Below are 72,089 nucleotides of genomic sequence, written 5' to 3' on the forward strand. Positions count from 1 at the left end.
CTTCCATAGTTGGGATAGCAACAATGTCTGCATTTTCCTCCTGTGAAAGCATACTAGGAATATGATCCAATATAGCCATTTCAGATTGAAAGTTCTGCATTGAATCCTGACTGAATTGCTTCTGATAAAAGGAGATGGCCTCATCAGCTATCTCATTAGCACTTTCTATCCAGTTACCATCAGCATTTTGAATCCTCCTAATCAGAGTTCTTTTCCTCCTACCATTGACAATATTGTGAAAAAATCTGGTGTTTCTATCCCCCTCAGCAAAGCAATCATAGCCAGACTTTTGTCTCCAAAACTCCTCTTCATAGTGCAAGTATCTCTTAAGTTCAGCTTGAGCTCTTTGTAACACCATTCTATTAACTTCAGTAGGAGACTCTTCAAACAACTGTTCTTTAATTCTCATAATGTCCTCTCTAATAGTCAACTGCTTGAATATGTCCCCAAACACTTGCCTGCTTCATGCTGATAAAACAGCTTTAATTTTCTTCACTTTCTTTTTAAAAGATAAGAATACCTCCTTTTCATCTTCTGCATGCCAATTCTGAGTTACAACTGCTTGGAAAGATTTATGATCTCCCTAAAACATCAGAAATTTGAAAGGCCTAATAAATTGTTGTTGTTGTTCATTACAGGATAACAACAAAGGAGCATGGTCAAAACCAGTCCTAGCAAGATGGTCCACTTCAATGAGACCATACCATTGCTGCATCAAATTATTATATAGCATTCTATCAAGCCTTTTGAAGATACACTGCCCATCAGATCTCCCATTCCACCAAGTGAAAGGGCTTCCTTTAAAACCTGCTTCAATTAGTTCACATGAGTTAATGCAAAATGCAAAGTCTTCATATTCAGTTGGCAATACTGGCAGTCCACTAATCTTCTCTACCTCATTCAAGATCACATTAAAATCACCCCTATCAGCCAAAGATCTACCATCCCATCAGCTAGAACATAAAGATTATTCCACAAAGCTAATCTTTCCATTGCATCACACTTTGCATAGATCATGATGAAAAACATGATCTTGTTCATCTGTTGGAAAGTAAGCTTACAGGAAATTTATTGAGAATCATCCCACACAATATCCACATCTATATCTGTATTAAAAAAAAAACTAGATCTTCCCAGAGGTATTATAAGAAGCATGCTCCATTTCTAACTTCCTTTTATATTGTTGAATATGTCTAGCATGTTGAAAAGGTTCCATCAGTGCTATAAGGCTAAATTTATGATGCCTATGCAACATCTGCACTCTATGAAAGGCTTTTTGAGTCTTTACTGATCTAATATTCCAGAATAATGTTTTCATCATAACTTATGATTACCATTTGCTGCTCTGTATGGAATAACTCTAAGTGGTTGCCCTTCAGAGTTACCATGTTTCTTCTTTGATGCTTAGAGTGAGATTTTGGAGATAATCTTGCTGCCACTCCTACATTATCTAAGGCTCGCGACCACAGACCTCGTATTCCTCAATATCACAAAAGCTTGCGAAAGCCTTTTCACCTGTTTCATAAATAACCTCAGACTTTATGATATTATGAGAGACAACATCATGCAGGTCTTTCATGGGAGATTTGATCTTAACAGCTGCCACAGGTAAAGGAACCTGAACAATAGCTTGTGAGTTGCTATCATTCACTTCTTCTATATCATTTGTGTGAACCTGTTCATCATCCTCTAATTTATTGACCTCCGTTCCTTCCACCAACTCACTAGACTTCTCAGTATATAGTCCTTTCTCACTATCCTCTTCTGCTATTGGTAGGATATTGTCTTCTATTTCAACCTGTATTGCAGCATGATTTGGTTCCTCTTCCTCAACCGTCTTTTCTCTAACAAAGGATTTATTCACCCACTCCTTTGTAGTCTCTCCAATTGCTTCTGTAGGCACATTATTCAATTTGTCTGTGTTATTCTTGGATACCTCAGTCTTCTCACTTGGCATGATAACATTTGGTTTAACAACACTAGTCTTCTCATTCAGCACTGCATTATCAATTGTCATGGGACTGCATTCCTCATCTCTATGAACTTGATCATTCACTTCTTCTACATTTGCTTTGTCTGCCATAACTGTATCAGCATCTTTTGATTTGTCTAGGACTTGTACAACTCTTGAAGGTGATCCATCATTATCCGTCTCCTGTTGCTCATCTTGGAGAGCATCAAACTTGTTGTGACTATTGACACTTTCCTTGACCTGATTCTGGTTAGTAAGCTCTCTTCCATCCTTGACTATATTCCAGTTTCCTGGATCACCTAGAATCCTTCCACTGGCTAGGATTCTTGCTCTTCATTTTCTAACTTTCTGATAATTCCATCTGTTTGATTGCTGCATCCCATGAGAATTAGGTTTCTTAATTACTTCCTTTCCTTTTCTACTAGATCAGCTTGTTTCTCCTTATGAATAACCATCTCTTTCCCTTTCTCCGTGTTGAAAACTGCATTGCCTTCCTCCTCTTGATATAATTCAGGATGCAAGTTCTAACATCCATCTTCATTGTGGCCTTATAGTTTACACTCACGATAATATTTTAGGAGATTGTCATACCTAATTTTCATTTTATCAATTCTGATCTCATGAGACACTTCATCCTCTATCTCTATGTTAACAAAATCAGGAAGTTCATCCAGCAAGTCAATCATCACCTTTACCCTAGTACAACTAGGTCTAGTACGATTCTCAGTAGCCTTGTCAACATGCAAAGGAGTACCAACAGCTGATGCAATTGAAAAAATAGCTTTCTTCACAAAGAAAGTGGGCATTAAATCAGGCAATGATATCCATGATATTACTTTAGAAGTTTCCTCATCTATTTTAAACTTTGTATCATAAATAAAAGGCCTCATCAAGTATGAATATCCACCTTTGGAGTTTAAATAGTATGAGGTTTTAGAACATAGATTAACAAGATCCTCCATGAGAGATAACCGAATCAATACATGTCTATGTATAAATAATCCAATCTCACAATTTCCTTTGATACCACACTGATCAGGAATAATCTTACGTAGTTCATCCATGTTTGGCCATCCATATGAAAATTTTCCTACCACAAAGATATTGAAGTCTTGTAGTTTCTCCATTTGTTTAACTTCATTTTGCATCCATCTTACCACTGGAATTCCATTCTTAATCACCACTTTCTTCATTGAAATGCTAGTAGTAGCCAGCAGTGGTCCATTATGTTCCTTAGTATTAGGGTTTTGCATGAGGTTTAACGTAGGAGGTTGGAAGAAATCTGTTTATTTTGCCTTGGGAGATTGCGTTTGTGTTATGGGTTGAGCATTGATTGTAGTAGGGTTGGAGGATGATTGGTCAACCACCAAAGGTGGCTGACTAGTGGCCATGGTGGCTATGTTGCCGGCGGCTAGGTAGTGTTAGGCTAGGGTTTACATGAAAAGTAAGGTTTTGCTAGATAGCTCTCCTCTAACCAAACAAGGTGTTCTCTAGCAAGTTTTTTGTTTCTTCTCTAGCAAGTTTTTTGTTTCTTCCTTTCTCTTTTCTTTAATATATAGCACTATTTCGCCTAAGCAAAGGTTAGGGCAAGAAAAGTGATACTCCAACTAAAAGATTATCCATTTCAATTTTCAACTCTGTGTGTATACATGTGTTGAGAATATAATCAAGTAAATAAACGTGTTTCTCTCTAACAATTTAGGCTTTTAGATGAGATGGTCACACACTTCAACATGTTATTAGAATATGTAGAGATTTTGGGTTCGAGTGTCTAACGACCCGTTTGGCCCTTATAGTGCTTGCGACCCATTTACCCTCGTTGATATTTTTTCGAGCCCTATTAGTATGATTTTGACCCGCCGGGGTGGGTGGTACGGTTACTAAGGTAGTCGGGCGAGTTTTATGATGATTTATGTGAAATAGAGCCTTAAAGTGAAAAAAACGGTTGATTGATAGTTGACTTTTAGGTAAACAGACCTTTTTTCAAATTCGTCTATTCCGAGAGGTCCGGATGGTTGATTATGACTTGGTGGGATATTCAGTTCGGTTCCTGAGGCACTCGGGAGCATTTTGGGTTACTGGTTAGAAAGTTGGTCTTTGGTCATTGGGTGTTGACCCGATCAAATAGACCTCCATTGGGAATTCCGAGACCATGAATGAGTCTGTAGCACATTTTTATGTATGGTTGCATGTTTGGTTTGTATCTGGGAGGTCTCAAGTGATTGTCGTATTTTGGGTTTGAGTTGGTCAAAAACTAATAACTTTCTGGCGTCTGGTGCCCACTGTAACGGCACCCTCTTCGCTGTAGCGAACCCACCTCGGCGAGGCCTGGTCCGTTATAGCGAGTTTGTGTGAATCGTAGCGAGGCCTCTATAGCGGACTCACGGTAGCGGGAGTAGAGCCGCTAGCACGGTTCCGCTGTAGCAGACACCCGATCGCTGCAGCGAACGACGTGGACCAGAACCTAGTCAAAACCATTCATTTCCTATCCCTACATTTATTGTTCCTAAGCATATTTGAGGTGATTTGAGGAGGTTTCAACTAAATTTCTCTTGAGGGTAAGTTCTCTGACCTAGATTTCATTCATTTACCTTCCTTCAGCATGAATCCATGATAGAAAATCTATAGAACTTAAGAAGGAAGTGGGTTTTAATGTTTACTTCATTATTTGAGTTTTAGTCTTTCAAAATGAGATTTGTTGATGGATTTGACGAATCTAAGCATGGAATATCATGAATTAGTAACCAATAGGCTTGAATCTTCCTTTAAAGTTGAAGAATTGGAAGATTGAAAGTTAAGGTTTATACCTAATTTGGGGCTTTTTGATTTGATGATGAAATTGACCTATTCTTGGGTTAATGTAGCAATTGGGGAGTGGAATTGAACTTCTAGAACATTGAGTTACCTATTCCATCTTTGAAATACCCGTTTTACCCTTATGGGCCCGTTTTCTCCCTTTTACTTAGCTATTTTTTATTCGAACGATAGTATAGAAATATAGGTATCGTTGTTTCTCATTTCTAACTTAGAATTAGATAATGGATATACTTTGATTACTCGGAAGCTATCCGGAAAGGCAAGGCTAAGGTTTGATTGTTCGTGGCTCCAGCTCGGCAGTCAGGGAGGTTACATCTTACCTTTTGGTTAGACTCCAGTTAGAGAAGCATATGTGGGAGTTAGTTATTGACGGAGAAAGCATATTAAGCCTTTGGGTATGAAGTTGGGATGGAAATTCCTAGGATTGGTATGGTTGACTGATTTGTGGGCTTGTTTCCTCTTGAGGTTTATTGGCTTGTTGTCATGCGTGTGTGATATTGGACTTATACTTAGTTACCATATTTTGATTATGATACGATTGTCTCTCACTTATCTTGACATTAACATAGATAGAGGAAAGGACTTGACTTGATATTGATATTGTGATATGTATCCATGTGTGGTACGATTGAGATTTGATTATGATTTACACTTGAGATTGATACATGCATATCAATCATACTCATTCTACATGATTCATTGACGTAACCTGTGATTGGATATTAATAATGATAAGAGGAAAAATTAACCATTCGAGACTTCTTATTATGGTGTTTGCTATTTGCATATTTCGTATGGCCTCTCTTGCATACATATTTGGTGTTACCTATGTGGTCCGAAGGGAAATTATTTCGGACGTGGCATTGTACAGAGTAGGGAATAAGTTCATATTGGTAATTGATTTGCGGATGTTGTTATCCTTATTCACCCTCATTATTATTGTTGAAATTGGCATTTATACATGCATTTCATCCTGCTTCTTTCATGATACACTGATATGAGCTGAGACTTGGTACTGATGATGATGATGAGAGAGATGAGAGGCGGATGCCGAGGTCTTTACTGAGATCCAGAGAGTGTCTGATGCCCTAGGTATTTCCCGGGATCGCGAGAGTAGCACATGAACTTCGCGGGTCCCCCATGGATCATGACTGTCAAGGCGTGGAACTGCCCGGAGCATGTGTGTATGGAGATTACATTGGCCATCGCATTGCATTGCATCGTATACGCATTCATATTACATCCGTTCATATCTCTGATTCTAGTTATTGTATCTGTTGTATTGCATGGTACGTTTTAGCCTTGATTCCTTGGTTGTTGATTTATTTGAGATGTTGCGTGCTTTTTCATCACTTACCTAGACACTTGATGGATTCGAGGGCTAGCAGTTCCGCCTAGGTTATGACTGTAGACTACTGAGATCTAGTGTGGTTCACATTATTGCAGGACTTATGTGGATGTGCTTAGTGGGTGCATTTGGACTGCTTATCTGCCTATCTTTCAGTTTCTTTCTTTTATATATGTTAGCTAATTGTTTTCAGCCTATGATACCTACCAGTACGTGTTGTTTGTATTGATACTACTCTCGCTACATCCTTTTCGGGGTGTAGAGTTGTTCCAGGTACTTGAGTGAGATTCAGTTAGCCTTCAGGGATCTCACGGAGTTCATCTAATCTTTTCTGTTAAATTTTCATTCTAAACAGAAGTTGTATTCAGGTTGTGGTGTAACTTTTATTCAAGTTGTATACTTAGAAGCTCTTGTACTATTTAGACCAAATTCCTTGGTTAGTTTATGTATTTCCGCAATTATTACTTTTATATGATATTTGAGACTTATTAGCATTTATATTATTCTTCCGCATTGATAGCTTGTATGTTGGGTAAGGGAAGGGTTCGCCCACCAGCGGGGAGTGTGTGGGTGCCCGCTCGACCCTCATTTTGGGTCGTGACAGAGTGTCACCGCTACCATCATTTTAAAAAAAAATCACATGTCTAAACTATGAAAAAGAATTAGCTTCGCCCGTGAGGGGGCGTGTAAATAATATAATTAAGTAAATAAAAATGTGCTATATTTAACCCATATAATTACCTAGAATTTTTTCAATTTGTCAATTTAACCATTAGATATTCGAAATTCACTGGGTCAAGACCTTACTTTGACAACATCCACTAAATATTTTATACTCTTAATTTATTTTTTCCGTACTTAAACTGCTACCTTCTTAATTTTATTTTTAACAATAAAATAAATAAAAATGATTGTTTTTTTTCAAGAATTAAATATTCAATTGATAAAATTAAGTATTCAATTCAATGGCGGGCTTGATTTGAATTGTCTTTAGGCAATAATCTCCCTCCCTCCCTCCCTCCCTCCAACATTATTTTCTTTCCTAGCTGCTTCGTGTCTTCTTCCCTTTCTCTTTTCTTTACTGTAGCACTTTTTCGTCTAAGCAAAGGGTAGGGTAGGGCAAGAAAAGTGATGTTAAGATTATCCATTTCAATTTTCTACTTAAATAGGTAAAAGAAACTTCTAAATGATACATATCATTACATGTATATGTTGAGAATATAATCAGGTAATAAACGTGTTTTTATCTAACAATTTAAGCTTTTAGATGAGAGGTTATGCACTTCAACATGTTATCCATGCATGTAGAAGTTATGGGTTCGAGTCTCACTGTTACCATAATTAAAAAAAATAATCACGTGTTTGGCATATGAAAAAGTATTATATCCATCCGCAAGGAGACGTGTTGAAAATATAATTAAGTAAATGAAATATGTGCTACATATAAGCAGTGACAGATACAAAATTTTTACTGGGTTAAAAAAATAAAAATGTAGTGCCTGAGATTTGAACTTGGAACCTCAAGGTGAATTTTGAACACCCGAAATCACTGAACCAACCCATTGTTTTTAGGGTATTCAAACTCTATATAAATACATTAAAATTAAAAAAAAAAATACCTCATATATGCGGTGTATCTTTTTGCCGATGAACACCCTCGTCGGGCCCTAGATCCTCGCCTGCATATAAGCCATATAGTTAATCAGAATTTTTGCATATAAGCCATATAGTTAGTCAGAATTTTCCATGGTTAGTCAGAATTTTTCCATTTTATCAGTAACTCGGATTGCACAGCATAGATTCATTAAAAAAATAAAATGATTCTCCATGAGAAGGTATTAAAGTAACTAAGCATGCGTGCGTGCCAAACTTTGATAAGATCCACTAGACATTTTATACTCTTAATTTATTTCTTCCGTACTTGAACACTTTCTTAATTTTAACGTACCTTTTGTAATAAGATAATATAAAAAATTATGTTTTCCTTATCTTATCCTTTTCTCATTTCCGTTATAATTTTGCTCCTTCCTCTCCAATTTACGTGGCGTGTTTTCTTTTAAATCGTCATAAAAAAATCACATATCTCTAAATTTAAAAAATTAATATAATTCTGAACTTACCATATTAATCTTAATAATTTTTTTTTTAATAGTCACTCAAATATTATACTCTCTCCGTCTCAGTCTACGTTAGGTGTCCAGATTATAAAGGTCAAAATACTTAATTTTGACTATAAATTTGGATTAAATTCTTTAATGTTTTTTTTTTTTTTTTTAAATTTGCACACTTGAAAACTACACAAAAGGCAATACAAGTCAACATAACTAATGATTTAAAATATTTAAAAAATTTGAAAAATTATTTGATCCCCCAAATAATAACACTTCACATAAAATGGGACAAAGGAAGCAGCATGTTTAAGACGATGCGTTTTAAAAATCTTCATTTTTACTTAAATTCCATATCGATTCAAACTATGTCACAAAAATTTGAACCGGGAGTATGTTCTTTTAGGATGACAATTTTCTAATGTTTAACAGTGGCATGGTAAGATTAGTAAATTCAAACAGCAGTACATGGTTGAAGACTTGAAGTGGCCATTTTTGACGGAAATGGCAGCCACGGACTTTTTTGCTTTACAGTACTCAAATTACTTAGTACTATAATTCTTTTCTCTACTTCTTTCAACCTTTGTTTTTAGAACGTGTTCAACTCAAAGAATTTGAATTAATTAATTTCTAAAATACAATCAGTTATGCTCTATGCTAGTATATAACTATACTAGTATACACTTGTCACCATAAGGAGTTTTTACAATAGTTCGGTTATTTTTATCTATTATAAAGGTAATTTATTTTATTTTTAAGATTATAAATTTCACATTTTGAGTTGTACCTATAGGCTAAAAATATCACTAACGGTTCACATAATTTAAAATTATAAAATTATGCTCTCTGTTTTTTTGTTTGTTTCCGTTACTTATTAATCTTGTGTTCTTTTGGAATAACAATTTTCTAATGTTTTAACTGTGAAATTGTAAGTAAATTCCAACAGCAGTACATTGTTGAAGACTTTAAGTCCAGGCAACCGCAGACTTGTTTTGCTTTCTAGAACTCAAAATCAGTTAATACTATTTTTTATTTTTCTTTTTCTTTCAAACTTCTTTTAGAACGTGTTCAAGTCAAATAATATTAATTAATTATTTTCTAAAATAGTACATTCAGTTCTTCTGCTCTTATACTAGTACAACTATATATATACACAAACCACCGAATTCAATATTAACCCAACCAAGTTCACTAATTCATCAGCCATCTCTTTCTTCTTACTCCTCATAATCTACATATAAATATTCAAAAAAGCCTTCAAGATGTTTCCAAGTTCAAAGATATTAAACCATATAGTTTATATTACTGCTCAATTAAAATGGGCATTGAATTATCTTCTCCTTCAATCTTTCTCTCATCCTAATTACAACATCACTTCTGATAAAAATTCAACTATAGTACCTCAAGAGCTTGGTGTTAGGAATTTTCACGAGCACGATTTAGGGTCTTCGGATTCATCAGTAGAATGTGCAGTTTGTTTGTGTAAAATAGAAGAAGGAGAAGAAGTTAGAGAATTGAGATGTGATCATTTGTTTCATAAGGTTTGTTTGGATAGGTGGATGGGTTGTGGACGTAAGACATGTCCATTGTGTAGAAATCAGCTGAAAAAACCAGCAGTTTTCTCTGAATTGCATCAAGAAGTGATAGTATTGGACTTGTTCTCTGGAAAATCAAGAAGAAATCGTTGCGAATGGTGGCTACGATAAATTATTATAGTTGGTTTTGCATGAAAAATATCTGGAGTTTTTGTTTAAAAAAATGGAACTTGGGTCTAACTCAATCCCGTCAAAAGCTAGTTCAAGACGTGAGGATTGACGTTGAAGCCATATTTAAGAGACCGCCCATTCTCTAAAGGACCGATGTGAGACTCTTCATAGTTTTTCATTAGTTGTTTATTTATATTGTAAATGAGAATTGTAACTTCTTTTGCAAAATATTCAGTATACAAATTGACGTACTTGATTGTTTAGAGTACCTTTACTGATGAGAATCTATATATTCGTTTTATTTCACTTGATGAGGAAGGCTAAATTTTCATTTTGTATTCACTATATCTACCATAATTGTTAGCAAGTCCTTTAATTTGTCATGACAATGCATGAACAAATTAAGATATTACCTTAATTGTTTGTTGATACCATGCACGGGACGTGATCGATCGGAAGGAAACAGGGCCTTCAACAACTTATTATCTCGAGTTTAAGTTATATATAATGGTAATGTAAAAAAAATTTATTGCTATGCCAATCGGTACAATTTAACCGTTTATAACAGATTATATATTACTCTGATCTAGTTTCCATGTTTTAATATTAGGCTTGATATTGGAAATCACTACTTGTTGCTCACTCACAGTATAAGTCAGTTCATGGAACATAAACTATAATAATTTTGTGGCAATTCACGTACTTGTTTAACAGCAACATCATGTGATAGAACTAGGATAATTAAGAAGCATTGATTAAACAAGGCTTATTTTCAGATTAGTTCAATAAAGATTTTATTGGGGATCTAAGCTCAATATGAAACTATATATTAACCTAGGATTATCTTTGTCTTTGTAATTTTATTTGCTACCTAACATTTTGTTCTGTGTTCTGGGTTATCGAGAGTGATGTTATCCTAAGTTTAAAAGTACCTCAAATTTGTTTTTGTAACTATATATCGTACATTTGTATAAACATCTAGAGTAATTTTTTTCCTTAAAACATTGGTTACTTTTCAATAATAAGCTGCTTTGGCTAACGGCACAAAGGGATTTACCCAGCACACAAGTTTTTACATAAGGCTCTCTGACTAGGGATGAAATGCTTAAAACAAAGAAAATGGAAAATGAAACAACATAGGAGTAAGATTCTTTTTTAATTTGCTACTGTCAACAATATTTTAACATAAGCTGCAGCCTTTGTTGTCCATACATTGGGCGCGGTATTAACCTTTGTTAAGGAGTTTTTCTTTTTTAATTTGAACAATGTGATAAAAATAAAATAGGCTCAATTTGCAATTGATATTATTTAAGTTTGTAGAAGTATGAACTAAAATAAGAAAATGGTAATTAATGAATCCCCAGATGAAGTCAAGTCCATGTACTGCAGTCCAAGAATAAATAAGAGTGTGTAGCAAAATTGACTACTGATCAGTTGGATGAGTGTAAGAATTCTTACGGGAAAGCCATACAATTGATTTTTTGTTTCTCCCCTGGTGTTCAGTATTCAATTTGAGATCTTAAAAAATTTAAATTTATTGTTGGGTTATATACCATTAACCATGCTTTTAGACATGGTATATTCTAACAATTGTCATGGTTAAAAATCTAAGTGGGAGATTGTTGGGATATATACTATTACCATGTGTTTGGATATAGTATTTATTATAGAACAATTATTTATTCATTGTTTAATTAAGAGTTAAATAGATCATGTACTAGTATGTGTGTCCTTTACTTATATAGTAGATGATTTAATGTATAAAGTTTAGCTTATACACGAAAAATTAAATCGTCGGTTCTTATAAGTATAAAATTTATGTTTACAATCTAAGATGAAAATTGGACAAAGACATCGGTATGATTGTAACACAAGATTAATATGATGTATCTTCATTATGGGAAAGGTACAGTTCCGTCTTCTTGTGCTAGTACATTTTGTATGTATTGAACGGATCAAGTAGAGATAAGTATTTTTGTACTGAATATATTAAATGTACTTATACTCTTAATCTTGATATAGTTATTATGATCAATGTGATTTGTTCATTATTTGATTTATTAAATGGTACGACTCAATTGCGGGTCTATGTATTCCTGGTAAATTGGATAATGGCAAGTTACATTTGTGAAATAATAATTAGTTGATAGAATCCATGTCTCGACTTTGAGATTGATGATACCCTTTTATGGATGCTTATAAGTCTCATGTGAAAACCCTGCAGGTGGATTTTGTATCCGTCACATGATGTAGGTTAAGCAGAAATATAAAGGATTCAATTAGTCAATGAATTAAATTGTCAGTAGTTTAATTTAATTGATTGGTATCTGTAATCTTAACATGGGGAGTTAAATAAGTTTTAATGTATGATTTCGAAATGGAACTGAGGAGTGCATTTACAATTTTTAAGTGGAATAATTTTTAATTTATTATGGTAGGATTAATTCAGATTTTTTGAATTAATTCCATAATAGGAAGCCTCATTAATTAAATTCTGTGGTCCCTGCTGTGCCCGAATAATAAAGAATTAAATGAAATATTATTTCTTGGTGGAAAATAAAGACCCAACTAGTTTTGAAAAAGGGTGAAAACCCTAAACCTGTAGTTATAAAATAGGGGTCTTATTCCATAAGGAGGCCAAGGGTTTTATAAGTTTCTACACTTTTTTCATAGAAATTCGCCCACAGGAATTTCGCAGATTCTGGTATTATTCGGGTTACACAGTAGAAGACCGTGGAACTGGAGGATGAACGCGTGGATGGTTTTTGCTCGTGCTTGAAGGCTAGATTCGAGGTTGCTTTACGCTTCAAGAGATAAGTATCAATTTTATGTTTGATTAATAGCTTGATTATGTGTTGTCTATATTACATGCAAGTTCAATCCTGGTTATTTGCTTCCGCTGGGTATGCCTGTATCCCATCATTTATGCCACGTAAAACCATTAAGCTGATATATAAATTGAAGTAGATCTCCACCATTCAAAACATTCATGTCCAATAGGTAATAACTTACATTTCTGAAACAATTCTTATTGTACATATAGAGATCTCAGTGATACTGTGACATACATATACACACACACACACATATATATATACACACACATACATATATATATATATATATATATATATATATATATATATATATATATATATATATATATATATATATATATATATATATATATATATTTTGACGGAGCGAGTATCATTGTGATAATGTGAATTGTATGTAACCTAATTAGTATGAATTGAGATGGAGAAAGAAGAAGATAGAGAGTAGATTATAGAGAGAGAAATATGTATACTTCTTATTCATTCAACTGATTGTATACATGGTATACATGAGTATATATACATAAAGTAAAGTAACTAACTAATCATAATCATAATTAACTAACTTAATGACACAGAGAAATTACCATCTACCCTTCTAGTTACATGCTTCCTATTTCATTCCTTCCACACTCCCCCTCAAGCTAGGTATGGGGTATGTCAAATATGTTCAAAAACCTAGCTTGGAACTTAGATATTCATGTTGAACCCTGGTAAGTCCTTTAGTCAATATGTCAGCAGGTTGTCCCAATGTAGGGATATATTTTGTTGCTACCATCCTTTGCATTATTTTTTCCCTTATAAAGTGGAAGTCTATTTCAATGTGCTTGGTCCTTTCATGATATACAGGATTTGCTGCAATCTGAATTGCTGCCTTACTATCACTGAAAATGTCAACTAGCTTCTTGTGATCAACTCCTAGTTCTTTAAATAATCCTAGCCTCCATACCGGCTCAGATAAGTTGATACAATGCTTCTGTACTCTGATTCCTATTTGAGCTCCTACAAATAGTTGTCTGTTTCTTTGACTTTCAAGTGACTAATGAATCTCCTAACTTGATTAAGTAAGCTATTACTCATCTTCTAGAGATAGGACATGACGCCCAATCTGCATCACAAAATGCAGTCAAGTCTGTGTTGCTTTTGCTTGACAAAAGAATTTCTTGGCATGGTTGCCTTTTCAAATATCTTACAATCCTTAAGGTAGCTTCCATATGAGACTGTTTAGGTTGTTGTAGAAATTGACTCAGAGTTTCAACACTGAATGAGACGTCTGGCCTGGTCATTGTTAAATATGGTAGTTTTCCAATAAGTCTTTCATATGCTCCTTGATCTGTGAGTGGATCATCTTGTGTAAGTTGTGGTTGTTTCTTTTTGATATGATCTCTGATTTGCTGTATGTGAATTACTGTCCATAGACTGTAAGTGTCACAGCCCAACCGGAGGGCCATGACGGGCACCCGGAACTAACCTACCGAGTACCCCCTAACATATTTTCATAACCACATCTAGGTGAGCCACATGGCTAACTCATAATTACCATGCGCCAAATAACACGAATTTCATCGGAAGTAGGCGCCTTTATATAAACATCACTAACTATGCCCATATATACACAAGCCGGCAAGGCTATCAAAATAATATACAAAATATGAGCCGACAAGGCTGAGGGATATCTAGCTATACACATCTGTCTACGAGCCTCTACGAAGAGTATGTAATATCATAAAGACGGGATAGGACCCTGCCATGCCCATATATGTACACAAAAAAATAATACCATCTACTGCAGCTCCGGATCAAAAGGAGCGAGCAAGCAGGAGTTGTCCTATCTGCCTAGAAAGATTCGATAAAGAAAATGTGAGTGGGCGCTGCTATGCAATCTTCTTGGAGCGACCCTATAGGTAGGTCGTCTCTCCTGTCTGCACACCTGTGGGCATGAACACATCGTCCACAAACAAAAGGACGTCAGTACGAACAATGTACTGAGTATGTAAGGCATGAATAGTAACATGATATAAGCATGAAGAATAACATAAGATAGAAGGGCCATTTATACCTCTTGAGACGTTCATCATACTTACTTAACCTTTCTCTAAAGAAAACATCCCATACATATAATGATACCATATCCGACCATATAGGTTCGGTGTCATCCATACCCGCCCATAGCAAGGCTCAACATTGTCCGTACCAAACTGTAGTGGTGTGTGCACAATAGATATCATACCCGGCCATATAAGCTCGGTGTCACATCATAGCTTTAAATATAAATATACATATAGGAATACATAAGTAAAAGCAACATCATCATCATCATCATCACTATATCTTTCCTTAGAAGATCAACTATTGTAGGGTGAGATCAATGATATCATGAGAGTGTCAAGAACTATGAGCTTTAGCACTTCTAGGAATAGAGCCATCATGGGAGACATTATGAATATCATATATAGGTTCACAACACAGAATCATGCCTTAAGAAAGAAGGGTTAGCCTTACATACCTTTACGTCTTCTTAACTACTTAACGTTCTCCTCCAAAGTCCAAAAAATCTACATTCAAGAGGATTCGTACCAAGGTTAGGTCTCAAAAACACTCTTAAGTTCAAACTAGTATAATTTGGGAGCTAGAGAAAATTGGGCAGCATTTCCCCTATTTCATCTACATCTACCAAATTCCAAAACAACTCCCAATTAACAATAACGTCATCCACAATGCCATAATTAAGAGACTTCATTCAAGTTATGCTCCATTCAACCCTAAAACTCATTTTCATAATCAACCCATAATGATAATTTCAACACAACTCCATATACACTTGTATACAACACTTCCTCATCATCATTATTACCATCCATAACCAGATTATACTCATAAAATGCCAAGAATTATAACTTAAGTTAATTTATAGCTCAAAGTACCCTTGAATTCATATTTGAACTCTTTTTCCATTTTATTCTTTCAACCCAAGTGTATAACAATCAAACAACCTTAGCAATATGCAATAGATGAAAAAACTTACCTTAATCACACAAGAGCAAGCGTTGGATCAAATTATTCCACTAGAGTGAAACCTCCAACTTCAACACCAAAGAAATTCTTGACTCTACAAACCCTAGTAGGATTTCTAGCACTTGAATCTCTTGATCCTCTTGGATTTGGCCTTGATTAGCATATGAAATTGGGAAGAGGGTTTGGAGAGCCTTAGGGTATGAAATGGGCAAATAATGAATCCAATTGGAGAAAAACGAAATATAAAGATCCACTTAAAATCCTGCGACATACTTTGACGGCCACTTTGACGGACCGTCAAACATCCTACGGTCTGTCAAATGGACCGTAAAATATGCCCAACCAGACAGACCTCTCTGTGGCCATTTCACGGTGGAGGCTCCACCATTTGAAGGGCCATCAAACATCCTATGGTCCGTCAAATGGGTCGTCAAAATGCCCTTCCGATAACTTGCTTTCTTTGATTCGTTTTAACCTCTAATCCTTCCAATACTTACTAAGCATAAACTCTTCACAAACATAATATGAACATGCTTAATGACATATAACCTCAAAGGTAATCCCATTCCAAGACTAGAATGACTAACGTACAACAAATCTTAACATACGGAACTACGAGGTGTAACATTCTTTCCCCCTTAGAAATATTCGTCCTCGAATGTTGCACTCATAGGAATTCTATAAAAATTTCGCCAGAGTTTCCCCTATAACTATACTATTATCATCCTACCATAACAACCCAAAATACACAATGGCCAGCAATAATGGCCACACACAACTGAGAAAATCGTCAAAAGGAAGCATTACGTACTTGAAGATAATGGTGGCACTATCTGAACCTCCTCTGAGGATGGAAAAAAATGTGGATACCTGAATTCTCTTTATTTTATCTTTATTATTGTTTCTCCATAGAACTTTAACTGAGGCTACATCCTTGGTTATGAGCCTCCGAACTTGTCTATCTAGAGTAGCAATGGGAACTTCTTCATAGGACAATTGCTTGGTGACCTGGACATCGTCCACAGGTACAATTCTAGAAGGGTATCCAATGCACTTATGAAGCATCGACACATGAAAAACTGGGTGGACTGATTCCAAGCCTGAAGGTAGATCCAACTCATAAGTCACCTAGCCTACCTTGCGTACAATCTTGTAAGGCACAATATACCGAGGACTAAACTTGCCCTTCTTTCCAAATCTCATCACACCTTTCATAAGTAACACCTTCAAGAATACCCAATCAGTAACTTGGAATTCCAACTCTCGTCGGCGATTATCTGCATAAGATTTCTGACAAATCTGAGCTGCTAATAATCGATCTACGAATAAGTTTGACCTTTTTCATGGCTTACTGGATCAAGTCTGGCCCTATTAACTTAGTTTCTCTCACTTCGAACCACCCAACTGGTAATCTACACATGCGCCCATATAAAGCCTCATACGGGACCATTTAGATGCTGAAATGATAACTATTGTTATAAGCGAATTCAATAAGCTCATCCCAACTACCTCCGAAGTCCAACACACATGCCCGTAACATATCCTCGAGAGTCTAAATGGTACGCTCAGCTTGTCCGTCAGTCTGCGGGTGAAATGTTGTGCTAAGGCTCACCTGAGTCCCCAAAACTCCTTGGAAAGACTTCTAGAAATTGGCTGTGAACTGGGTTCCCCTATCAAAAATAATAGATACTGGAACACCATGGAATCGTACTATCTCTTTGATATAAAACTTTGCATAATCCTCAGCAGCATATGTAGTTCTGACTAGTAGAAAATGAGCTAATTTCGTGAGTCTATCCACAATTACCATATAGAATCATACCTTCACTGAGAACGGGGCAAGCCTGCAATAAAGTCCATATTAATCACTTCCCATTTCCAAGTCGGGATTTTTATATCTTGCAACAATCCGTCGGGCTTTTGGTGCTCAATCTTTACTTGCTGACAGTTTGGACATTGAGCTACGAATTTTGCTATGTCTTTCTTCATTCCGTCCCACCAATATATGGATTTAAGATCATGATACATTTTCGTCGCTCCCGGATGAACGGAATAACGGGAACAATGGGCTTCTTCCAAAATCTGATGACGTAATCCTGCAACATCAGGAACACACAATCTGCCTCGACATCGGAGAACTCCATCTGCAGAAATCTCAAAGGATGACTTTTTCTTTTGAGGGAGTGTATTTCTGTAATGAACTAATATGGGATCCTCATACTGGTGTTCTTTCACCTCAACCACCAATGACGAAACAGCTAAATTCTGAATGGTAACTCCCATATTTCCCGAGTCCATTAATCGAACTCCTAGGCTAGCTAACTGCTGAAGCTCACGAGCTAACTCTCTTTTCTCTAGCTGAACATCATATAAGCTACCCATAGATCTATAGCTAAGAGCATCAGCTATGACGTTCGCCTTCCCTGGGTGATATAGGATGCTAACATCATAATCTTTCAACAGCTCCAACCATCGCCTTTGCCTTAAATTCAACTCTTTCTACTTGAAAATATAGTAGAGACTCTTGTGATCTGTATAAATATCAACATGAACACCATACAAATAATGCCTCCACATGTTCAATGCATGAATTACCGTAGCCAACTTTAGATCATGGGTTGGATAGTTTTTTTTCATGTTTTCTCAACTGCCTTGAAGTATAAGCAATCACCTTTTCATGCTGCATCAATACATAACCTAACTTGACGCCTGAAACATCGCAATAGACAACATAGCCTTCCGATCCTTCTGGAAGTATCAGAACTGGGGCCGAAGTCAATCTATTCTTCAGCTCTTGAAAACTGCATTCACAAGCATCCATCCATTGAAATTTAGTTGCTTTCTGAGTCACCTTTATTAGTGGTGCAGAAATGGAAGAGAAACCTTCTACAAATATTCAATAATAACCAGCCAAACCTAGAAAACTACGAACCTCCGTAGGCGTTCTAGGCCTTGGCCATGTCTTTACAGCTTCGATCTTCTGGGTATCCACCCGAATACCATCAGTTGAAATAATATGCCACAGGAAAGTCACAGAATTCAACAAGAACTCGCATTTTGAAAACTTTGCATAAAGCTCCCGAGCCTGAAGAACTCTAAGGACCGTACGTAAGTGATCTGCATACTCTGCCTCTGATCGTGAGTATACCAGAATATCATCGATAAATACAATAAAAAACAAGTCTAGGAAGACCTGAACACATTGTTCATCAAATCAATGAATACTGCCGGTGCATTAGTTAATCCAAACAACATTATCCGAAACTCGAAATGACCATATCTAGTTCTAAAGGCTGTCTTTGGAATTTCCTTCTCCTTAACTCTCACTTGATGATACCCGGATCTTAAATCTATTTTTGAGAACCATTTGGCACCCTGCAATTGATCAAATAAATCATCAATCCTTAGAAGTGGATATTTATTCTTGATGGTCACCTTATTCAGCTGTCTATAATCAATACACATTAGCAAGGAGCCATCTTTCTTCCTTACAAACAACAAAGGTGCTCCCCACATCGATGAACTAGGCCTACTAAAGCCTTTCTTAAGCAAGTCCTTCAATTGCTCCTTCAACTCTGCAGGAGCCATTCTATAAGGAGGGATAGATATGGGCTTAGTACCTGGTAGCACATCAATAGCGGGTAGCACATCAATAGCAAAATCAATCTCTTGCTCTGGTGGAAGGACTAGAAGCTCGTCCGGGAATACACCAGAAAACTCATTCACTACTGGAACAGATTGAAGAATTGGCAATTTTGCTTCTGTATCTTGGACCCGGACTAAATGATAAATATAACCTTTAGCGATCATCTTCCTTGCCTTGAGATAGAAAATAAACCTACCTCTCGGAGATGCTGTAATACCTTTCCACTCTAAAACTGGTTCCCCCGAAAATTGAAAACGAACCATTTTTGTTCTACAATCAAAATTGGCATAACAAGAAGCCAACAAATCCATACCCATAATGACATTAAAATCTACCATTTTCAGCTCATTTAGATCAACCATATTACAACGGTCACAAATCACAACCACACAATTTTTATACACCCGACTGGCTATCACTGGGTCACCGATGGGTATGGATACTTCAAAAGGCTTAATTGGCTCAGGTTTCACCCCAGTATGATCAGCAATATAAGGGGTAATATATGACAATGTAGAACCTGGATCAATCAATGCGTACACATCGTAAGAAGACACCAATAATATACCTATGACAACATCGGGGGAGGACTCTAGACCCTGCCGCCTAGCCAGTGTATTAATATAGTGCGGAGGACCACTCAGCGGGCGCTCCTCCTCTGCCTCTACCATGACTAGATGGTGTCTGTGAACCTTGCCCCGGAGGGCGTATCGATGATGAAGAACCAGCTGCTTACCCTGTGGACTGAACCGTACCCCTACCACCTCAAAATGGACACTCCCGCATGATATGGCTTGACTGGACGCAAGCATAATAAACATATGAACCTAATCAGCACTGTCCCCAATGTAGCTTCCCGCACTGAGTACATCAAGGTAAAGATGGTCTCATCTGGCCTGAATCACCCCTATGCTGAGAACCCGAAGCTCTGAAACTCTGACCCAGCCCAGAGCGAATAGGGCGATCAAACCTCTGGCCCACAAACCGTGGAGGTGCACTAGTCACCGTATGGCCTGAGTGCCTAGAATACTGCTGCCTCTGACCTGCTCTAAACTCACTAACAGGACCTGAGGATTTAGCCATCTTACTATAACCCTTATTATACTCACGTTCATTCCCCCTCTATTGATGCCGCTATTCCAAATTCTGGGCATGGGCCTGGATGTGAGAAATATCCATACCATCCTGGAGTGAAGCCGTCAAACACTCATCCATCAAATGCGGCCTTAAACCATTCACAAACTGGTGCACGCAATCTCCCAATCAGCTACCATGGCCGGAGCATACTGTTATATCCCGTATTTTTGCACATTCGGGAAACTTGGAAAAGATGGCGACTTGTAAGAATAAGGTTATATTTTGATATCATTGGGTGTGTATGATGTTACTTGTGGAAATATGGATGCGGAAACATCGGAGAAGGCCTAAGGGCAAAATTGGAATCTTGGAAATTTGTTTCGGGAATTTGCAAAAAAGATGATCCATAAGAATTGGGCTAGAAAAAAAAATAAGAAATTGAGGCCCAAGTGGTAAGGGTGGCCGGCCACATAGTGGCCCAAGCCCATGATTTTAGTAATTATCCATGTGCCAAATTAATGATAAAAGGAGGGTTATCTTCATTTTGGTTCAAGAAGTTTCAAGAAAAAAAAAAAAAAAAGAGTTGAGAGCAAGAAAGGCCAAGGGTTCGGCCAAGAGAAAAAAAAAAGGAAAAAAAAATTAGTTCATCAATCTTCAACCCAAAAATCCAAATCTTCTTGTATTTCTACTAATCTCAAGGTGCTCTTCAAAGTGGTATAATTAGTTTGGCAAGAAACTATCTTTGGTGGCAAGAAGAACTTGTTGGGAAAAGGTAAGAATTCTATGTTCTTTTTATGTTATGAAGGTTTGTCTATGTTATAGCATGTAGAAATGAATGAAAAGCATAAAAAGGGGTGTGTGGTGAATGAGGCCGTGTGGTGTGTGCAAGTGTGTGTGGCCGTGTGATGTTGGATTAGTGGGGGAAGATGAATTAAATTCGTTTAATATGTCAATTATGTTGTTGTGGCCTTTGTGATGTAAAGGAAGGTTTAATGAATTAAGTTAGCTTGAAAGTTGGGTGTATGTTGTAATGAGAAATTTATGTGATTTTTTATATAATTTTTATATAATGATGAAAGTAAGATCTTAGATGTGAATTGTGATTATGATTTATGAAATTGGAAGATGGAAAAATGTTATGAATATGCATATTGAAGATTAAGAGGTTTTGGATGAATTATGGTTTGATGGAAACCTTGTGTATTTTGAGAAATGATGAGAAATGTGCCTGAATTGTATTTGAACGGCCTTGAATTAGAGAATGAATATGAAAATGTCCATATTAGTTGAAAGTGTGAAGTTGGAGTCGAAGTTGATGCATTATGTAGAAGGAAAGACCCTTTGTGTTAATATGTGTTTTGTAACGATTATTGATATTCTTGGTATTGTTGATGTTGTTGTTGGGTTGGTTGTTGTCATTTAAGCCGAGTTTAATGCTCGGGGATGTTGGATTTATAGGGGAGATGCTGCCCAAATTTTTGTAGAAAAGTATAAGTTGAGATTCAAGTTCTAAAGGCTTGAAATTGCTAATTGGTAAACATGACCATTTGTAGATTTTGGAGCAAACGGGATTGGAGATTAAGCGAGCGTAGGACGTCCGTAAGGTATGTAACGCTCACCTATCTTTCATAAGGCATGTCCTAGACCCCCTAGGCCGAAAACGGAACCTCGGGACTAATTCTGCTCCCAGAAATCCGAGTTTGATTTTGGTCACTATTCATTCAGCGCGATTGAACTATGAACTTTATGTTTGATTAAAAAGAATGCCTAATCTTCGTAACTTTCGCAAATGAGTCCAAATTGCTCCGAAACTCCTATAGATAACTTTACGGAGCCTAATGTACGTAAATTATGTTCGCCGCCTCGAATCGACCGAGTGGAGCCCGCAAGTCCCGAGATTCTCCTATTTGATTTGTTTGGCTCGTTTTCGTTCGATATGAAAAAGAAGTGTTCGCTTATGACGTTGCGGTCCGTTTGAAATGTCCGATAATGATATTTGAAAGTTCGTTACTGATATTTGAAAGTTCGTTACTATGAATGATGCTAAATTTTTTTTGAAAATGATCTACGATGTATTTTTGAGAAAATTGATAAGTTAAAAGTCCGTAACTTTTGTATACTAATTCCGATGTACTCAATATTCGTTTGGAGCCTTCTAAGGCTACTGTATATCGTATATCTATATATGGAATTATGTGTTGAGTCGGAAATTACTTTTGATATGCATATGGTTTCTGCACTACTCCGCTCGTGCCATATTATGGTTTTCGTTCGCCGGTACCGGGCCGGTTTTGTGATCGTGCGCATTATGACATATTCGGCGGTATGATGTGTTACGGTTTCGAGACCTCGCCATAGGGCGGTTCAAGTCCATGGTGTTATGATGTGATATGGCTTCTGATATATTCGATGATATGATGTGATGTTATGATGTGTTCGGAGACGTACGGAGATTTGAAAGCATGGAGTATGATGTGTTGTGGCACCAGCATCGGGGGTGACCACGTATTCTGAGCTTTATGCATGATTTTTATTTGCATTCTGTACATTTGTATTTCGCACGGGTTTGATCGGTTACGTCTGTATTTGTTTCTGTATCTCCTAGATCCATTTATGATTTGAGTTATTGTACCTCCTGCTTTACATACTCGATGCTACTTCTTTCGTCTGCGAACCCTGTCCTCGGGGGCTGCCGCTACATGCCCGCAGGTACAGACGCATCGCGTGGTACGCCACCAGTTTAGGACCTCTGTTCTGCTGTCTGGAGTGCTCCTTTGATCCGGAGCTTATACTTTTGGTATATACCTTTTCTGTTGTATATTCTGTACATTTGCTACTGTTCGGGTACGGCGGGGCCCTGTCCCGTCTTATGTTCATATGTTTTGTTCTGTTTGTAGAGGCCTGTAGTCATATTTGTGGGTCGTGGGTCCAGTCTGTTTGTATGTGACTCCGGTTTGTCTGTATATGATTCTGATTTGCGTCCTTAAGCGGCCCCGTAGGCTACCACAGCGTATGGCCCACATGTTTGTATGAGTGTGTCTGGGCGATGTACATTCCGCCAATTTGATTCTGATGTAATGTTTGACACGGGTGGCCGCTTAGGATCGCGTTTGTATGATATCTGCTTTGATTATCGGTACGAGTAACGTCTGTTGCGTCTGATTATGTGGCACTATACTGGTTTGGTTCGTGAGTTCGTTTGGGTGCCTAAGTGGGGCACCAGTCACGGCCCACGGGGCTGGGTCGTGACACATACCTAGCCAAAGGATTAAAATGGAGGCTATACTCTAGGGCACTCATATTTTCCTGTCTAAGATTTAAGAACCTGCTAGTTCTGGCCCGTCGAACCTCTGGCGGCAAATAATGTTGGAGGAAAGCATCTACAAACTCTTGCCATACCAGTGGAGATGCATTGACTCCTCTAGGAGATATCTAAACCATATACCAATGAACCGCAACATCCTGTAATCTATAGGAGGCCAACTCTACTGACTCAACATCTGAAGCATGCATTAACCGCAATGTTCTTAACTCTATCTATAAAGCTCTGAGGGTCCTTATCCGGTTTTGACCCAAAGAATTTTGGAGGGTTTAACCTAATAAGATCACGGGCTCTGGCACTGACAGCTCTATCACCATGACCCGTACCTTGCCGCTGAGCCTGCGCGGTGACTAATTGAGTTAGCAAATGGATTTTCACCTCTTGGCCTAAGGCATCTGGTGGAGGAACTGGGGGTGCTGGAGCTGGAGCTGAGGCTCCTTCATGCTCCTCTGAAGCAGGTGATGAGTGAGAGGACCGAGATGGAACCTCATTATGGGACTCGCCTCCATCTATCTCTGTAGGCGGTACCCGTTTAGTCCTTCTACCTGCCACTGTCTTGCCCTTTTAGGCTGCTATATCTTTTCCCTTTACCGGCATCACTGAAAACATAACACACGGTTAAGAAAAGAGAAATTCTTATATCATGGCTCTATCACACGATCTATGATGAAGAAGAAGGTCAATCATTCCTAGATGCCTGCAGCCTTCTATTTATAAGTGTGGCGCGCTTCACACCCATAAAAAAGACTCTACTGGACACGACTCGTAGACACACCCTAGGACGAACTGCTCTGATACCACTTTTGTCACAGCCCAACCGGAGAACACGCGCGGGTACCCAGAACTAACCCACCGAGTACCCTCTAACATATTTTCATAACCACATCTAGCTGAGCCACATGGCTAACTCATAATTACCATGCGCCAAATAACACGAATTTCAGCGGAAGTAGGCGTCTTTATATAACCATCACTAACTATGCCCATATATATACAAGACAGTAAGGCTATCAAAATAATATATAAAATATGAGCCGACAAGGCTGAGAGATATCTAGCTATACACATCTGTCTACGAGCCTCTACGAAGAGTATGTAATATCATAAAGATAGGACAGGACCCCGCCATGCCCATATATGTACACAAAAAAATAATACCATCTACTGCAGCTCCGGATCAAAAGGAGCGTTGCTATGCAATCACTGCCGGAGCAGCCTATAGGTCTGGTCTGTCTCCTTGTCTACATGTGGGCATGAACACAGTGTCCACAAATAAAAGGACGTCAGTACGAACAATGTACTGAGTATGTAAGGCATAAATAGTAACATGATATAAGCATGAAGAATATCATAAGATAGAAGGGCCATTTATACCTCTGGAGACGTTCATCATGCTTACTTAACCTTTCTCTAAAGAAAACATCCTATACATATAATGATACCTTACCCAACCATATAGATTCGGTGTCATTCATACCCAGCCATAGCAAGGCTCGGCGTTGTCCGTACCCAACTGCAGTGCTTTGTGGGCAATAGATATCATACCCGACCATATAAGCTCGGTGTCACATCATAGCTTTATATATAAATATACATATAGGAATACGTAAGTAAAAGCAAAATCATCATCATCATCACTATATCTTTCCTTAGAAGATCAACTATCGTAGGGTGAGATCAATGATATCATGAGAGTGTCAAGAACTATGAGCTTTAGCACTTCTAGGAATGGATTCATCATGGGAGACATTATGAATATCATATATAGGTTCACAACACTGGAATCATGCCTTAAGAAAGAAGGGTTAGCCTTACATACCTTTACGTCTTCTTAACTACTTAACGTTCTCCTCCAAAGTCCAAAAAATCTATATTCAAGAGGATTCATACTAAGGTTAGGTCTCAAAGACACTCTTAAGTTCAAACTAGTATAATTTGGGAGCTAGCGAAAATTGGGCAGCATTTTCCCTATTTCATCTACATCTACCAAATTCCAAAACAAATTCCAATCAACAATAACGTCATCCATAATACCATAATTAAAGACTTCATTCAAGTTATGCACCATTCAACCCTAAAACTCATTTTCATAATCAACCCATAATGATAATTTCAACATAACTCCATATACACTTGTATACAACACTTTCTCATCATCATTATTACCACCCATAACCAAATTATACTCATAACATGACAAGAATTATAACTCAAGTTAATTTATAGCTCAAAGTATCATTGAATTCATATTTGAACTCTCTTTCCATTTTCCTCTTTCAACCAAAGTGTATAACAATCAAACAACCTTAACAACATGTAATAGATGTAAAAACTTACCTTAATCACACAAGAACAAGCCTTGGATCAAGTTATTCCACGAGAGTGAAACCTCCAACTTCAACATCAAAGAAATTCTTGACTCTACAAACCCTAGTAGGCTTTCTAGCACTTGAATCTCTTGATCCTCTTGGATTTGGCCTTGATTAGCTTATGAACTTGGGAAGAGGGTTTTAGAGAGCCTTAGGGTTTGAAATGGGTAAATAATGAATCCAATTGGAGAAAAACGAAATATAAAGATCCACTTAAAATCCCGCGACATACTTTGACGGCCACTTTGACGGACCGTCAAACATCCTGTGGTCCGTCAAATGGACCGTAAAATATGCCCAACCAGACAGACCTCTCTGTAACCATTTCATGGTGGAGGCTCCACCATTTGACGGGCCATCAAACATCCTACGGCCCGTCAAAATGGGTCATCAAAAATGCCCTTCCGATAACTTGCTTTCTTTGATTCGTTTTAACCTTTAATCCTTCCAATGCTCACTAAGCATAAGCTTAAATCTTCACATACATAACATGGACATTCTTAGTGTTATATAACCTCAAAGGTAATCCCAGTCCAAGACTAGAATGACTAACATACAACAAATCTTAGCATACGGAACTACGAGGTGTAACAGTAAGTGACTCAGATGATCATCATAGACTTTGGTGGTTAACTTTGTAGTGGTGTCTATAGGTGTTATAGCTGTAGCTAATCTAGTTTCTGATATCAGTTCGAAAACATACTTCCTTTGATGCATCAATAATCCTTTTCCAGATCTTGCAAAATGAATTTCAAGGAAATGCACCAAGATCTTTCATCTTGAAGGCCTTCTGCAGTGTCTCTTTAGTGTTCTTGATTAGCTGTAGACTACTTCGTGTTATTAACATGTCATCAACATATACCAATACAATAATAATTCCTTTTGCACTATTTTTAATGAAGAGTGAATGATCATATTCACTCTGATGAAACTGATAAATAAGTAAAACTTCAGTAATTTTTGCATTCCATTGCCTTGGGGCTTGCTTAAGTCTATACAAGAATTTGATTAGTCTACATATTTTCATCTCCCCCTGACTTGAAAATCCTTGTGGCATCTCCATATAGATTTCATCATGAAGATCACCTTGTAGAAAGGCATTATATACATCCATTTGATGTATATGCCATTTGTTGATGGCTGATATAGATAGCATTGTTCATACAGTCTTCATTTTAACCACAGGAGAGAATGTTTATTGATAGTCAATTCCTTCCTTTTAGCTATATCCTTTTGCTAAAAGTTTGTCCTTAAATCTTTCTATTTCTCCTGTTACTCTGTACTTTATTTTGTAAATCCACTTGCATCCTATTAGACTCTTGCCTTGTGGAAGAGTGACAGTTTCCCAAGTGTGATTGCTTTCAAGAGCTTCTATCTCCCTTTTCATTGCTTCTACCGACCTTGGGTCTTTTACTGCTTCAGTATAGGTCTTTTGTTCAGTTTCATTTGAAGTAGCTGCTATATAGGATTGATAGTTGTTGTATGATTTGTAGTTGGATATAGGATGTGAAATATCTTGGTGTATGTTTAATGAGACAAAATCTTTCATTCATATTGGTGGATTTTTGTTTCTTTCTGATCTTCTTTCAGGCGGAGCTGGAATGACAGGTGGTTCTGCTGGGAAGACAATATCTTGTGGTGGTATATTTTCTGGCACGTTAACTTCTATCGGTGGTGTTGGTTGTTGTGGTAGTTGAGGTTGATTTGAGGTGTGATTGTTTGGTTGATTTGATTGTAGTTGTGTTTCTTTTTGTTCTAGAGGAATTGGATGACAGTAGTTTGGTTCAGTTTCATATGAACACAGATTTGGAGAGATTTTCTCAGGAAATAGTGTAGTATGGTTTGATTTCATTGTTTGAAATGGAAACATGTCCTCCTTAAATTGTACGTCTCTGCTAACAAATATAGTTCTCCCTTGCAAATCATATAGAATGTATCCTTTTTGTGTTGCTGAGTATCCCATAAGTACATAAACTTTAGACCTAGACTTAAGTAGGCGTTTGGACATGCGGTTTGAAACCATGAGATGAAACCAGCTTTTGGACATGCATTTCATCTCATGGTTTCAAACCATGATTTGAAACCCCAAATCATTCCTTTCCATGGTTTCAAAAAAATTTAAATATAAAACTTGACCCATAAATTTATATTTTATATATATAAAAAAAAAGACCCATAAGTTGGTAAACCAATTTTGTTCAAAGAAGTAGCAGACAGTACTTTGTTTAAAGAAGTAGCAGACATGTGTCCAAACCTTATGTGCCACAATTGAATCTCTTCTACATTCCTCCAAGTATATTTTTGTTGATCAGTGTTGCCAGGCTATCAGTGCAATTCATCTATTTGGGTTGTGAGCTTGATTCACTAAGATGTAGAGTCCAATCTCCCATCTACCAATCTCCTTCACCTTTCCAGTGGAAAGATCCTGAAATACACAAAAATCAAGGAAAAATTTGACTGAGCAACACAATTCTCTTGTTATCTGTGACACTGACATAAGATTGAACTGAAACTGTGGTATGTGGAACACATTCTTAATGGTAATTTTATCTTAAAGAGTACTAGAACCGGTGTCTGTTACTACTGACACATCTCCATAAGGGAGGAACACCTTATTTGGCTAATTAGTCTGAATAATGGTTCCTTCATCTAGCAGTCCTTTATCAACTACCATGTGATTAGTAACTCCAGACCCTGGCTAACTCTTTATCATGTCCTCTTTGTGCCTAGTTTCAAATATAACTTGCTTTCTATTTATAAATTATGTGCTCAATTCAACTCCATCCTAATTTTCTCTACCTTTTGTGCTATTTTACAGGGCCCTTAATGAAGCGGCCAGTGGTTCTGGGTAGAGTTAGCCAGGGTCTCTACCTTCTTCACTCAGCCAACTATCTCAAGTCTAGAGCTTAGGAGCTGTTACACCCTGCACTTTCAGAGCAGGAGCACGCCACTTATTTCACCATATTAATGGATTATCGGAGATGTCCTGTGAATTTTTGAAAGGTACAAGCCATGAGAAGTACGTAACAATGAAGTAAAGGATGAATTATAATCTCGTAAGTCGTAACCGGGAAGGACAACCTTGGAACCAAAGGACATGACCATTATCAAGTATGATTAATGATCAATATCATGTATGGAGAGTTTTGAAAGATTCCGGGATCAAGCAAATCGAAGAAAATAAGTTTGTTGAAAATTTAAAAAAAGTTGGCAGAATTTTGGACAGAAGCTTTGGGTCAACTTTAGAGGGGTATATCTCCTAGTATATCAGGAGTTTTGAAGTGAAACGAAAGCCTAAATTGAAGTTCAGGAAGTCTAGTTTCCAACGTAATTAACCGTTTGTCAAAACGAAATCAGAGTAGGGAGTTATAGGCATTTCAAGATAAGCCTCCAAGCTGCCAAATAGCTCCCTGCGGGCCCTACTTGGAAAGTCGGTGGAACCGACTCTTAAGGGGTATAAATACTGTATTATTCCACTTTTTTCATCATTTACACTTCTTAGGAGTTCTAGACACATCCATACACTTCTCTTAAACACTTATAACCCCTTTAATCAAGAATTCAACAAGATTACACCAAACTAGTTCATAAAAAGTGATTGTTCTTGTTTCTACTTGATGTTGTGGTGAGTTTGGTCTTAAATAAAGTTGGTGTGGCTAAAGTTCTTCAAATATAAGGTATGTTCTTCATCCTATCTCTTATGTTGAGTTAATTTGAAGTTTTAGCAAGTCTTAAAAGTGAAAATAGTTATGAAGGAAAGGTCATAAAGTATTGTGTTATAGTTATTGAGTTTATAGACTGTTTTGAGCATGTTGTGGCTCTGTTGTTTGGCTAATTTCCATGTATATAGATGGTATCTAATGTTATTGGTGTGTTGATGAGATTATGCTCCTTGATTGGGAAGAAAGGAAGTGTATATTGTTGTTGTATGTTGATAAATATCGTATGGGATGTTTTATGAAATATTTTGGTATTGATGATGATGATGTTGGTGTTAGTGTTGTTGTTGTTGTGTTGGTTGTTGGTATTGTGATTTTGGGCTAGGGATATAAACAGGATATATACTGCCCGAATTTCGGCAGATTTTAAGGAGATTTAATTTGAAGACTTAAGATAAGCATATAACGATAAGACTAACAGTAGTATGAATTCTCTTGAATCTAGATTTACGAGCTTGGAAGGATAAACGTTAAGTAGTAGGAGACCAAAAAGGTATGTTAAGGCTAGTCCCTTTCTTTCTAAAGGCATGATTCTTTTCTTATGAACCCATACATGTTTTCCATAATATTCTTATTCCCAAAAGTTAGAAGTTCATGATTCTTAGAGTTTCTTTTGATGCTAAAGATAAGTATGTCCCATGATGATAATGATGATGATGATGATCCCATTCTAGAGATTCCAAAGCTTTATGGATTTGATGCTATTATGAGATTATTGATCTTATTTCATGATTTTCTTATTTTATTCATTGTTGTTGATCTCACCTTATGTTACTTGTTCCTTCAAGGTGAGATATAGCGATGATGATTGTTCCATAATATAAATCGGAGGTTTACCGATCTTACACCGCTTCATTGAGTTTAGGAATATGTACTTAAGCAATGTTTTGTAGGACATGAATAGAGAGCCTTATGGTGTATCTCAGGATTTGATTAATGTTTAGTTAAGCGAGAAGAAGTTCTAACAGCACAGAACTGTGCTTATAAGTCTTATGTGATCATGAGAAGTGCATAGAGATTACTCATGGAGGCCGGGTCATGATGTTGATTATATTTACCACTGGTCTACGACCAGTTGGGCAGCTATGTATTACCACCGAGCTACGTTCGATTAAGCAGATATGTATTTACCACCATGCTACGGCTGGTTGGGCAGTTATTACCACCGTGCTACGGCCGGTTGGGCAGATATGTATTTACCACCATGCTACGGCTGGTTGGGCAGTTACCACCGTGCTACGGCCGGTCGGGCAGTTACCACTGATCAGTTGGGCAGTTAGCACCAGGACGATAAGTAAGTTAGAGACACAGTATTGTACATAGATGTAGTTAAATATATGAGAGTATAGAGAGATATGCATACTAGATTCTCATTGGTAAGTCAGAAGTGCCAGGTTGGTTCTTATCCTTCTTCTTGCAGTATATGTTTATTATGTTACATTTCCGCCTTACATACTCGGTACACTATTCGTACTGACGTCCTTTTTCTTAGGGATGCTACATTCATGCCCGCAGGTATAGACAGACAAGACGAGGACCTTCCACGTTAGGCTGCCTCCAGGTACAAGTCTTGATTGGTGGGCTCCACTTCTTCTTGGAGCATTATCGATTCTGGGTCCGTGTATGTATTCTTGTGTGTTACGGATATGTCGGGGGCCCTGTCCCGACATGTATACTTCAATATGTTCATAAAGGCTTTTGCAAACAGTTTCTTGTATACAACTTAGTTATGTCTTGTCAGTGGTTACGTCGGCATCATGGGCCCATTATACATATACATATGCATGATATTATATTCATAGTTAGCCTCTTTGGCCTTATTATGCCATTCGAGACATAGAGGACGCAAGTTACAGTTTGGTTTGCTCGGTCCTAGTAAGGTGCCGCGTGCCAATCGCGCCTTACCAAGGTTGGGGCGTGACATGAGCTTAGTTCAAATAACAGTTCTGATCATACTCCTTGTACTCAGAATTTTTGTAGTTCACATAAAAATTCTGTTCATACTCTTTGTAGTTAGAACTTTAGTAGTTCTTTTCCTAATTCAGTTCAGTTTTTACCACTAGTTGCTTCTGATGTAAGCCTCTGGCATATGAGATTGGGGCATATCTCTTATTCTAATATAAATTTTTTCCCTTCTGTTCCATCTCTTGTTTCCAGTGTTAATCATTTGTGTGATGTTTGTGCTAAAGCTAGGCAGAATAGGTTGCCTTTTCATTCTAGTTCTATTTCAACCAAACATGTTTTTGATCTTATACATATCGATACATGGAGGCCATACAAAACTCCTACTCATGATGGATTCAAATACTTCCTAATCATTGTTGATGACTTTACTAGGGGAACTTGGACTTTTCTCTTAAGCAATAAATCAAATGCTTTCACAATTCTTAAACAGTGTTTTGCCATGACTGAGAGACAGTTTCAAACTAAAGTCAAAATTCTAAGGACTGATAATGCTCTAGAGCTGGGTAGTAGTGCAGAAACATCTCATTTTCCTGCTGAAAAAGGCATACTTCATCAAAATTGTTGTGTTTGCTCTCCACAAAAAATGGTGTTGTAGAGAGGAAACATAGAAACCTTCTAGAAACATTTAGGGCATTATTGTTTCGATCTCATTTGCCTGGTTATTTTTGGGGAGACTGCCTAATGACAACTACTTAGTTGATAAACAAATTTCCATCCAGTTGTCAAGATGACAACCATTAGATGTTTGTTAAGTGTTGCAGTAAAGAAGGATTGGGGGATTTCTCAACTTAATGTTACTAATGCTTTTTTACATGGGGAACTTCAAGTGGAAGTCTACATGAAGTCTCCTCCTGGTGTTACATCCCCCTTCTCCTACTCATGTTTGCAAATTACAAAAATCCTTATATGGTTTAAGACAAGCTTCATGGCAGACTCTCTCTACCAACTTTAACCTAGCCGCCACAAAACCTACACTAAACCTTTATCCCACCGGCCGGTGATCAGCCTCCACCTGATGATAGACCACCCCCGTCCCCCCATAAACCCACATCGTATGAAAGCACCGTCCCACCACTCAATCGTACCCAAAACAGTAGCAAACGAGTGAAAGACAAAGCTTCTTCATCACAAACCGAGCCTAAGAATTTGCCTAACGACATGACAAAACAATCAAACCAAACTGTTTATACCAGTCTTTGAAACCAATCACCCCAACACAAAACACTCAAAGAAATCACTATTCCATCAAAAACTGTGAAGGTTGTTGATGGAGAGCCATACATTGAATGGAATTCTACAGAAGTAAGCAGATGATTATTAAGGAGGAATTACAGTATGCAGTTCTAGGAAAGTTCTCTTATGACATCATAAATATTAAACAATTAAGAGACATAATTCCTATACAGTGTGGATTAAAAGGCAAAGCTATAATAGGATTAATTGAAGAAATATATATCTTGATAAGATTGTCTTTATTGGAAGATTATGTGAAGATGCTATCAACCCCAAAGATACTATTTAAAGGTCCAAGATAGGTATTGCCAGATGAGACCACTGATTTGGGACCCATGGTTCAAGCCTGAAGAAGAGACATCCATGGCTGTGGCATGGATCAATTTTCCAGAGCTTCCACCAAACTTCTTTGCAAGGGAGGCTTTATTCTCTATGGCATCTGCAATTGGGAAACCATTAACAGTTGATTTAGCAACAACAAATAGGACTAGACCTAGTTGTGCAAAAGTTAAAGTACAAATAGACCTAATTGCTGAACATCCTAAGAGGATTAATATTGTTGAAGTGGATGAGATCACTGGCAAAAGCAAGGGCAAATGGATTAAAATAAACTATGACTATCTTCCTAAATACTGCAAACATTATAAGCTTCAGGAGCATGGAGAAGATGATTGTAGATCACTGAACCCAGAATTGTAGAAGCAATACAGAGAAGAGTTGAAAAAGAAACAAGAGGCAGAGGTAGAAATACAGCAGAAGAAAGAAAACAATAGGGGGGATAGAACTATCAAGGGAAACAGGAATGGATGAAGAGGAGACACAACAAATATGTCAAGGATAAGTCTGGAATCATAATAGTAGAGGTAGGCAAGGAGGATAATAGAAAAGAGGTTGAAATAAACAATACCTTTGACATCATGAATCAGGACACAAAAGAAGGGAAGAAAGAAGTGGAAGCTGAACAAAGGGTGGTACATGTAGAGAAACAAAAGGAAAGCACCAAGACATAGATTGAAAATAGTTTTCACAAAAGGACAACACCAAATGTCATTGAGGAGGAGGTAGAACAACAAACAAGTAGCAGTGAAACAAAAGTGAGAGGGGATAAGTGTAGGGCAGAAGAGACAGTATCAGGGGAACCAAAAAGATGATAGCATGGGTGTTGAAGATAATCAAATTCAAGAAGAGAAAGATATAACAAAAGAGAGTGAAACAGAAGAAGTAGCAGCAACGAGTATGTAAGGGGGAACACAAGATCAAGAGAAAAAGCCAATACAAGTTACCTGTAGTCATGATAGCAGCAAAAGGGAGACTGGTGAGAAAAATAGGAGACAAAACTCTTCGGGGGGTGATCAGGAAAGAGACACAGGGCAAGAAAGTGAAATCAGAACCACACCTACAAAACAAAACAGTCCAAAAAGTAACAAATCAGAGAGGGGGAGTAACATCAAGAGTAATATGCAACTAGTTACATAATTGAATGAGCAGCAACAGCAGGAGAATAAAAGTACAGATAAATTTGCAAATGGTAGTAAGGATCTAGATGGGAAAAATTTAGAGCAGAATTTTCAAGCAGCCATGAAGCAGGGTGATCTTTCACCAAAATATCAAAAAGGTCCTGGGAAAGAAAAAAAGAAGAGAGACACCAACGTTCCACCTGGGACTGGGTGTCAAACTAGAAGGTCTTGTAATAAACCTAATGTTTAGAATGAATGCAATGATATGGAACATTAGGTCAGTGAACACTATGGAAGCTTTTCAAAGATTAACTAAGATGCATCTTCATTATAATTTTGGGTTTATAGGTCTACTAGAACCTTTTTAAGATCCAGATAAAATTGAAGGATATATGAGGAGGTTGAATATAAATACTGCTCTAGTGAATACATTTGGGAAGATTTGGCTATTTGTAGATGACTTATTTGAGGTTGAAGTGGTGTTGGACCATGTACAACATGTAACTGTCAAACTTAAAAGTCAAGGGATGCAGGAGGAATTATTAATAACAGTGGTGTATGCTAAATGTACTCAGAATGAGAGATTGGAACTTTGGGATAGTTTAGAATCAATTGCAGATGTTATTTCTTCTGAAGAGGAGAAATATGGTCGTCTACCAATGAGTGTTAGGGAGATGCAGGACTTTATCTCATGCTTGCAGAACTGTGGAATACAAGACTTGAGGTTCAAAGGGAGCAAACATACATGGTGGAATGGGCAAAGTGAGGAAAATTGCATTTTTAAAAGGCTGGATAGATATTTGGGAAATCAAATACTGCAAGGTTTGTATCCTAATATTGAGGTTAAGCATCTCATCAGAACAGGATCTGATCATGCCCTTTTACTTGTTACATATAGGGGAGATTCACTGCCTATAAAGAAACCTTTCAAATTCCAAAACTTCTGGGTAAATCATGAATCTTTCTTGGAGACTGTGAAGAACAATTGGCAAGCTGATTTTGTGGCCAATCCTTTCAGTCTTTTTCATCATAAATTGAAAAAGTTGAAAGTAGCTTTAGTGTAGTGGAGTAAGAATACTTTTGGGAATATTTTTCAAGAAATTGCAGTGTTGGAGGATGTGATTAAGGTACATAGGATACAATTTGAGCTTCAACCTACACCTCATAATAGGGAAATATTGCAAAGAGTTCAGGCTGACCTGAACAAATACTTGCATCTAGAAGAACAGTTCTGGAAGCAAAAGGCAAGTATGCAGTGGTTTGAAAATGGGGACAGAAATACAAAAATTTTCCATGCTTATGTACAAAGGAGGAGGAAGAGGTTACAGATTAGGAGAATTCAAGACTCAGGAGGAATTTGGATAGAGGAGCAAGAGGGTATTGCATCAGAGGCTATAAATTTCTTTAGGGGACAGTTTACAAAAGAGCTGGATCATGATAATTTTGAAATCCTAGATCATGTGCCCTGCATGATTTTAGAGGATCAAAATAATCAGATCACTTCTATGCCAACAAAAGAGGAAGTTAAAAATATTGTTTTTAGTCTGAACGGAGAGAGTGCTGGAGGACCTGATGGATTTACTGGAATTTTCTTTCAAAAGTGTTGGCATATCATTGGAGAGGATATTACTAATATGATGGTCGCTTTCTTCTGTGGGGCAGAACTTCCTAAGTTTATAACTCACAATAATTTGGTCTTATTACCAAAAAAGGATATCATAAATTCCTTTTATGATATGAGACCTATTAGTTTGAGAAATTTTATAAATAAAATCTTTTCTAGGCTCATTCATGAAAGGATAAATGAGGTACTGCTAGATTTGATGTCATTGAACCAATCAGGATTTGTGAAAGGAAGGAGCATTGTTGAGAGCATATTATTGACACAAGAAATTGTGTCTGATATTAGATTAAGAACCAAGACTGCCAATGTAGTTATGAAGCTAGACATGGCTAAAGCCTATGACCGGGTATCTTGGTTATTCCTAACCAAGGTATTGAGGAAGATGGGGTTTTCCCACATGGTAGTGGACATGATATTCAGGATTATCAGTAACAATTAGTACTCAATAATGATAAATGGGATACAATATGGTTTTTTCCAGTCATCAAGAGGAGTAAAGCAAGGGGATCCCTTATACCCTACACTTTTTATTCTGATAACAGAGGTTTTAACCAGAAATTTAAACCAGTTGCATCAAATTCCTCAGTTTAAAGGTTTTGGTTTGCCTAACTGGAGTCCTAAGGTGAATCACTTAGCCTATGTAGATGATATGATCATATTTCATCAGCTGACATTTTGTCTCTAAATCTAATTATGGAGATGCTGGGGAAGTATAAAAAGGCATCAGGGCAGAAAGTGAACAAGGAAAAGAGTTTTGTATACTTACATCACTCAATTCCAAATGACATCAAAATAATAGTGGAAGTGGTGATTGAAATGAATAGAAAGGACTTTCCTTTTACATATCTGGGATGTCCCATCTTTTATAGTAGAAAGAGGAGGAATTGTATAATTCAATTTTAAAAAAGATCATGAATAGGTTACAATCTTGGAAAGGCAAAATGCTGCCATTTGTACGAAGGGCGATAATCAAGCATGTACTACAAGGAATGCCAATACATCTTTTATCTGCCCTGAATCCACCTGTTGGGGTGATAAGGCAGATACATAACTTGTTTGCATAGTTTGTTTGGAGTAACGCTGTGGGTGGAAAAAGCAGACATTGGGTATCTTGGAGTCATATGTGTATTCCAGAAAGAGAAGAAGGATTGGGTTTTAGGCCACTTCATGATGTATCCATGGCCCTTTATTGTAAGATTTGGTGGAAGTTTAGAATCACTCCATCTTTATGGAGTGCCTTTTTTAGCAATAAATATTATAAGAAGAAGAATCCTGTAATTGTGGAATGGAAATATGGTTCTCAAAATTGGAAGAAAATGCTACAGGCTAGAGACATTATTGAACAACACATCTGGTGGCAGACAAAAATGGGGAATACACTGTTTTGGTATGATAATTGGACTGGATTGGGGGCATTGTATTTTGCTTCTGAGGGAGACACATATGATGATTCAATCAGAAATGTTCATGAACTGGTACAGAATGGAAATTGGGATAGAGAAGAATTGGAGCAATTGTTATCTGAGGATGTAGTACAACACATAATAAACACTGTAAAGCCACCTAGTAGTACTGAAGAGGATGAACCATGGTGAATTTTGAATACTAAGGAGCATTTCACAGTAAAAACAACCTGGGACTATTTGAGAATAAGGGGACAAGAGAATGAAATCTACAAGTATATATGGATCAAGGGATTGCCATTCAAAATATCTTTTTTCATGTGGAGATATTGGAAGTTTAGGATTCCAACTGATGAAGTTCTTAAGAGGATGCATATAAACCTAGGATCTAGGTGTTGGTGTTGTTCAATTCCTAAGGAGGAGACGGCCCAACACTTATTTGCTAAATCTTTTTCTGCTAACAGGACTTGGTCCAATTTTTCTTCTTTTGCAGGTATAAATATTGAAGGATTACAATTACAGCAAATCACAGTGAAATGGTGGACTGAGCCTGTCAATGACAGACTTAAACTAATATTTCATGCTATGCCAGCTGTAATTATGTGGGAACTTTGGAAAAGAAGAAATGCTTATAAACATGGGGAGAAGAAATCAGTTGGGAGATGTATTTTCCAGACTATTGTTACTAATCAGAGATTGATTCAGGTTAGAAATCCATCTATTCAGAACATTCCAAATAAATGGGATGAAATTATTCAGCTGCTGGAGGGATATAGAACTCAGGTGAAGGTAACTAAGGTTACTTGGCATCCACCATCTAAAGAATGGCTAATTTGCATCACAGATGGGGCATCTAGGGGGAACACAGGAAAGAGAGCTTATGGGTTTTGCGCTAGAGATGAAGATGGAAACATGATTCATGCTCAGGCTGAGGAGTTGGGGCACATAACAAACATAGAAGCAGAGGCAATAGCTATCTTAGAGGCAGTTAAATGGTGTAGAAATACACAGAGGGATAAAATCATTGTCCAAACTGATTCATTGATGTTGTAGAAAGTGCTAATTGAGGAGTGGAAACCACCTTGGAGTATTGTTAGGTATTATGAGGAAATTAAACAGCTACTAAGAGGGAAACAATACGTTTTTTCACACATGCTGAGGGAGGGAAACAAATTAGCAGATTTATTAGCTAACAAAGCCCTAGATACAGGTCCAATTAATTGTCAATCATTTGTAGGGCTAGATGTGGAGCTAAGGAAGATTATCAACAGTGACAAATCTCAAATACCATACATAAGAGTGACTTGTAAGGGAAGGTAAGGGGACTACAGAACAAGAAGAGAAGTAAGAAGCATACCATGGGTTCTTGGGCTTGGACTCAAAGTGGAGAACCTCAACAGGTCGGATTCAGCTCAGATATGGAACATCTCCTCCGACGCAGCCATCGACACACACATATGGAGAATATCAGAATAATACCAAGCAAAAGGAAAGATAAGGAGACAAAGGGGACTTACACAATCAAGCGGGGAAATTGCAATGGATGGTCCTGGAAGAGGGGGCACACTCTTCAGAATAGCATCTCATCATTAAAGTGGAGTGGATCGAGCTTATCGACGAAGAAGCAGCCATGGATGGAGCTTCAAATATTCCGACAACAACAAAGAGATAGGGCAAATGAGTTGACTGCCCTTACATATGTTATTTACTTTCCTTTTTGCATTTTCTTTTGTTTTTCCCATTGTTTTTTGTTTTTGGGCTCAGCTGGACGACTTTTTGATTTGTTTTGGACTTTGCAATTAATAAAATACCCAATGCGGGCCTAATTTATTTAAAAAAAAACAAACAAAAAAAAAAGCTTCAAGGCAATGGTATGCCCGGATTACTTTTGCTCTTAATTTCAAGGGACACTCACACTCTCTCAATGATTATTCACTGTTTTTCAAAACCTCTCCTAATAAAATTTCTATCATTGCAGTCTATGTTGATGATATTCTACTCACGGGTGATGATCCCATAGAAATTCAATCCATTAAGTATTTTCTTCATTCAAAGTTTAGGATCAAAGATTTGGGTCAAGCCAATTACTTTCTTGGTATGGAAATTATTAGGGAACCCCAAGGAATCATTCTAAGCAAGAGAAAATTTACCTTGGACCTCTTATTGTCTTGACTTGAAGCCTGTTTCTTCTCCCTCAGTCATTGTTCAAAATTATCTGCAGATGATGGTGTGTTCGTGAAAGATCCTACTAAGTATCACAAAATCAGTGGCAAACTAAATTATCTTACCCATTCACGACTTGACCTTAGCTTTTTCGTTCAACACCTTAGTCAATATATGCAAACACCTCACATATGGATGTTGCTTTAAGATGCCTTCGTTACTTTCTCCTCGATCCTGATCTTGGTATTTTCTTGTCTTCTTCCCAAAATTTCAATCTCCTTGCCTTTTGTGATTCTGACTGGGGGAGATGCCCTAACTCTCACAAATCCATAAGTGATTTTTTCATCACTCTCGGTGGTTCCCATGTTTCTTGGAAAACCAACATAAAATCTTTGGTTTCACTCTTATTTGCCGAGGCGGAGTATCGATCTATGCGACGTGTTGTTGGTAAAATTGCCTGCCGGGGTTCGATTACTCACAGATCTTTCGATTCAACCAAATTTATATGTCCCTCTTCACTCCAATAGTCAGGATGCCATTCATATCGCCAAAAATCAGGTCTTTCACGAGCGTACGAAACATATTGTTCTTGATTGCCATTCCGTATGCCAACAGTACCTTGGTGGACTCATTTCCCTCTCTTTTGTCCCTTCAAATTCTCAGATCGCCGACATCTTTACAAATCCCTCTCCGATCCGGCTCATCTCACAAACTTGTGCAAGTTGGGGGTTTCTTCATCCACAAATGGTGATTTCCAAAGAGAGGAAGATGATTTACAGAGAAAGGAAGAGGATTTATGTATCACTTTGAAGAAGGAACCTAAGTCGATATCTACTAAGTCAAAGACTTCGGATCTTCCTATGATTAAAGGACAAAATGATCTCAACCGTTCATCTCACACCAAGTTACCCATATCTCATCCGTTGATCAATACAACTGGAAGAATAAAACTTGGAGCACCCAATATTCCCACTCTACACGTAGCATGGGAATTACATAGGAAGCTTTCTTATACATAGTTTTCTTTTATTTTAATTGATAATTTGTTAGTTTGTTACACCATAGCTAGTAGAGGTTAGACAAGTCTGCAGATAGGATTATTTCTTCTTTATTCTTTACCTGTATTTTTATATATGTATAGCTCATATTCAATACTCAGTGGAAATACAGGAAATTTCTACATCACAATTGTTTCTTTCTTTTTTGCAAATTCTTATAACATGTTCGCAATTTGTTAACTTAACCACAAGGAGGAGGATGCCGAAGGAAAGATTAGTACATGGAGTGACTTGCAACAAGTAACATTTGTGTGATTATAATAAGAACTCTAAAAATATTATGATATTAAATATTTTATAACATTTATGTGGTACTCCCTCCTTCCAAAATACTCGACACTTTTCGATTCTTAAGATTCATGCTACATGAGCTTTGAACAACATTTTAATATGCTTTTTTTTTTTTACCATACTGATATTTCGAGAATTGTAACTTATAGTACTTTTTGTATATTTTTAGAATATCTAAGTTTTAGTTTTGAAATATTAAATTAATCAAATACAACTTAACTTTGAAGATTAGCCAATTTGATTCTAGAGAAGCGAAACATGACAAATATTTTGAGACGGAGGGAGTAATACAGTCTTTTCTTTATGGTAAAATGAGAAGCTTAAGTTAAATTGTTTTCAAATTTGGAAATCTCATTCAGTTTATAATGAACTAAAAAGAAAATATTACTATCACATATACAGATAAGAACAGAGGAAGTATTAAAAGTGTGTGCATTTGGTCAATCTCTAAGCGTATATCGTTAAAAACTAACAATTCTCTAAGCTTACAACAGCAACAATGACAAGATGGGGTTGCTCAGATGATAAGCACTCTCTACCTCCAACCCGAAGATCGTGGGTTCGAGTCACCAAGGGTGCAAAAAAGAAGGAAGCTCCTGGGTGAGGGGTAAAAAAAATTTACAACAAAGATACCCAGTATAATCTCACAAGGTGGGATCTGGGGAGGATAGAGTGTACCTCTACCAGGGGCGAACCTAAGTAATGTCAAGAGGGTTCAACTGAACCCACTTCGTTGGAAAAATTTATCGGTTACATGTGTAAAATCATCATGAAAACAGATCTATAAATTAAATGAACACACATGAACTATAAAGATCATAAGCCTGGATCAATGGTCCCAGTCCTCCGAGATCGAGCCAAGAATAGACAACCCTAGTCCTAGGGCAGTGAGTAGCAGATTCTCTATTGTGAATGTGGTATTATTTTTGTCAAATTAATTCAATGTAAGAATGTGGAAAAATTCAATGTAAGAATGTATTAAAATTGCTAGCTAGCTTTCCTTTAATATTTGTTACTTGAGAATTATATCAAAATTGTTTTAAATTGTTAGGTTATATATTTATACTTTGTAAATAGTACCTCTTATATATGGTAGAGAATGATGTTTGTCTAACTATTTATTTATTGTTATAAATAGAGTACTACCTCGAAATGTCATTTTCAAGGGTATTATGGAAATTAAAAAAAAATCGGTCATTCCTTGTTGACTATCACATTGGCAGTTTCAGCAGAGCCGGCTTTAGCATCATTTTTTTGCACGGATTGCCCTTCTTTTGGGGTGGTCTTTAAATTTTGCCCCTCATATTTGTGTTCTTTAAGTTTTGCCCTTCGCTTGATACACGAGGTTAAGGGTTCGAACCCCCGCTCGTGCATAAAATAAAAAAATAATTTCGCAAGACAGGGCTGGGGAGAGTGTATGCCGGATCCGAAAGATACAATCCTTAAGGAAAAACCAAAGTTATGCCGGAGGGGCGACTTTGCCTTGAGACATTTTTTTTTTTTTTTTTTTTTTTTTTTTTAACTTTTCAAGGCACACTTTTAGTTAAGGCATACTTTTGGTTATGCCTTAATTAAAAGTATGCCCCATAAGGCATAGTTCCTTAAGGAAAAATTTTGCCCCATAAGGCAAAACTAAATTATGCCTTGAGAAAAGTTATGCCCTCCGGCATAACTTTAGTTTTCCTTAAGGAAGTTATCTTGGGGGGGCAGACTTTGCCTTGAGACATTTTTTTTTTTTTTTAAACTTTTCAAGGCACACTTTTAGTTAAGGCATACTTTTGGTTATACCTTAATTAAAAGTCTGCCCCATAAGGCATAATTCCTTAAGGAAAAGTTTTGCCCCATAAGGCAAAACTAAATTATGCCTTGAGGAAAAGTTATGCCCCCTCCGCATAACTTTAGTTTTTCCTTAAGGAAGTTATGCCGAGGGGGAAAGACTTTGCCTTGAGACATTTTTTTTTTTTTTTTTTAAACTTTTCAAGGCACACTTTTAGTTAAGGCATACTTTTGGTTATGCCTTAATTAAAAGTCTCGCCATAAGGCATAGTTCATTAAGGAAAAGTTTTGCTCCATAAGGCATAACTAAACTATGTCTTGAGGAAAAGTTATGCCCTCCGCATAACTTTAGTTTTCCTTAAGAAAGTTATGCCGGAGGGGGCGTACACTCCCTCCAAACCCCCGCCTTGCGAAATTATTTCTTTATTTTATGCTTGAGCGGGGTTCGAACCCAAAACCTCGTGTATCCAAGCTAAGGGCAAAACTTAAAGACCACAAATATGAGGGGCAAAATTTAAAGACCGCAAATATGAGGGCAAAATTTAAAGACCGCAAATATGAGGGGCAAAATTTAAAGACCACCCCAAAAGAAGACGGTGCGCGAATGCCCCTTTAGCATAAAGTCAAGCAAAGCACGGGCCTTAGGCCCCTCAATTGTGAGGGCAATTGGCGCGAATGCCCCTCTTTTGGGCTGGTCTTTAGATTTTGCCCCTCAAAATGGTGGTCTTTAATTATTGCCCTTCCGAGCAAAAGCAACATAGTAAAAAGACATTATTACCCCTGACCGTTACATATAAAAACAAATATCGTTATTCTCAAATCCTTGCTTCTTTCATATCGTTAACCCAGGCCAACTTCGTTCCCAATTTTTCACATTATTCAAATCGTTGTTCCAAGCCAGATTTCTCAATGATTTTTGTCGCACAACATCCGTAAAAGGTACAAATCTTAATTCAACTCAATTTAACGATTTTATTGAGTTTAGATTGTTATATTTGAAAAAAATCATCTTCTACGACTCGATTATTAAGAAATGTATGACATACAAATTTATTGAAAATTGCGCATGATAAAATTAATCAACAAAAATAGAATTGATTGGATTTGTTGCTTTGTTCTCGATTTTAATTACTTTATACCTTAATTAAATTAGTATACAATGCTTATTTACTTGAAATTGTAATAATAATAAATTCAATTTAAATCAGGCAATGCTTATCGATTTAAACTTGAATTAAGGCAAACTGTACAGGAGGCAAAAGGTCAATTTACAAAAGCGTACAGTATGCCGTTACCGGCAACTTTCCGAACCAATTTCATAACAAGTATGCCGGAGAAGGCAAAATTTCTGGTTTATATAGAAGTATAAATTAGTCCAGATTTGCGTCAATCCTCTAATTGCAATAATCACATGCATTTGATTTAAATTGGATGAAGGTAGAGGAGGTTTTCAATTTTTTTATTTTTTTAACCAAAAACGGCTTATTGCATTATCATCATGAAAAACAAAAAGTGCTCATGCCGAGGAGGCAAAAGTTCAATTTACAAAAGAGAATAGTATGCCGTTATCGGCAATGTTATGAACCAATTTCATAACAAGTATGCCGGGAGAAGGCAAAATTTCTGATTTATATAGAAGTATAAATTAGTCCAGTTGCATCAATCCTCTAATTGCAACAACCGCGTGCATTTGATTTAAATTGGATGAAGGTAGAGGAGGTTTTCAATTTTTTTATTTTTTTTTTAAACCAAAAACGATTATTGCATTATCATCATCAAAACAAAAAGTGCTCATGCCGGGAGGAGGCAAAAGTTCAATTTACAAAAGAGAATAGTATGCCGTTATCGGCAATGTTGTGAACCAATTTCATAACAAGTATGCCGAGAAGGCAAAAGTTCTCGTTTATATAGAAGTATAAATTAGTCCGGTTGCGTCAATCCTGCAATTGCAATAATCACATGCGGGCATTTGATTTAAATTGGATGAAGGTAGAGGAGGTTTTCATTTTTTTTATTTTTTTTAAACCAAAAACGCTTAGTGCATTATCATCAGCAAAAACAAAAAGTACTTTTGCCTAGAGGCAAAAGTTAAATTTACAAAAGAGTATAGTATGCCGTTATCGGCAATGTTGTGAACAAACTTCAACAAGTATGCGAGAAGGCAATACTTCTATTTAGAAGCCATTAAAGTAAAATTCTACAAACCTACGGATACTTACACTTCATTACACATACATTTAAATATATATATATATGTCCACAAAACATAAAATCCTAACTTCATAAGTACAAACTACCATCTAATTTCATGTGTACCCATTCCAAATTGCCCCATCGTCAATTTGGCCGGTGTCTTGGAATAACCTCTCGCCTTACAAATCGTAATTCTCTTCGCATCATCATTTTCTACGCTAGAGCACCATAAAGAGCCCTCGTAAAATCTATGTCTCTTTTGATATCGGAATTTCATGAGTAATTTGCAAATTTGCAATATTAGGATGAATTTGGTTATGAAGATGGGCATGTTCATGTGCTTGCCCGTGGCCACCATTAACATGTACAATATGTTGATTTTGGTTCATTTTGTATGTGATTATATCCGATTTTCAGAAGTAAAGTGTTTTTTTTTTCCTTCTTCCAAAAGTTGTGTTGGTTTATATAGAAGTATAAACCAACGCAACTTGTTGGATGGATTTGATTTAAATTGATAAAGACGTAGGAGGTTTTTCGGTTCATGAAAATAATCGTTGCAATCTCATTGGAATAAGCATTGCGAAAACGGCACTCCGTTTTTAAGAATCCGGTAAATGCGTAACTTCTGTTTACAAAATGGTAGAGTATGCCGTGTCTGGCATACATCATGACTTTACATGCAAAGTCTGCTGGGAAGGGCAGAACTTAAATTTTCAAAACTAACAACTTAAATACATTTCATTTTGGTTTTTTCTCAAGTGAATCTTTCTTTATGCGCAGAAGTTTAACAAAAAATGACACCAAGATGCATCTACGTAGCCTTCAACGGCAAATGGGACGCCACCTACAATTATGTTAATCATGAAACCAAGCTAATACTTGTCAATGATGGTGTAAATTTTCAACAATTCACTCAACAGATATTTGCAGGGCATACACAAGATACTCAGCAAAAAGAGACCAACATATGGTTTGACACCAGTGAGAAAACATCCAAAGGGATGCGTGTAACAAACGACATTGATCTTCACACTTGCTTGTACCTGCTCAACAACAATGACAACTTCGTAAATTCCCGTTTCATATTAGAGTTCAATTCAAATTGATGCGGAGAACAACCCATTACAAGAACATCATAATGACTCTATCCTAATGACAGAAGGACAAACCATAGAGGAAATTGGCAAACAACTTTGCATTGCTTATGAAGAAGACATGTCTGAAATTGGCTTGGATGATGAACAACACAAAATTATTGACATAACCTTGGGATTCCACATGAGCAGAGCGAGATAGTAACTCCTAACCAGTACACCTCACAGCCTACAATGGCAATCGCCAAACATTGAGCAAGTTGTAAACAATGACCTTTCTCAAAGATCCAACTTCAATGAATGTTGTATCACTTACTCCGAGCATGACAATGGAAGAGGCGTAAAACACAAACCTACGCAACAAAAGAAAGACACTCAAGAGGAAGAGGATACAAAATGATACACAAATTTTGACACCTAGTGCATCGATTGATCAAATAGAAGTTGGCATTTTATTCAAAGACAAAGATACCGTGAAAAAGTGCATGAATAACATTGCAATTACTCGTCATCAACAGTACAAGGTAGAAAAGTCACGCACGCAACGATGATTACATCGATGTTGAACCAACCCGCATTTGGCATTTCACAGCTCAAGGTTCGTAGGATCGAACTTTTCAAAGTAGTTAACTTTGAAAAGAGACATAGTTGTTCAATAAATTTCATCACCTCTGACATGAGGAATGCAACTTCAAAAGTCATAGCGGAATACATTACAGACCTAGTACGCCATACACTACAAGAGATAACACCCAAATTTGTCATTGAAGAAATGAGAAGCAGATATGGCTTGCACATTGGTTACCACAAAGCATGGCGTTCCCTCCAACACGCTTATAATGTCATAAGAGGAACGCCAGAAAATAACTACACACTTCTACCGCAATATCTTCACATGATGAAATTAAGAAATCCTGGGACAGTTGCTAACATCAAATGGACTGCTGACAATAAGTTTAAGTATGCTTTTTTCGCTTATGGAGCATCAATTGAGGGTTGGAAACACTGCAGACCAGTAATAATGGTGGATGCAACCTTCTTGAAATCAAAATACCGCGGTGTGCTCATGATAGCTGTAGCAAAAAAGATGGAAACAACAAAGATATTTCCTCTAGCATTTGGTATTGCGTACTCGAGAATAATGAATCCTACAGGTGGTTCTTCAGACACGTGAAAAAGGTGTTTGGCACGCGCAAAGACCTATCAATTCTTTCCGATCGCCACGCATCAATTGCAACTGCAATCAAAGAACTGTATCCAGATACCCAGCATGGAATATGCATCTACCACATGGAGAAGAACTTGCAAAAATATTTCCCATCTGAAGCGATCCTATCACTGTTCTACAATGCAGCAACTACCTACAAACAGGCAGAGTTTCGTACCTATATGTCAGCGTATACAACAAATCGACCCAAAAGTCAAAGTGGTATACATAAGAAGAACCACCGCAAAAGACGGGCACGTTCATTCCACACCAATGTGCGTTACAACATGCTCACAACGAACAATGTCGAGACAATGAATTCGTATCGAGGAAAGCAAGGGAGTTGCCAATAATGGCATGTATTGATTACATCCAGAACAAGCCGCAAAAAAATTGGTTTTACCGTAGAAAATTGACGCAATGACCGTCCTACGACCTCGACATTGTGTTGGGCGAAAAGATTCGCTGAAAAGATAAGTAGAGGCTTCACAATGAAAGTAAGTACATTTTCCCAACATACACTTCAATATTAGTTTGGTGTAGCAATGCATAGTTTAATTTTAACCAAACACAAAAGTTATCTTTGGATAAAGGAAGAACTATGACCCCATTTTTATACTTCTGCTCGCCGGAAGTTGCATTCTTATTTTAACTAGCATGGAATTATGCCTAAGGGCATAATTATGACACTGTTTTTATACTCACAATGAAAGTAAGTAGATTTTACCAACATACACTTCAAATCTTAGTTTTATGAGCAATGTATAGTTTAAAATCAAACAAACACAAAAGTTATGTCAGACAAAGGAACAATAATGACCCTATTTTATAAATAGTTCTGCCGGAAGGGGCAGACTCTTATTTTCACTGTACAGGAAGTATGCCGGAAAGGGCATAACTCTCACATAATCTGAAAATTGCCCGAAAAAATATCACTCATTTATATTGTCAATTTCCATAGGTAGAAAACATAACTCCCGTCAAATTTGTTGTGAAAGATGAAGGATATCAATACAATGTAGACCTGAAGAATATGACTTGTGAGTGCTTGGAGTTCCAAACTGACGAGTTACCGTGCACACATGCCATGGCGCTTATAGACAAAAGAAGTTTGCCAAAATCTACATACCGTGCGGACCGGTTCAAGAAACAAGCCTCGCCAAGAGACATACAAAGGTGAAATACTATCGCCTGGAAATCAAGACTCATGGATTATTCCACAAAACATTATGGATATTAAAATAATGCCGCCTGATGTTAAAATAAGACTGAAGAAAACAAACAAAAAGATATCGCCCAAGAAGAGAATCGACAAAGTACACATACCGTACGTGGTAGATGCAAGTTCTTTGACACACTAGGGCAAATTGTAACCACCAGCTCTCTCAATCCATATTCAAGACGATACAAAGAGGAAATTGTCATCCTAACATCACACTCTTATACATGGTTTATATGAATTGATCTTATGATTCTTGACGCATAACGCGCACTCGCCCGAAAGAAATGGCAAAACTTTGGTAGTACTAAGAGTGAGACTTCAAGCATCAATCACACATTTATTCTTCTGTCCATTCTTTCTTTTATTATTTTCTTTTACTAAGTTGTTATCTTCTTGTTGTTGATAATAAAAACTATGTAAGAGAAAGAGATAAATGTCCCTACATGAAATCTACAATTCTCTACCATAAAACATTGAGGAAAAAGAAAAAAAATCATCAAATTTAATTATCCAGCTTTATAATTTATGCCTCCTGTATGTATAACAGCTTTTGGGGAAACAAAATTGGTATCTCAAATACTACATCCTCGGTAAGTTTAATAGATGTATGCCTTGGGACATAACAATATTATTCTCTCTCGTTGTTTTCATGTTTCACATTTATGCCGACCCTATAGGTGTCTTTCGCTTACAAAATAAATAAGTATGCCGTTAGCGGCATACTTATGGGCTTTGTTGCTTATATAACATTTTAAAATGCCGGAAAATTGATAAAACATTCAGCACAATACAATTAACACTAAGTAAAATATTTCATTCATTCATAGCAAAAATTCATTCATACTAAAACAACCATTATGGCGTCTCAACTAATCCCAATAAAATGCGTTCTGACTGTTCAGAAAAGTTAAAAACGTTTTATCTTTGTTGCTGATTTCTGCCGGTATGGGTGGAACTTCTGTTCATAAAATGAGGAACTATGCCGACCCCGGCAAACTCCTATTAAATAACCACCATAAATTTGGTTTTCAACAAAAAAATAGCTTTCCGTCACAAATAATCCCCAATAAATGCATTTTGGCTGGTCAAATAACTTCAAATGGTTTGTCTTTGTTGTTGGTTATGGCAAGTTTTCTTAACTTAAATTTTAATGGGCGGAACTTCTATTTACATAATGAGAAACTATGCCGACCCCGGCAAACTTATTATATAACAACCATGAAGTTGTGATGGAAACGGTATAACTTGGATTTTCAACAAAATAGCAAAATTTTTATGAACAAGAGAAGTTGAGATTAAAAATGAACACCATCAAATTACAAAGGTGGTTAAAGTTGAAATTTATAACACAAAACAAACTGTACAATCTTATAACATTTACAAAAAACACAAGGGCGCACAAAAAAAACAAAATTACATAGTGCAAAAATAACTAAGACAAACTATTTTTTCCTTTCTTCAGCATCTTGCTCAACTAAAACAATCTATTTTTTTGCTTTCTTCACGCATCTTGCTCTCTTTTTCATGTCATACTCACAAATACCCGCATAATAGAAGAAAGAACCAAAACACATAAGATTGCATAAAAACAAAAATTATTAACAAGAAAACACCAAAAAACAAAGACACACATAAATTAACTTAATTCATGAAGTTATGCCGGAATGTGCATAACTTTATGCCGTAACCGGCATAACTTCAGTTTCAAAAACCAATAACTCGCTCGACCCGCATATGTTGCCTCGGACAAACACACGAGCCTTCATGAAAACACGAAAAGTTACTAAACAAAAAAAACACCAAAAATCTTAAACTAAAGCTTATAATCAAAGAAAACATATAAACTATCATAAAAACCAAAAAATCATAACACATACAAAGTAACTTAAATCACGAAATTATGCCTAATAGGCATAAATGTAGTTTCAAAAAACAAAAATTCATCCGTCGAATGCATATGCCGCCTCGCACAAACACATTCTTCACAAAAACCAGATTATTAAACAAAAACAACAAAGAACAACATAAAAAAAATGCTCACGTGCAAAACTTCAAAGATTCAACGAAGAGAAAACCAAAACGCATATCAAAATCAACTAAAACATATTACGACATTCATAATACGACATTCAAAAAACCAAAATATATACATGGGCAACGAAAACTAAAGTTCAAAAAATCATACGTACACTTTAACAAAACACTATAATTTTAAATAAAAAAGGATCACTTAAATATAAAAACGACGAAGACAAAGATATCAATTCAACAAACAACAATTTAACATAAAAACAAATATTGAAACGAGCAAAAGATCCAAATTCGTACCTAAATTTTGGAACGATAATGACATACACAAAACAAAGGAGGAACGAAGAAGCAAAAAAGAAAAGAAAAGGGCAAATGACGAAATAGAAAGGGTTTTAATGGGGTAAGGGTAATTTCGTCAAAAAAAACTTTCATTAAACAAAGCAAGAGGCAAAAATTAAAGAAGGCATAAATGAGGGGCAAAATATAAAGACCAGCCCAAAAGAAGGGCACTCCGCGCAAAAAAATGCAATTGTGAAGGCCTCTTTTTAAGTAGCAATGAATTACTCTTTTTCTAAAAAAAATACTTTGAATGGAAAAGTACTAAAAAATTACTATATAAATTGAGTACTCTCTCCGTCCCAATTTGTTTGACACTTTTCGCTTTTTGAGAGTCAAACGAGTTGTTCTTTGACCGTAATTTTTTCACATGTCTTTTAAATATTCTAAATTATTAATTATGCTAAATTATAATACTTTTTAAGTAATTTCCAAATATGTAAATTTTATTTCGAAAAATTTAAAGATTTTATGTTCAAATTCATGGTCAAAATTATGAAGTTTGACTATCGAATAACGTATGAAGTTTGACTCTCTAAAAACGAAAAGGTTCAAAACAAATTGGGACAGGGAGAGTATTATTTTTGGAAATAGGATCCTATTATAGTCTTTTGGATGCAACAAAAAGTACATTTTCAAGATCGAATATGAAGAAAAAAATTCAAGGAGTGCAAAAAAAATTACTCGATATAAATCCTAGATTATTTTACACAATATATGGTTGTCATAATTTAAATTTGATACATTGTGACATGAATAATTCTTTTACGAAATTTATGTCATTATTTGGAGTGGTACTATGTATATATTCATTGTTCTTTTCTTCTACCAAGCGACGTAGAGTTTTAAAGGAAAGTATATCTAGCCTATGTCTTAAATCATCGTCATAAGCACGTCCGAAAGATCGTATGAAAGTATTAAAACAATTAGATTAGTTATATAGGCTTCAAAAAATATTTATGCATTTTTTTTCAAAAAAGTATCTTTTAAGGCCTCTTTTCAAAGTTTGGCTTTAGGCCACAAAGATCCTTGAGCCGCCCCTGAGTTTCAGTGTAAGTATCTGAACCCGCTTGATCAAAATCCTAGGTCCGCCACTGACTTCTATCCTGATACTTGACCTCCACGCCCCCTATCAAGGGTCATACAAGTGACGAATCCCTAAACTTATACCATTAAAATACATTTAATTGAGTATAGAAGGAGACATATGATTGGTTTAATTGGCTTGAATAGCTTGTGAAGAGCAAGAGAGATGGAACTAACATCATTGCTAAATATTTTACCGAAAAATAAGTTTACATAGAGCTATTTAAAGACAACAAAAATATAAGGAGCATATTATGTTGTCTCTGTAGACTAGTAGTACGTAGTCAAATTTGTCTCTGTAACGTTTGATGTGATTCACTGCGAGTCTGCAACATTGGTCACAAGTTCGAATACCATTCAAGGCTAATGTAAATTTGTGTTGAGATTGGATAAATCACATTGTATAATTTGTATGGAAGCTTAAAAAAGAAGAAGAAGGGGATTTGGAGGATCAAACATCGACAACAGCTACATATTACCATATTGAAGATCGAATATTGTGTTCGAAGAAGAAAATACTTCAATTTTTGTGATGCATGAGCTATCTTAGTTAAGTAACTAGAAATTTTATGTACAAGTCTTAGAATACGTGCGTTCTTGAATTCATGAACTAGGGAAGAGGGAAAGATCTTAGAATTAAATTAAGGTACATGTACTTAGACTAAATACATGCTAGAAAAGTCCTATAAATACTCCGCACTATAGCCATATTATGTAAGCCAAGTTGGAAGAAATAAAGAAGAATAATCTTTTGTACTTTGTCTTCAAAGAGAAAATGACTGTGAAAGTAATCATCCTCATCAAATTTCTTAGACACCATGCGATCATCTGTGAGTATGCTTTTATCTTTCATTTTTCTTCTGAAAGATGCAGAAGAGAAAAGAATGAAGAGGGAATACCATCACTATTCAGCGGCATTACTCTGATTGACTTTTACTGGTGTGAAAAAGACATCTTTTATTGGCTTGAAGTTTCCCGTTTTACTGTGTTCAGTATATCATTTGTTGGTATTGTTTTCTATGTTCATTTTTGTTTCCTAGAGATACATGATATGGGGATTGGGGAAGTAGGCAGACTTATCTTAGACATGTACATTTCAGCTACTTTGAAGAAAAAAAGTTGAATAAACTTCCCAAAGAACAATGATTATAGAAGACAAACGAATTCACTCTACTTACAGTAAATATTACTCCATGGCTAATAAAAATAGCAAGACTCATGTGTACCAGCCAAAAGGGAACTTAATTATGAAAGCTAAACCAATGCATCTCTAAGCTAGGGTACCTTTTGATATATCAACAGATGCATACATAGCTTCAATTAGCCCTTTTGTTCTATAAATCGTCTAACGATGTTCACCCGACGCTCTACTATTCTGATTACTTTGACTGAAAAAGTCCGAACTAAAATCTTGATTACCGAATGCCATCTTCCTAAACCAACTTATTTCTCCAGATTGTAGTGCAGCACTATGTATTTCACTTTCACCAACTTTCATCCCGTTTGACAAATCATGCATAGCCATACCATCGAAAGCTCTCATGATCTGCGAAGCATAACCATGATAGAACGTAAATGCCCTTGGCAAGAAGTCATAAGGTGTCTCTTGCATAGGTTTTCAATAAAATATATACTCCCTCCATCCCAATTTATCTGAAACTTGTTGTCTTAAGTCATAAATATTGTGTGGCTGTAAATCATCTCTTTAAGGGCAAAATAGGAAGTTCAAAGTTAAATCGTTGTAAATGTAGAAAGGTATCATTCTTTTTGGTACTCATTAAAAATGAAAGAGTGTCACATCAATTGGGACAGAGGGAGTAACAAAAGTTACCTGTCCCATCGCAGGTCTCTTTGAAGATGAATGGCGCACACAAGACGCAGCAGCCTCAATCATTCGGAACATCTCACTGCCAACGTAGCTCTTCTGAAGGCGCGGATCTGCCAACAGATCAAATTCCTCCTTTTCAAGTGCACGACTAAGCAAAGGTCGAGCCTGGATGACAAAAAGATCAAGTTACAGTGGGTGATTCAATCACGAAATCATTTTAGGCTGGTTCAAGTTTAGCAGTGGAAATTAGTACCGGAATTCACTTCTAATCAAAAGAATGAAAATCTTCTCAGACACTTCTTTAATTTATGAGAAGAATATTGCCATGCTTTCTTAGCAAAGAAAGTTAATTTTTTTTAAGGCACTAAGAGATTTGTTAACTGGCTATTGTCACTAGACTGACAACAAGAAAACTAAAGAGTTCAAAAAGAAAAAAAACATAGTAAATGGAAATCATGCAGTCAGCATGATTGTAAAAGATACTAGTTTTCCATTGCTACTGTTATTGGTGTTTCAGTTTTCTAACATTAAAGGATCAATGAAATTAAAGCGGATAACTTGGTCAAGCTGTTTGATTGTTGAAAAAAAAAAAAAAAGAAGCTGTAAACCTCAATGTTTCAAGTGCAGAAAAGATTGATACACCCTCAATTACAATTTATTTGAGACTCTTTTCACTTTGGGGCATCCCAAAATGCGTGAAACTATTGCATTAGTGTGTTTATTCTATACTACTTCTACCGCTCTCGATAATTTGAACTTAACAATTCAAAGTTAAACTTAATTTGATGAGTTGTTTTCTCTATCAAACTTTTCACTTGTTATGTTAATATTTCCTTCCACTACCACTAATATAATAGACAAGCCAAATTAACAACGAAAACTCTAGTTCTAGTAAAATACTATCATATAAAATGAAAGGAAAATAGTATTAGTGAACTGATAGATGAGACATAATTCTATCACGGCAACTGAATTCAAATGCATCACTAAACCAAAGAAATGAAGACCATATCCTCCATGACACACATAACAGCAGAAAATCTGCCTTTTCAGATATCAGTGCACACAGCCTTCTCTATGATCGAAATACTTGACAACAAAATAATTTAGTCAACAAAAAGAATCATGTTGGGCTTAGATACTCTCTTTTGGCCAGATTTAACCTTCTTTCCATATTGCTCCAAGGTAATTAATCTTGGCACAAGAGAGTTCTCCTTCAAAATTTATGACTGTCAAATCTTACTTAGACCAAAATATAAATAAAAAGGTAGCAATGCAATTCCCTTTGAGGAGACTTTGATTTTATGGGCCTGCTCCCATTAAAGCTTGATGGTTTCTATCAAGGAGTCCATCGTATGAGACATAGCTGGTTGTAACATTTATATAAAGTTTGACTGAATCTAACCATGCACAACTCCTCAACTCTGAATTGAATTTTTCTAGTAAATTACTTTGAGGACTAAACTACGTAAACATGACATATAGTTGCTTTCGTAAATGAAAAATAATGATTTGGGAATTTTCTATTAACAAGACAGTGAATGTGTTTTTGGTGCCTTTAACAAGTTCCGGTCAAGCATCTCAAAGAAAGGATAGCTAATCTTCATACTAAAATCTCGAATATGAAATTAATTCAGTACATGCTTATCATTTTATTTTCCAGGATGTTACTTAAGAATGCTTTCAATCAGTTATCAAAAGATGAATTGATTAGAAAAATAATTAACGGATGGCTAAGCATCAGTAGCCGAAAACCGACATCCAATTAGGAAATAAATCAATAAAATCAGACAAACTGAAGATGACATCTACTGATTTGGATTCCAAATTCTTGTCAACTAAGATGTATAAAACTTGAACTCTTATGCTTAGGTAAAAGGTCAATCATACTGAAATGAATCAATTCAAAGTATTTCAAGACTATGCCTAATGAAGTGGATAATGTAGTGGTTTTTAAAATCCTATGTAACAAGCTTGGTATGTGATGTTAACTTTAAACTTTAGTGCATTTAGATCCATGGAGACAAACGAAACCTTCCAAAACAAGAGTTTCAAATCCATGCAAGCACCTAAAGTATCCAACCAGACTAACCAGAGATTTTCTATACCACCCCCATCATGTAAGCTCCACATAAGCTGGTTTAAAGTTCCTGCACCAATATCCTACAACATCTAATCTCTCGCATCTTTTTCGCAGTTTACCATATTTCATTAGGGGATATAAGAACTTCAGTTTTCTGTGAACAGAATACTGGGCATTAGTATTTAGTCATTGATTCAACTTTAGATTCTGGAGACCAAACGTTCCCTTGGCCTATTTTCACTCTATCATCTCTCGTTTGATCCTTTCCAATTACTTAACAAGTGGTTTATATGAAATCCAAAGCTCTCACCGAAGAGGGAAGGGAATTGAGGTAATTTTAACAGGTGTTATAGGTCTAAGAGATATGAATAAATACAGGATGTCAACTATTGGAAAAGATTATTCTCCTCAAAATAGACAGTTCAGAGTGGAATCATTATGTTTAAACTCTACGGTGCGTCTGCTTCAAAATTTCCATATGAATTTCTATCCTACAAACATCAAGAAAGACAATCTCACTATCTGTCATGCAAATACAGCGCTCTTACAACAAATATAGCTGAAATAATTCGGAACCCATTTAAAGATGAAAAGCTTTTTGACTCAACAAAAAACGTTAAGGACACTTTAATATCAAAATCAAGAAGTCATTTTCAGGCTGTTTGAATGATCAACCAATTGGGCATTATACATACACTCTTTTTCCTAACAAATAGAAGGAACCCATGCTCTCCAGTGGCTGATATTTTCAAGTTTCTCATCAATCGATAATCTTTATCTAGGTTCCAAGTCAGATTTCACAATTTTCAGTGCTTACAGCATTGCAAATTCGCATACCATGGTAGAAAAAGGAAAAATAAAGAAAAGGAACTTCTTGTCATGGCTTACAGCATCACAGCCTTATTCTTCTCAGGACAAGGCCTCAACCGCATGGTAAAAAGGGGAAAATCAAGAAAAGGAACTTCACTAGCAGACCAATTAGAGGCCTACTGTACAGTAACAAAATGGTAGTTTCTTCAAACATCAGCTACCATTTTTACATGCAAGTTTATTGCCTTAGGTTGGATAAATGACCGATGGCATTATTTCTAACAAGAGGTAATAAAAGAGACCTGATGGAAATATGGACTTGGAGAAAGAGATAAAAGATTGGCTACAAACATACCCACTCAACTAGATTCTCTTGCCCTGAAGGCTGAGATGTATCCACCGGCTTCCTTCCAGTAATTAGCTCCAGAAGCACCACGCCATAGGAATATACATCAGATTTTTCAGTCAGCTTTCCAGTTGATGCATATTCAGGAGCCATGTATCTGAGTCCGATCTAAGGAATTAGAATAAATATGGGCAATTGAAAAAGATGGAATGTAATATTTGTCTTATGCTGTCAACTTAATGTAAAAGTTGGCACTGAAACATACCCAAATGTTCCAACGACACGTGTTGTGATATGACTTTCTGCATCCTGAGCTAATTTAGCTAGTCCAAAATCAGAAACCTGTAGAAAGTAAATTAATTGTAAAAGGAAGCACGCAAGACAGAGAATGTAAATATAGAAGTTTGAGGACTTGGACATACACGGGCCTCAAAGTTATCATCCAATAGAATGTTCGATGACTTAATGTCTCTGTGAATAATACGAGGATAGCCTGGCATCCACGCCAAAAGAATTAATTAAGAACCAAAAAAAAAAAAAAAGGAACATCATACTTCAACTCTATAACTAAAGAGAGATAATGTCGAACCAGAGAACCACACTGAAATTATGACTTTGTTAAATTTTCATGGCCTACGGTAGCTCAAGTAACAAGAACGAAAGAAAGCATACACAGTCACAAAAATTTAGTAGCTTCGCCTGGTCTACTTTTCTTAACTCTTCAATTTCTCATTCAACAGTATAACATAATAATTCAATGATGATTAACACATTCAGCTTTGTCACTTGCTTTTCACTGTATGCTGCACAAGAGCTGTTGAACATGTTTTCCTCACTTTTCGACATGGATTTGTGATGTCTTAATCAGTGAAGATTTATTCAAATGCTTGTCATGGAGTAAATATTGGCAAATTCAGAAGCATATTATGCACTACTACTGCAAAGCCTGATGCGCTCCCTTCAGTGTGAAAGAAAACTCAGCAAGTTCAAGGAGACTATGCCTGCTTGTGGATTAACTATTCCTATTTCAGGAATGTATTTACATGGTGTAAAACAAGAGCATATAAAGAACTGAGTCATGCAAATTTTCTATTCTCTCAATGGAACCAATCATGTTTTGCTCAGTCTTAGTTTTATTTCGAGCATCATTTGGTACACTCAGTTATGGAGACATCTTTTAAGTTACTAATTTGAGAAAGTGATTAGAATTCATAAGAATTGAGGAAGAAAACACTATTACAATCTTCATGCAGATAAGCTATTCCACGAGCTGCGCCAACAGCAATCCTAACACGTGTTTCCCAATGCATGACAGGCCTCCCTTGTGCTGTAAATTTCAATTATCAACAGCTAGCTTTAGTCACAAGACATAACAAATGAAATAATTAAATCTACAAATGTTATGTTTACCATGAAGATGGAAGTAAAGGGTATTATTGGAGACATAGTCATAAACAAGGAGCCTTTTGTTCTCTGAAATGCAATAACCTACAAGTGAAACCAAATGACGATGGTGTATCCGGCTAATGATTTCAACTTCAGCTCTGAATTCCCGTTCCCCCTGGCTCCCACCAATATTTAGCTGCTTTACCGCAACATATCTTCCATCTGCTAGATAGCCTTTGTATACAGAACCAAACCCACCCTTCCCTAATTCGTTGTTCGCTGAAAAATCATTAGTGGCCTCAACTAGTTCTTGATAAGTAAACCATGTCTTTGAACTGTTGAATCCGCCAGGGTCCCCTGGAGAATTGAGGAAATTGGAGCCAGTTCCGTTCCTCTCAGGTGTTGATTCCCCGACCTTCAATAAAGCAGACTCTGTACACAACTTTCAAATCTTCTCAGATTTCACTTGAAAGGTCTCAACTACCAATAATGATTTTTCTTGCAAGTATCTTAAACCACTTAATAACAAACTAAAAGGAATGATGTGATAGTTTCTGAAAATTTACCTGATTTTGGAGAGGAGCACGCAGAGATTGGCTTGACATTACCACTAGTATGGCCAGAATTCTTCTTCTTTCGCCTTCGTATGATCCATCCAGCTGCTCCGATGATACCAACCAATAGAAGAACAAGTACAATGCCAATGGAAATTGTCCCTGCAGTACCATTGCCGTTGCCACCAGCAGACTTTGGGCTTTCTGATGAATGGTTTCCGGAACTGTGGTTACTACTAGCATCAGCTTTAGGAGGAACTGGTGATGAAGGAGGAGTAAGAGAAGGCTGTGCACCATTAGAGGATGGAGGTGGTGGTGACCATTGTATTACAGATGTTGGCGTTGATGAGTCTGAAGGGGAATCAGAAGATGAGGATGGTGAGTTACTGGGAGGTGATCCAGCTGGTGGAGGTGGCGAATCATCTTTAGAAGGGCCTGAGCCTGAGTTTGGGGAAGGAGGCTGATTATTTTCTGACGACTTAGATGCTGGGGATGGAGGTGAACCTCCATCACTTCCATCCCCAGGTGATTTGTTGGATGAAGGAGGTGAAGGCGGTGAAGGTGATGAACCTTTTTGAGGTTCAGGAGATTGTGGTGGAGATGAATTAGCAGGTGATTGTGGCGATGGAGGAGGTTCTTGACTTTGTGTTGGTGGCGGAGGTGACCATGCAGGAGGAGGTGATGATGATGGTGATGGAGGTGGTGAACTGGCAGGAGTTGGAGGAGGAGATGGTACAGGTGGAGGTGAGCCCGGTGGGGGACTAGAAGGTGTCAGTGGCGGTGAGCTAGGTGGCGGACTAGAGGGTGTTGGTGGGGGTGAACTAGGAGGCGGACTAGAGGGTGTTGGAGGGGGTGAACTAGGAGTTGGACTAGAAGATGGAGGTGGTGGTGAGCTATCAGCAGGTGGGCTAGAAGGTGTAGGTGGAGGACTAGAGGGTGGTGGTGAGACATTCGTTGGAGGAGTAGTTTCTTCATGGGGTGGTGGAGAATCCATCGAAATGTTGTGAGGTTGATGGTGAGGCTAGAACAGATTGCGTTACATTTGTTGCCGAAGAAGAAGATGTTGCATTTATTGGAGGGGATTTCAGGGGTATGGATGGAAGGGAGAAATAACAGATAGTGTAACTGACTGAAGGCAAGCTATGCCCAATCAAATGATCCGCGGCTGCCAATATATCTCATGGTAACGAAAATGTATTGTTCTGGGGTATGTATTGTTCAAGGTTAAGTCTATGGAATTTCAAATCCTATAACTTGGAGGTGGAGGATTTAAGTTTAACATCTCACCACCACCAAAGCTAGCTACATTTACAACATTACTTATACTACTATTTCAATATTTGCAAACATCAATGAAACAGCATTCCACCAAGAATTCCAGTAAATTGCTTCCTCTTGCTCCAAAATTTATCCACAACATTCAAACTTATCAACCAATTCATTCATAGTCTACAGACACCAATTTCACTCCACTCCCAAGTTAAACACCTAGGATTTTCAACACAACAAAATCTTCGAGCTTTCCGCGAGTAACTCAGAAACATATCATATCATTGAAAACGCTCAATCTTTTACGCGAAATCAAATGCTATCCAGGACACAGAATTCAGCTGACAAACAATTTCTCTTTAGCTAATTAATAAGAACAATCCCTCACACACACTGCAGAACCTTATCCTAATTAAAAATCAAATCTTTCTAAAGAAAGCACCAAGAAAATGATTTTCCTGGCAACTATGAACAAACAGAAGTACCCTAGATCACCAAATGCAGTTTCAAGAAACACCAAATAGATTCATTCAAATATCCAGACACCTAAATCTTGAAAATGATACAAAAATCCAAGAATCTTGTAATGTAGAATTTACCGTTTTAAAGGAAACCCCACAAAGAATTACCTATTTTTTCGCTATTTCAATGTTACATGCATGATCAAATGCAAGATAATTGCAACATTGCTGCCCATAATCCTACGTATACAATTAAACAAGAAGCATATTTGGTAATTTGAATTGCAAATTTGCTCTTCATACCAATGAAGAAGGAAGAAAAATTGAGTCTCTGAAATGCAATCCAGGGCATAAATGGGAATGACCCTAATTAACAAGAACGTCTTAAAAACTTTACTATTTTGAATATGTTTGCGTATTTATTTTATAGTATGTGTATATAGGAAGAAGGATAATTTATGTGTTTACGATAATGTCGTATTCATTATGTTATGATCATAGGTTTATGAAGATTGAAGAGAATTAGGTAGGTACATATTTCGTTACAATGTCACAATCAATGAGATTGGGAGATGGTTGCTCAATGTTGCTGCCAATGCAAGATATTAGAATTCAGAAGGCCCCATTTCTTTTTTCTTTTTTCCACCTCATCCTCATTTTTTTTTTTTTAGTAATTATTTCAAAGATCTCTCCTCATAATTCACTTTGTAATACTAATCTCCCTTAAGGTTTACAATATTATGTTAAGCTCTCTTAATTTGATTTTTTTATAATAATTTTTTAATATTCTAGCTCAGTTTCAATTTATGTGAATTTTTTCGGAGTATAAGGTCATATTTAATAACTTCGACTGTAAATTTTGACATAGATTTTTCAAATGTGTAAAAAACAAAAGAAAATTATATATTTAGAAACTATATAAAATGAACTGTAAGTCATGATAATTTATAATTCGAATAATTTAATGAAAGCGTGGTCAAAGAACCACTTCGTAAACTCCCCAAATAATAATAGGTCCACATAAATTAAAACGGATGAAGTATTTAGTATTAGAGTTGAATTCCCAGACGGTTACTCAAAACTTTATAGCTCCAACCTAGTCAAAGGGATTTGACGCCCTTTGTACAGGTTGGGTTGTTTGATACGTGATTCTAGGCTGGTAATGGTCTTACAATCACTTTTCTTTGTTTTATAATAGAAAAGTCAACTCTATTATTTTCATTTCACCTATACAGTCACTCAATTAATTCAGGTGATAGTTTTAGTGGATTTTACCAACGTGGAATTCTTTTCAGCCAACCTGTTAAAAAAATATTAAACAAAAAACTGACCATTTTAACACTTTTATTGACGTATTTCACTTTGCCTGTCCGCTACAATTATATGAATCGAAGATATGTATTTTGCAGGGAACTATATAAAATGAACTGTAAGTCATGATAATTTATAATTCGATTAATTTAGTAGATGGATCTTGTAGTAAAGATAAATTTCCTGAGTCAATGTGGAATAGATGGGAAAGGGTTAATGCCATAGTCCTGTCTTGGATCTAAGTTCTGTAGAAAAAGGAATGTTAGGTGGAATCATGTATGCAACTAAGGCTCAACTTGTGTGGTAAGATCTGTTTGAAAGATTTCATAAGATAGATGGATCAAGAGTCTTTAATGTGCATAAAGAGATTGCAACCACCACACAAGGCACAACATCTGTTTCTGAATATTTTTCTAGACTTAAGAACTTGTGGGAAGAATTTGAAACATTAATCCCAACTCCTAGCTGCAACTGTGAAAATTCTAAAGAATTTGTCATTCACTTGCAAAAACTGAAACTATTTCAATTTCTTATGGGCCTGAATGAGTCTTGTAATCAAGCAAGAAGTCAGTTGTTATTGATGTGTCATATGCCTACTTTGAACCAAGCATATGCTATGATCACTAGTGATGAGGAACAAAAATCAATTGCTCCAAGTACAGGTTGTTAGGCTCAACTCCCACATCTATGGGAAACATTGATGTAGCAATGTACACCAGAAACAGTGGTAATCAACAGTTCAAAAGAAACTACAATCAAAACCAGGATCAGTATTGTGAGATATGCAAGATGAGGAATCATGCTACAGAAAAATGCTACAAAGTAGTTGGATATCCTCAGGATTACAAACCTAAGAAGAAGCCTTATAACTTTAATTCAGACTACAATGGTCAATACAGACAATCTACAAATGGTTATAGTGGAAAACCGGGTGGAAACTCATCTGCTTACAATGTCATAGTTGATATTGAGGGCCAGACAAGTCAAATGAGCAGTTCTGCTCAAAACATGCAGAGTGTGCAACCTTGTATTCCAACTCAAGGATCAAAACCTGCTGATGGTGGTCATACTCAGAGTCAAGGAGGACAGGTTGGACCATATTTTTCAACAGAACAGTATGAACACATAGTGCAAATGCTAAAAGGAAAATCTGAGACTGCTTTCTCAGTAGCTGCTAGAGGTATTAGTACAGCTTTGCTCGCATCCAAAAGTATTAATACTTCTTTACTTGCATCTTAAAGTTTAGGAAGAATGGTCACAGATCCTGATTGAAAAACTTGAACTCTAGTGAAAATTAGGAAGATTGACAAAAATAGGTTTAGAAAGATTTTATACATTGAACATCAAGCTCAAATCTGAGGTCATATGCTCATATGCTCCTGAGTCCAATATCCAAGATATGTGATTAATAGAGACTTTAGTAGATGATTTAGTCAATGGATAAGTATTAGAAATACCAGCACAGATAGCAACTGCATTATTCTCGGTAACTTGCTCTGCATTAGATCCCAACTTAGTACTAGTATTTTGGAAAAGGTGACAGAGGTTGTGGTATTGATTTTGTGTCATTGGCAAGTCCCTGGATCAATTGTTGAGATTGAAATCTGAGACATGACTGCATTGCTCTTAGGAGTATACTTCTTAGACTTAGTAAATTTAAAATCTGCAGGAAAACCAATAAGTCTATAGCATTTCTCCACACTATGGTTTCTTTTCTTACAATGAGTACATAACAAATTTCCTGATTTTGCTTCCTACATTGTTCTTTTCTCAAGATTGAACCTGTCTCCACTATACTACTATTTTGTAGAAAATAATGTAGCCCCCATGAGGTGATGATTTAGCTGAACATCTCTCTACTTTTCATCTCTAATAAGCAAAGAGTAAGCATGGTTGATTGAAGGAAGTGGTGAAATCATCAATAGACTGCTTCTTTCACATGCATAGGATTCATTCAGTCCCATGAGGAACTGAATGAGCCTCCCATCTTACTGTGATTTCTATGTTCTAGCCTTACCCCCACATGCACAGTCACAAGAAGAGTGTTGACACATGTCCAAACTATCCAGTTCATGCCAAAGCCTTTTGAGCTTTGTGTAATACCCTACTATATCTATCTTGACTGTGTCAGTTCACTGATTTCCTTTTGTAACTGGTATAGTTGTGGACCATTTCTTTGTCTAAATCTTCTTCTAGTTCATTCTAGATTTCTTTGCCTCTTTTTTAGTATAAGACACTTTCTTCTATTTCTTTGGACAGGGCATTGACTAAACAGGAGGTTACCATATCATTGCAACGATTCCAAAGTTTGAAGGTATCTAATGAGATTATGGGTTAAGCAATGGTTCCATCCATGAACAGCTTGCTTTTAGCATAAAAGGCAATAAGAATACCCCTCTTCCATCCTCCATATCCTTTTCCAGAGAAAGAAGTGTTCACTAGAAGCATTGCTGGTGAGTCGGAATGATGAAGGTCGAAGGGGTGAGATGAATCAATGACTGACTTTCCAAATTTCACATCTGCTGAAGATTCAGACTCAGAAATTAGTGTGGTTTCAACAGATTTGTTAGCAATGTCCTCCATTGAGATTGAATGAGATTAGGGAAAGCTTAATTGAGTGAATTTGAGCCTAAAGCTCTAGAAAAGAAAGAAACAATTGTGATGTAGAATTTTTCTGTATTTCCACTGAGTATTGAATTCATGTATAAATACAGGTAAAGAATAAAGAAGAAATAATCCTATCTGTACACTTGTCTAACATCTACTAGCTATGGTGTAACGAACTAACAAATTATCAATTAAAATAAAAGAAAACTATTTATGAGGAAGCTTCCTAGTAATTCCCAAATCTGCTACATGTAGAGTGGGAATATTAGGTGCTCCAAGTTTTATTCTCCCAGCTGTATTGATCAACGGATGAGATATGGGTGACTTAGTGTGAGATGAATGGTTGAGATCATTTCGTCCTTTAGTCATAGGAAGATCCGAAGTCTTTGACTTAGTAGAAATCGACTTAGGTTCCTTCTTCAAAGTGATACACAAATCCTCCTCCTTTCGCTGTAAATCACCTTTCTCTCTCTGTAAATCACCATTTGTGGATGAAGAAACCCCAATACATGTCTCATAGCGTGATGGGTAGTCTGTACAAGGTCTAAGTACAAATTCACCGCCTTTTATGGTTGACCAGTGATTAATTACTAGTGATTCCGACTTCATGTAGGCGAATTGTAGCCTACAATTTAAACTGAGGGTGAACTTTTGGGGTTAGCTCACCCTTGGGAATAGAACCATGTCCCGACCATTATATCATGTGTGTCTTCTAGGGCATAAGAGGCATGATAACTTGACTTCATCCTCACCTTCCTTTTACAAATCACCGGCGATTTGTTTTCCAAACTCAATATTGTCATCCTTCTTTTTAAAATTTCATGTGATGCCTAAAAGGTGGTCTTCTTGATGATTACTAGATCCATCCGTTTCATTTCTTTTCTACTTTCTCTAACCATTTCACTGACCAAATTAACGAATCATAACTGACCATTTTCGGTCCACTGTTGATACATATCGTAAGAAAAATAAAGTAAAATAAGAAAAACGTCAAAAACATATTACTCCCTCCGTTTCGATTTAAGAAATCGCTTGGCGTGCGGACTAAGTTATCTCGGGATTATAGGTTTGGGATTTTAATCCCTGGATTAATTTATCTCATCTGAGAGGTGAGATAAAACAATACCAAGCTTAATGGGATAAGATGGAATATCCAAGACTAAGCTAGCATTTGGCCATAGATTCCCAAAAAACTTTTGAAAAACTTGATTTGGCTAAAAATTTTCATGTTTTGAAAATGTGTTTGGCCATAGTTTTTTAAAATATATTTCACTTTTTGTTTTGGAAAACATGAAACATTACTTATACCCATAAGTTCTAAAACTACCAAGAATGCCCAACCATACAAAACATACATACTTGCCAATCCCAAATTATGCAGAACACGATATTTTAATAACAGTTGCTAATAACACATTTACTAGCTACTACAATTCAAATTACAATAGAAAGATTCATCCGTGCAAGAAAAAAAAAACAACAGTAGTAACTAGCTATTCTTTAATATAATCTTTCCACATTATGCGAACAATCTTCACTTTATAAAAGAGACTGCTTTAATTGTGGAAACATGGTAGATATGGCTTGAATGGAGCAATATGGTAGATAGAATTAGTTGGATCATATGGGTTTTCTTTATAAAATACAAAAGTTTAGGGTACTTTTTTTAAAAGTTTTGAAAAGGCCAAAATATAGATCTTAGCCCAAAAACATGTTTGAGCCAGAATTTAAGAATTTGAAGATTTGTTTTTAATCTGTCAAAATTTTATGGCCAAACAAAGATTTGAAAACAATCTTCAAAATATGCTCCAAAATCTATGGCCAAACGGGAGCTAAGTTTGAGATAAAAGTCATACTTTGTTTAGTTGAAGGTATAAATTTATAAAGTTATACTTTGTTTAGTTGAAGGTATAAATTTATACCTTCAACCAAACAAGGTATAAATTTTTTCCCAAACTTAATCCTGAGATCTCCCACCTTGTCCCGCCTACCAAATGACCCCTAGGTGCCTTAGTGTGACTGAACACAAAGTTTAAGAAATAAAAAGAAACTGTTGAATCTTGTGGTCCTAAATTAAAGATGTGTGTAACATATTAAAATGTCCTTTGAATCTTGTGATTTAAACTCCCATATTTGAATTGTCAACTTACCAAATATAGAAAGAGTCAATTTTTTTGCTATATATCAAAAAAAAAAATAGGACAGTTAAATTGGGATGGAGGGTGTACAATAAAATATGTATGAAAATTTGACCAAAATAACTAGAAAAAAAGAAGAGAGTAACCTCTTAAGAAACTTTCTTCAATTCCTCTACCCCATCCCCACCTTTACCCCCACTCCCTCCCCACCCCCTCAATCCTCAATCCCTCCTTTCTTTTTCCTCCACTATTCCTCCGTTTCTCTTACTTTTTCTCCTCTCTTTCCTCCACCAATTCTCATCACCATAACCAAAAAAACTTCCACATTTCCTTCCTTTTTCCTCCCTTCTTTTTTTCCCTTCTCCTCCTCAACAACCATGATGACAACCTTAAAATCCGACCAACTCAAACAACTAAAAGACATATTCATGCGTTTCGACCTCGACAACGACGGCTCCTTAACTCAGCTAGAACTCGCCGCTCTCCTCCGTTCCCTCGGTCTCAAACCCGGTGGTGATCAACTCCACGTATTACTTGCGAAAATCGATCATAATGGCAATGGTTCTATCGAATTCGATGAACTCGTAAATGCCATAATGCCTGATATGAATGAAGATATATTGATGAATCAAGATCAGTTAATGGAGCTTTTTAGGTCGTTTGATAGGGATGGTAATGGTTATATAACTGCTGCGGAACTAGCTGGACAAATGGCGAAAATGGGACATCCGTTAACGTATAGAGAATTGTCTAATCTCATGCAAGAAGCTGATACGAATGGTGATGGTGTTATAAGTTTTAATGAGTTTGCTAATATTCTTGGAAAATCTGCTACGGATTTTCTTGGAATAAATACTGTCTCCGAACCGGTGGCTTAATTATTAATTTTCGGTATGTTTATAAGGTGGCCTTTCGTGTAAATTTCTATGTTGCTCGTACTCTATAAAAATGTTGTCGCATGTGATGACAGTTTTGGAGAGTCCGAGCAACATAGGTTAATTTCATCCAACATGAACATGGTATCATTGACGTTAAAATATTTGATCTTTTGTTGAACCATTGTAGTTTGAGATGTTGGATGATTAATTGACTCGGTCTAATGGAGACCTTTGTTGTGTTGTATTTATGTTGATATTTTTTTCTTTTTAGCTTTTTGTGTTTTTACGGTCAGATTATAGGACATTTTATGACCCATTATGTCCCTCGTTGTATTTGATTTAAGGAGGAGAAGAACAACTGACGAAGTTGTAATGTCTTCTATTTTATGTGCATGTCTTCGCATTGAATTTAAAGTACTTCCAGAAAGCTGACTGATGCCAAAGAACAAGGAAATTTTGCAGCTTTCATTGCAATTTAGAGAACGCATGTAGGGAAATCTCTGTATTGTAGTGTACATACACATTCCAAATAGAAATATGATCATTCTTTAGTGCTTGCTAGAAAATTTATACAAGATGATTGCTACCTCTTTACATATTTTATCTACTGTACTTGTTCCAGTATTTAACAAAGATCTCATTATTCCACAAGATATAAAAGAATTACTATACACATTTTGCGGCATAAACATCAGAACTGACTGCAGCTTCATTGACTTAATGAACTGGTGCCTATAACTTTCTAGGCTCTTGGTGCTGGCTGTAGCCATAGGAAGTGGGGCCCAGCTATGGACAAAATTTACAACTTGTGGGGCATTTTTCTGGCTGTTTAAGACATGTTATGGCAGAATTTTGCTTGTCTTGCATCTCTTAGCTTGAATCTCCATGCAAATATTTTCATACAAGACCGCCTGTCCCTCAAGTTATATACAACGAGCAAATTCCAGTTCCAAAAACTGTGTTTTCGTAGGTCTGAAGTCTGATCTTGCTGAGAGAACTCTAGGCAAACGTTATCCTTGAATACCATTCATGTCTTTTTAGACTAGAATTAGTTCTTGCTATGGAACGAGCAGTAAAACCCACAGTTGTGAGTCTTATCGACCGCTGCCTCACATCGTTGCAGAACTCGGGGTCATTCGAACTCCCCTCATACCTTATCCATTGAATCATCCCATGGTACATTGGAAAGAACCGGAACTGAATTGCATCGTATACAAAGTAGGGAACTAGAGCCGAAACAACCACTAATATCGAGACTAACCAGTATAACGGGGAGGGAACGAGAGCTTCCACAAAGACTTGGTAGGCATTGGTGGAAAGTGTCGTAGGCATGGATCCATATATTAGTAGGAAAACATACCACAGAGCTATTCCGCCCCAGATGAAAACGTGCTGGATTAAGGTGAAGTAACTAACAGCAAGAGCCATTTGGCAGTTCATAACCCAAACCACGCATGTGTACATCGTCGCTCCGACAATTGAATGGTCACCAATTTTACCATCTTTATTGAAGGCCTGAGGATCTAATGCTGTTATGCAGATGAAGAAGATAATAATTGCGCTGCAAACCCCATTTAACATCCAGCCAATTATACGACGCCAGCTGAAAAGGACGTTTTGTATACCTTCTTGATACAGTATAGGAAACTGCCATAAAATACATAGGATAAACTACTTTAGAAATTAAGAGATAATTAAAGTCCAATGCTGTCCGTGATCTAATTTAACAAATATCCAGCAATGTATAGGTTAAATACACATATAATATACATAAATATAGATATAATATACATTCATATACATATAATATACATAATCAGTGTATATGTTTTGTATATTTTAGCTATCGCCCGTAACTAGGCCGACGGACCAAAAATGAAAAAAGCCCTTCAAATAATGATAGATCATGTCCAATAAACTATACTGACATGAAAGCAGCCTAAAATATCAACTCTACACGTGAAGTTTGACATACCTTAAGACAATACCGGGCGGATACATCTTGATCAAAAACTCCCAAAGCAATCACAGGTAGTGACGTGAAGAAGACATTGTAAAGCGACAGAAACCAATCATTATACGCAAGCTGCGCGGAGAATGATGCATATGTCTCGTATAAGAAGAGAGTAAAACCAAATGCAACGTTTTTGTAGAAGAAGTAGCATATCTGCAAGGAAAAAGAAAAACCAGTTACAGGAATGCTCTATGAGAAAAACTAGAAATAATTTCAAAACGATTTCCTAGAAAGCAACAAGTTGAATTTTTTGGGCAACAAATCTAAGGAATAAATCCAGTAGCATATGGATTACCATTGAAGAGATCCTTCTGTAACACCAGTGCCCATGCACTAAAAGCAAGCGTTCCAAAAACCGGAACTGAGCAATTGCAACATCACTTGACATAACAGCCTAACAAGCGTAAAACAGGTAAAAGAATATTAAGAAACAAAATCATATGGACAGGTGCAAAAAGTAGAACTTTTTATTGCTGCAAATGTCAAGAGAAATGTATAAGCTCTCACCTGCATTCCTTCAACTCCGCTGATTCCAATTCCAATATCAGCTTCTTGAAGCATTCCTACATCATTAGCTCCATCTCCAATGGCCAAAGTTGTCTTTCCGGTCCCAAATTTAACAAGTCTTGTTACCTGTATATTCCAAAGATCAGTATTCTTAGAGTGGATCAAATCAAGCACGGAAAGATGAGAAATCAAATCAAAGACAGGATACAAGAGAGGATTATTCTGTAGTGAGAAAGAGAAAATGTGAAAGGTGTCACAATTTAATAGCAGCATTTTTGGTGGTGACGACAAATTGTACTCACCAACGCCTTCTGTTTAGGCGATGAACGACAGCATATAACAGAGGCACATCCAATTGCAAGGTCTAAGAGCAATCTTTTTGTGTCATCTTCTAGAGCATATGTAAGAGATTTCCCATCGATGATTAAAGCAAATGCCTCTGTGCTTGAAGCCGTAAGTAAATCCTTCCCTTCTATAATTTGTTGCACAACACTTTCCTTTGACGCCTATAACAAAGATGAAATAACATAAAACTCCATCAGTGTTAAACCTTAATATTTATTGACAGCATATCTCCTCAAGTAACCAATGCAAAGTCAGGGAAAGTGTTCCTAAGGGGATTCCATGGGGCATTATCTATTTTCTTTTTGGTTATTGCTTGGAAATTGAACGGTATTTAGAGGGAGACAGCATGTGGATACATGGGTGTGCAGAGAAACCGAGAGCGAGGATACCAATATTTTCAAGGGATTTTTTCATTTTTGGCCCATTGGCCGAAATTAGTTATGGACGCTAGCCAAAAAAATACGAAACATATACATTGATCAGGTATATGATATGTATATTTGTGCACAAAATATGTATATCATATGTATATTTATACTTAATGTACAAAACATATACAATTTCCGGCTATTATTTTTTATTGCGATCCAAAAAGGTAATTATCCATGAAAAGGGAGCTACCAAAGAGAAAAATATCAGAATATATGGGCTTCAAGAAGAGCATTGGTGAAATTGTGTAACAAAAATCATACACTGTTAAAAAAAGCAAGGTAATATTTCGATAAACACCTAGTAAGTAATGTGACATAGAAAGATATAAATTTGCAGGGGAAAAACAGGATAGGTATTTACCCTGGCAATAGAATCTTTGTCTCCTCCTTTCTCTGTTGCTATAATATCAGGTGTTTCCAAGTTTATGGTAATTTGCTTCATTCCTTGTCTAAGCAAACTACAGGCATAACTGCAACACATTATGGATAAAAGATGTTTAGACAAGCAGTGATTGAATAAAATAAATTAATATAAACTCATAACCAAATACTATACCCGATATTAATGGCTGTCTCCATTTTATCCCCAGTCAAAACCCATATCTTGATACCTGCTTGTGCAAGTTTGTCAATGCATTCCGGAACCTACAATGAATAACAGAACAAAAGTCATACAACACATACCAATGGTGATTGGTGGGAAGAGACTGAAGGAAAATAATTTATTCATAAACTCAATAAATCTTTGAATGATCTCTCCAATTTCCTTGTACTCCACTACTATATGAAAATAAGTAGTAGCACCCCTATTTATAATAGTACGAGACCTACTTTGACTAGAAACTGGAAAACATATTCCTATATAATTCTGACTACAAATGCTATAATCCTCCAATAGAGACCCTGTGACTTTATATAACTTACCCCTTGTTGGAGTTTGTCCTCAACAGCCGTGGCGCCTAGTAGAATCAACTCGTTTTCAATCTTTTCGGTTGCTTCATCAATCATCGCATCACGGTCTGCACTAATTGAATTCTTGGCCTCTG

General features: G+C 36.6%; 3 protein-coding genes and 1 long non-coding RNA gene across 5 annotated transcripts in view; 1 reads left to right on the top strand and 3 right to left on the bottom strand.

Moving 5' to 3' along the window:
- Positions 1 to 13,283: 13,283 nt before the first annotated feature.
- On the bottom strand, positions 13,284 to 40,849 carry LOC132059875 (uncharacterized). Of its 2 annotated transcripts, XR_009415757.1 has the most exons (4): positions 39,907 to 40,849; positions 39,769 to 39,833; positions 28,472 to 28,642; positions 13,284 to 13,896 (listed from the first exon to the last, which is right to left on the bottom strand). It is a non-coding gene; the product is annotated as an uncharacterized LOC132059875 (long non-coding RNA). The 2 variants fall into 2 exon arrangements; XR_009415756.1 differs by lacking the exon at positions 13,284 to 13,896 and having other exon boundaries at positions 28,347 to 28,642; positions 39,907 to 40,847.
- A 12,350-nt stretch (positions 40,850 to 53,199) lies between these two features.
- LOC132059876 (proline-rich receptor-like protein kinase PERK9) lies at positions 53,200 to 61,529 on the bottom strand. The gene is made up of 8 exons (XM_059452719.1): positions 59,095 to 61,529; positions 58,553 to 58,960; positions 58,383 to 58,469; positions 57,565 to 57,635; positions 57,408 to 57,484; positions 57,152 to 57,299; positions 53,907 to 54,068; positions 53,200 to 53,621 (listed from the first exon to the last, which is right to left on the bottom strand). The coding sequence occupies exons 1-8, from the start codon at positions 60,074 to 60,076 to the stop codon at positions 53,421 to 53,423; spliced, it is 2,136 nt and encodes a 711-aa protein (XP_059308702.1). The 5' UTR covers positions 60,077 to 61,529; the 3' UTR covers positions 53,200 to 53,420.
- Positions 61,530 to 67,142: 5,613 nt separating this feature from the next.
- LOC132059878 (probable calcium-binding protein CML16) lies at positions 67,143 to 68,124 on the top strand. Its single transcript, XM_059452721.1, has one exon. It carries the CDS (start codon positions 67,246 to 67,248, stop codon positions 67,744 to 67,746), a length of 501 nt encoding a protein of 166 aa, XP_059308704.1. The 5' UTR covers positions 67,143 to 67,245; the 3' UTR covers positions 67,747 to 68,124.
- Positions 68,125 to 68,274: 150 nt separating this feature from the next.
- LOC132059877 (putative phospholipid-transporting ATPase 9) overlaps positions 68,275 to 72,089 on the bottom strand; it is an 8,089-nt gene continuing 4,274 nt past the window's right edge. Inside the window, exons 4-11 of the mRNA XM_059452720.1 lie at positions 71,968 to 72,089; positions 71,600 to 71,688; positions 71,405 to 71,513; positions 70,570 to 70,773; positions 70,268 to 70,393; positions 70,056 to 70,154; positions 69,722 to 69,913; positions 68,275 to 69,393 (exon numbers count right to left, since the gene is read on the bottom strand). The exon at positions 71,968 to 72,089 is cut by the window's right edge and continues 155 nt beyond it. Of these exons, the coding sequence (XP_059308703.1) occupies positions 68,746 to 69,393; positions 69,722 to 69,913; positions 70,056 to 70,154; positions 70,268 to 70,393; positions 70,570 to 70,773; positions 71,405 to 71,513; positions 71,600 to 71,688; positions 71,968 to 72,089 (1,589 nt within the window). The 3' untranslated portion in view covers positions 68,275 to 68,745. The remainder of the gene's footprint in view (positions 69,394 to 69,721; positions 69,914 to 70,055; positions 70,155 to 70,267; positions 70,394 to 70,569; positions 70,774 to 71,404; positions 71,514 to 71,599; positions 71,689 to 71,967) is intronic.

This window comes from Lycium ferocissimum, chromosome 6, assembly GCF_029784015.1.
Source record: "Lycium ferocissimum isolate CSIRO_LF1 chromosome 6, AGI_CSIRO_Lferr_CH_V1, whole genome shotgun sequence".
NCBI classification, from domain to species: Eukaryota; Viridiplantae; Streptophyta; class Magnoliopsida; order Solanales; family Solanaceae; genus Lycium; species Lycium ferocissimum.

Excerpts from the sequence above, each read along its gene's own strand:
- LOC132059876 (XM_059452719.1), bottom strand. The coding sequence starts at position 60,076 with ATGGATTCTCCACCACCCCATGAAGAAACTACTCCTCCAACGAATGTC. Across the intron at positions 58,470-58,552 it reads CCTTTACTTCCATCTTCATG|CACAAGGGAGGCCTGTCATG; the intron begins GTAAACATAACA and ends TGAAATTTACAG. Across the intron at positions 54,069-57,151 it reads AAGAGAATCTAGTTGAGTGG|GCTCGACCTTTGCTTAGTCG; the intron begins GTATGTTTGTAG and ends TTTGTCATCCAG.
- LOC132059878 (XM_059452721.1), top strand. The coding sequence starts at position 67,246 with ATGATGACAACCTTAAAATCCGACCAACTCAAACAACTAAAAGACATA.